The sequence below is a fragment of the Heptranchias perlo genome, chromosome 26, assembly GCF_035084215.1.
Source record: "Heptranchias perlo isolate sHepPer1 chromosome 26, sHepPer1.hap1, whole genome shotgun sequence".
Classification (NCBI taxonomy): domain Eukaryota; kingdom Metazoa; phylum Chordata; class Chondrichthyes; order Hexanchiformes; family Hexanchidae; genus Heptranchias; species Heptranchias perlo.
Genome location: NC_090350.1, coordinates 21,289,112 through 21,361,200, shown reverse-complemented (window position 1 = coordinate 21,361,200; position 72,089 = coordinate 21,289,112). Strand labels below are relative to the sequence as shown.

Sequence of the window (72,089 nt, the reverse complement as noted above, 5' to 3'; positions counted from 1 at the left end):
GGATGTTGTCCACGTCTTGCTGCATGCGGGCTCCGACTGCTTCATTATCTGAGGGGTTGCGAATGGAACTGAACACTGTGCAATCATCAGCGAACTTCCCCATTTCTGACTTTATGATGGAGTGAAGGTCATTGATGAAGCAGCTGAAGATGGTTGGGCCTAGGACGCTGCCCTGAGGAACTCCTGCAGCAATGCCCTGGGCTGAGATGATTGGCCTCCAACAACCACTACCATCTTCCTTTGTGCTAGGTATGACTCCAGCCACTGAAGATTTTTCCCCCGATTCCCACTGACTTCAATTTTACTAGGGCCCCTTGGTGCCACACTCGGTCAAATGCTGCCTTGATGTCTGGAGCCGAGTGGTCCTGCCGGAACCCAAACTGAGCATCGGTGAGCAGGTTATTGGTGAGTAAGTGCCGCTTGATAGCATTATCGACGACACCTTCCATCACTTTGCTGATGATTGAGAGTAGACTGATGGGGCGGTAATTGGCCGGATTGGATTTGTCCTGCTTTTTGTGGACAGGACATACCTGGGCAATTTTCCACATTATCGGGTAGATGCCAGTGTTGTAGCTGTACTGGAACAGCTTGGCTAGAGGCGCAGCTAGTTCTGGTGCACAAGTCTTCAGCACTACAGCCGGGATGTTGTCGGGGCCCATAGCCTTTGCTGTATCCAGTGCACTCAGCCGTTTCTTGATATCACGTGGAGTGAATCGAATTGGCTGAAGACTGGCTTCTGTGATGGTGGGGATATCGGGAGGAGGCCGAGATGGATCATCCACTCGGCACTTCTGGCTGAAGATGGTTGCAAACGTTTCAGCCTTGTCTTTTGCACTCACGTGCTGGACTCCGCCATCATTGAGGATGGGGATGTTTGCAGAGCCTCCTCCTCCCGTTAGTTGTTTAATTGTCCACCACCATTCACGACTGGATGTGGCAGGACTGCAGAGCTTTGATCTGATCCGTTGGTTGTAGAATTGCTTAGCTCTGTCTATAGTATGTTGCTTCCGCTGTTTTGCGTGCATGTAATCCTGAGTTGTAACTTCACCAGGTTGGCACCTCATTTTTAGGTCCGCCAGGTGCTGCTCCTGGCATGCTCTTCTACACTCCTCGTTGAACCAGGGTTGATCCCCTGGCTTGTTGGTAATGGTAGAGTGAGGAATATGTCAGGCCATGAGGTTATAGATTGTGCTGGAATACAATTCTGCTGCTGCTGATGGCCCACAGCATCTCATGGATGCCCAGTTTTGAGCTGCTAGATCTGTTCTGAATCTATCCCATTTAGTGCCACACAACACGTTGGATGGTGTCCTTGAGAATACCTACGAGGTGCCCCTCTAACGAAATGCATATGTAGTAAGCTTTCAGTAGCTCAATAAGATGCCTCCATAACAAAATGGCAGTATGGTAAACCAAGGGTTAATATAAGTGGCCCATTTTGCTAGCTAGAATTAGAACAATGAGCTTTTCAAATGAGTTTATCCTTGAGCATTCGTTTATGTTATTAATTTCCTGTATGAAAATGTATGCTTTATTATGAATCAAGCAAAGCGATATGATAAGCTGAATTGTTATTAATTTCCTGTATGAAAATGTATGCTTTATTATGAATCAAGCAAAGCGATATGATAAGCTGAATTCTGGGGTAAGCAGGTGTAGGGAGTGTTGTTTTGCAGCTACCTAATGAATGGATCCTTATTTCGGACAAGGTCGAAAAACATCCCAGGCCTGAGATAAGTGAGACTCCCTTTCCTGTGACCTACGTATGAACAGGTATCACCTGTGAGTGGTCGGTCATTATGTCAGTTAGTATGGCTTGCCCAGACTCAGCTTATGATTGGTTTTAACCCCTTGCTACTCATGTCCCTCCCCACTCTGAAAATGTATAATTGTGTGAACTCTGACTGTGTAAATTGCCTGTTCTATGAGATTGACCAGACTCTGTCAAGAGTTGAAATCAATTCTATAGATAGGGCCAGCTGCAGCTAATAAATGGTGTTAAAACTTTCAAGTGTATTCGCTTTCAGTTTTTGCTGAACCAGACGAAGAGTAAAGAATCCGGTATCGTCATCCTCAGTGCGAAGATGGGACTTCATCTCCACGAGGACTGTGCGGTGGTCTCTCCTACCAATACTGTCATGGACAGATGCATTTGCGACAGGTAGATTGGTGAGGATGAGGTCAAGTAAGTTTTCCCCTCATGTTGGTTCGCTCACCACCTGCCACAGGCCCAGTCTGGCAGCTATGTCTTTCAGGACTCGGCCAGTAGTGGTGCTACTGAGCCACTCTTGGTGATGGACATTGAAGTCCCCCACCCAGAGTACATTCTGTGCCCTTGCTACCCTCAGTGCTTCACTTCAAGTGGTGTTCAACATGGAGGAGGACTGATTTCATCAGCTGAGGGAGGGTAGTAGGCGGTAATCAGCAGGAGGTTTCCTTGCCCATGTTTGATCTGATGCCATGAGATTTCATGGGGTCCAGAGTCAATGTTGAGGACTCCCAGGGCCACTCCCTGCTGATTGTATATCACTGTACTGCCACCTCTGGTGGGTCAGGACATACCCTGGGATGGTGATGGAAGAGTTTGGGACATTGGCTGAAGGTATGATTCTGTGAGTATGGCTATGTCAGGCTGTTGCTTGACTTGTCTGTGGGACAGCTCTCCCAATTTTTTTCTTTGGCATAAGTCCCCAGCTATTAGCGAGGAGGACTTTGCAGTGGTTAACTGGGCTTGGTTTGCCTTTGTTGCGTCCGGTGCTTAGTGGTCCGTCCGGTTTTATTCTTATTATGACATTTTTTTAAAGCAAGATTTTACAACTGAGTGGCTTACTAGGCCATTTCAGAGGGCAATTAAGAATCAACCACATTGCTGTGGGTCTGGAGTCACATATAGGCCAGACCCAGTAAGGGCAGCAGGTTTCCTTCCCTAAACGACATTAGTGAACCAGATGGGTTTTTACAACAATCCAGTAGTTTCATGGCCACTTTTACTGATACTAGTATTTTAATTCCAGATTTTATTTAATTGAATATAAATTTCCTAGCTGCTGTGGTAGGATTTGAACTCATGGCTCCAGATTATTAGTCCAGTAACATAACCACTATGCTACCATACCTTGCTTTAGGTTGGCATCACTCAAACTTAACAAGTCACCCGGTCCAGATGGGGTGCATCCAAGGTTGCTGAGGGAAGTAAGGGTGGAGATGGCTGAAGTTCTGATCACAATCTTCCAATCCTCCTTATTTATGTGGATGGTGCCAGAGGACTGGAGGATTGCAAATGTTACACTCCTGTTCGAAAAAGGGGAGAGGGATAATCTTGCTAACTACTGGCCAGTCAGTCTAACGTTAGTGGTGGGAAAATTACTTGAGAAGACTGTCAAGAACAAAATTAATTCTCATTTGGAGAAGCATGGGTTAATAAATGACAGACAGCACAGATTTGTTAAAGGCAAGTCGTATTTGACTAACTTGATTGAGTTCGTTGATGAAGTAATGAAGAGGGTTGATGAAGGTAGTGCAATAGATGTTGTATATATCGACTTTCAAAAGGCATTTGATAAAGTACCACATAACAGACTTATTCAGTAAATAGAAGCACATGGGATTAAAGGAACAGTGGTAACTTGGGTACATAATTGGCTAAGGGATAGGAGACAGAGGGTAGTGGTGAACGGATGTTTTTCTGACTGGAGAGAAATATGCAGTGGGATCCCCCAGGGGTTGGTATTAGGATCATTGCTTCTCTTGTTATATATTAATGACCTGGACTTGGGTACAGGGAGTACAATTTTGAAGTTTGCGGATGATACAAAATTTGGCAATATACTAAATAGTGAGAAGGATAGTAGCAGATTTCAGAAGGACTTAGATAGTATGGTGAAATGGGCAGACAGATGGCAGATGCAATTTAATGCAGATAAGTGTGAAGTGATGCACTTTGGGAGGAACAACATGGAAAAGCAGCATAATCTAAATAGTACTATTTTGAGCGGGATGCAAGAGCAGAGGAACCTGGAGGTTTATATTCACAAGTCTTTGAAGGTGACAGGGCAAGTTGATAAGGTGGATAAGAAAGCGTATGGGAGGACCCTAGGCAAGACAGAGGGTCAGAGGGATCTTGGTGTGCAAGTTCACAGATCCCTGAAGGCGGCGGAACAGGTAGATAAGGTGGTAAAGAAGGCATATGGGATACTTGCCTTTATTAGCCGAGGCATAGAATATAAGAGCAAGGAGGTTATGATGGAGCTGTATAAAACACTGGTTAGGCCACAGCTGGAGTACTGTGTGCAGTTCTGGTCGCCACACTACAGGAAGGATGTGATCGCTTTGGAGAGGGTGCAGAGGAGATTCACCAGGATGTTACCAGGGCTGGAGCGCTTCAGCTATGAAGAGAGACTGGGAAGATTGGGTTTGTTTTCCTTGGAGCAGAGGAGGCTGAGGGGGGACATGATTGAGGTGTACAAAATTATGAGGGGCACAGATAGGATGGATACTAAGGAGCTTTTTCCCTTCGTTGAGGGTTCTATAACAAGGGGACATAGATTCAAGGTAAAAGGCGGGAGGTTTAGAAGGGATTTGAGAAAGAACTTTTTCACCCAGAGGGTGGTTGGAGTCTGGAACTCACTGTCTGAAAGAGTTGTGGAGGCAGGAACCCTCACAACATTCAAGAAGCATTTGGATGAGCACTTGAAATGCCATAGCATACAAGGCTACGGACCAAATGCTGGAATATGGGATTAGAGTAGACAGGGCTGATGGCCGGCGCGGATACGATGGGCCGAAGGGCCTCTATCCGTGCTGTATAACTCTATGACTATGACTCTATGACTTGGCTTTGTAAATAGGAGCATTGAATACAAAAACAAGGAAGTCAAGCTAAACCTTTACAAATCACTGGTTAGGCCTCAGCTGGAGTATTGTGTACAATTCTGGGCACCACATTTTATGAAGGATGTCAAGGTCTTGGAGAGGGTACAGAGGAGGTTTACCAGAATATTACCAGTGCTGAGGAGCTTATGTGGAGAGGTTGGAGAAGCTGGGATTGTTCGCCTTAGAGCAGAGAAGGTTAAGGGGAGACCTAATAGAGGTATTCAAAATTATGAAAGGTTTTGATAGAGCAAGTAGAGAGAAACTGTTTCATCTGGCAAGTGGGTCGGTAGCCAGGGGTCATGGATTTAAAATAATTTGCAAAAGAACTAGAGGGGAAATTAGGAGAATTTTTTTCACACACAGGGTTGTTAAGATCTGGAACGCACTACCTGAAAGGGTGGTGGAAGCAGATTCAATAGGAACTTTCAAAAGGCAATTGGACAGGTACTTGAAGAGGACTAATTTGCAGGGATATGGGGAAAAAGCTGGGGTGTGGGACTACATTGAACAGCTCTTTCAAAGAGCCAGCATAGGCACAACAGGCTGAATGGCCTTCTGTACTTTAAGATTCTATGATTCTTTGTCTTTTGCACCTGTGCTCCATTCTTTCTGAGGTGGATTGAGTAAATACTTGATGAGACAAGGCCAGATATGAATTGTAAAGCTACTTTATTTCATACCAAGTGAATATGTAGAGCAATAGTTATACTAAAATTCACTTGGTTCAACCTGTACAACTTGTCTTCATGTGATAATACATAATAATGAAGATGCTATGCTTCCCCACATCAGGGGTCATTTTGCTTGACTTATGCATAATTGATTCTAACATTTTAACCTTCTCACAGCTTTATCTGGGCCTGACTGCCTTTGTAGCCTTATGTAGCCTTATGTAGACCTACCTGCCTGTGTCTTTGCCTTTGTGTTTAATCTTCTTCTTTTCACAGCTGGAAAGAAACCAGAGACTTCACACACAGTGGATGTAAGGTGTTCATCAACAGCTCAGTCAGACTAATGAATTGCTTATTATTTATAGTCAATGGAGAAACAACATCAAAGATAATTTATTATTAGAATTATAACCACTTCAGTGTCTTTTTTAACTTGTGTGAATGCACTATGCTTTGAAACAGAACATTTAAAAAGTAACACTTTTTCCAAATCCTGTGGTAAAATCATGAAAACATCCGGAAGAGTGACAATCACATTTCAAGAAAATCAAATTTAAAAACATGACTTCCAACTTTCTTGGTCACTTAACCATCAATTACTTATACGGGTAGAGGAGATTGGTGTATTACGTCTAAAACACATACATTACAAGAAATGTAAACAAATAATTTTTTAAAAGTTTAATTGATAAAGGTACTGAAAATACAACAATCCTCATTACTATGAATAAAGCTTCATTACTATGAGGCTTTATTTGTCTGTAAATTTTTGTTCAATTACATAAAAAGTGGCTTTAATATAATACTACGCTGAAAAAATAGCATGACAATCTTTCCACAGAAATGCAAAATGCATGTTATAGCATTCTGCAGCTTTCTCATAGCTGGAGATTCCTACATTGAGTGGGGACCCACATTTAGGTAGAATCAGAGCAGTCATCATTGTTTTACAGGATTTTTTTTTCTGTGCAAATGGGGACAGAGAATCTGAGATTTTTAGAAAACTGATAATTAGCAATGCAGCACTTGGTTGGTTCTGAAGGAAAATGGAGGGAGAGAAAAAAAGAGAGGGAGCAAAAAAGCAGCAGCAAGAGGACAAATCAGTAGCAGAAAAGACACTTCAGTTTAGAAATTGAGGAAAACTAAAACAGAAACAAAGTGGAAACAGCAAAGTAAAACGTTAAATTTGATTTTTTTTCTATACACTCCATTTTTCCTATATTCCAATGCACCTTGGATCTAAAATAATTGTTCCTATATATTCCTTGCTGTGCCTTTATCTATGTGGTTATACAGGAAAACCATTAAAATAATAAAGAGGTCTACAGGGACTGTGTGTCATAATTTAGGATGTCATATTTCATGTGTTACAATAGTAGATCTTCAGAATCATGCAGTGGGAGACAAAGTGCCAAAGTAAGGGTTTAATTGGATTGAAAAAATTACAAGGTTCACAAAAATTTTGCAGTCGGTTTGAAAAGAGGGGCTGTGTCTTTGTCATTGCTGCTTTTAAAATATGTAGTTCATAGCAGAATAAATGAATATGAAGAATTACATCAACCTTCCACAAGACTTAAACTTTCACAAAGACTGAGTATTGCTATCGGTACCACTTTTAAAAATAAAGTTCTACTAAACCCATTTAATCTCCAAGGGAAAGACCTAACTATAGGAAAACTTCCAGGATAAAACTCTGTGATATTTCTCTCTGACTTACAGACGCAAAGAACCATAACTATAGAACATAATCCAAATTTACAACTCACACTTACAATTCTGACCATCTGAATACGACAGCTGTTTCATTCATGCAGGGACAATCTTGCTCTAATCTGCATTTGATCTTCTGGTTATCTTTATTGCTTCCAATTCCATTTGTAAATAGATATTTATCCAGCTCGTTTTAAATGAATTAATTAATATAGCATTAATTGCTTCTGTTGTGAGTTTATTCTACGTAGCCACTATTCATGGGGAAAAAAATCTTCTAATCTCTAGTCTCACTTAATTGTCTTCAATTTCTGCACTCACAATATTCTCTGTGTCTCTCACTCCAAAACTGCTCAACTCAATCTTTTTTCTTGCAATGAACAAAAGTTTAATTCTGTGAGCCCTTCTTCAGAACTGTGACCTGAAAGTCCCAAATAATAGGGAGCCATCAGTACGAGTAATTTTACTTACATCTGCAGATCATAACCTCTCAACCAGTCAGCCAAAGGTAGCCATAACTTTCAACCTGCAATGTTTTGAAAGTGTGGAATTCGAATCAGTGTTTCAGTTGAGAAGGTTCTTTTCTATAGAATCAGCAAGCCAGCTCAATTTGACAGCTTAAAAGTCTTGCTTGCCGCTGCTTTTCTCAGAGGCCCTGTTTAATAGTGGGATATCCTGATTAAAATGGAATAGCTGAGATGTTGGACATAATCCACCAAAATCAGGAACAGTTGTTTTTGACCGTACACACTACCTCAACCCTGTCTTGAACCTTAATTTGCATTGTAACCACCTCTTACACCCAAAGCTCCTGCAACAGACTCGATTCATGTGTTGCACTAGTTAAGTTGTTTTTATACTGCACTTATAGTGTTGCTGCAGTTATCCGTGGGCCTGGACGTAACATCAAAGTGCATTATAAAATGGGCAAGCATACATCATTCCATTATTAGAGGTTCCTTCAGCAAAGATTTGATCCAATACTGGCAAGGATGGACGTTCAGCTCCAATAGAAAAGCAGCTAGTGCGAGGGGACAAATAAACTGTATGGGATGGTCTTGTCTTTTGCTTTCAATTTGAAAAGGAAACAATAGAGTTTGTGATAATAAATACTTAAGGGTATTGTACAATGTATGAGTCTCTTTTGTAAGTGAAGGAGTCACATTTGATACACTAAATATGCATCTACGCTTGCTCCTGATTGGTTCATATTTTGCCTACATTAAAATGGCAGCACCTCACAACTGAAGAGGTAGAGAATGCACCAATTAAAAACAGACTAATTTTCTAATCAACTGCCATTCAATAATCACCTGTCAGCAAAAGTTTAGAATAAGAAAGAGAAATCATGAAATTAATCCAAATGTTTTTGGGAAATCCTTTTGGCTATCACCTTGATTTCTCTATTAAGTTGAGGACTGAATGTTGTAACGTAATGACAATACATTAATTAATTTATAAATAAATCATTAAACTTACCTATACAGTAGCATATTCTGAGATTGAAATGCTCTGAGAAGCCAGAGGCCGGATTATGCAACTGTGTCTGTATCTCCCAGTATGCATCTGTGTCTAAAAATTCCCAGATTTTAAAAATCTTTAATGACATGATTCTCCTGGACTAGTTTCGATTACCAAACGGGTTGGAGTGGAATTTCCCAGTTTTTATCCCCCCAAATTGGCTGGGGTTTTTGTCTGGTTTTTCGTCTCTCCCAGGAGATCATATTGTAAACAATTTTACAACACCAAGTTATAGTCCAGCAATTTTATTTTAAATTCACAAGCTTTCGGAGGCTTCCCCCTTCGTCAGGTGAACGATGTGAAAATTTTTTCACATCGTTCACCTGACGAAGGGGGAAGCCTCCGAAAGCTTGTGAATTTAAAATAAAATTGCTGGACTATAACTTGGTGTTGTAAAATTGTTTACAATTGTCAACCCCAGTCCATCACCGGCATCTCCACATCAGGAGATCATATGGCATGGGGTGGGGAGTGCATATATTGTGATACACAAGGTATCACAATTGCGTGGGAAAGGCTGGATAGACCAGAGGGTCTTTTCTTGTCCGACATTGTTCGAATGTTTGTATAACAGCATTTTCCATTGAAGGCTTGCGTCTCTCAGAGAAGCCTGAGGCTGGATTATGCATCCGCGTCTGTATCTCCCAGTATGCATGTGTCTACAATTTCCAGATTTTTAAATTCTTTAACGACATGATTATACATTCACAACGCATGCCATGACTTGCTGTTTGTAAGCCACTCCTATTAATGATAGAAAATTACTGAGGTCTAATCTCTAGAAGCAATAAAACTAATCAGAATTTTTTGCATAAGACACCAAAATAAGATAAAGCATCAATTTGTCAACTTGTTTTGTGGCAACCTCACCAAAAAAATAATGTGAGTTACAATATTTATGGGATTGTTGATTTAGTGTATACATAATGTTACGGTGTGACAGACAAAACTGCATTTTGTTTTTACAATTGTTTCATTTTTAATTTATATGCTGCATGATATTCTAAAGAGTTATACCAGCTGAATTTCTCTTTGTGTTTGAGAGAGAACTCAAAGCAATTAAAAAACAGATTAATATAGGGAACAAAAGTTTGGAAACAGTGTCAGGGTGAAACTATAGGAGGGGAAGAGTACCAGCATGAAATTGGAGAGGGGGCGGGGGCAATGCTGCATATAATTAGAGGATGTGGGACAACAGTGCCAACATGAAATTGGAGGGGGGGGGGGGGAAACAAAGCCAGCTGAAATTAGAGGGGAGAAGAACACCAACACAAAGTTGGTGGGGGGAAATCAATGCCAGCAAGAAATGAGGGGGTGGGGGGGGGGAGAAACTGCCAGTGCAGAAGGGGAATATAATACTACCTTGAACTGAGTGGAGGTGGAGAAATGGGCCAGCTTGAATTGGGAAGAAAGGGCAGGATATTGGCAACTTGATCTGCAAAGGAAGGGGAAGGGGCACCTTGAATGGGATGGGTAAAGTAGTCAGGAGGAGAAAAGTGCCAAAGCATCAAAAGGATGTGAAAAGGGTAAGAAGCTCTGGACCATCCTAAGCACGTTTCCAATGGTTCTAGCATAACAACGACAATGACAACTTGCATCAAAATAGCACCTTTAACGTCCCAAGACACTTTACAGAGGTGTAATCAGACAAAAATGGATGACAAGCCAAAGAAGGGAATATTAGGAGGGATAACCAAAAGCTTGGTCAAATAGGTGGATTTTAAGGAGGATATTAAAGGAGTAGTGAAGGTGGATGGGGTTTAAGTAGGAAATTTCTATGCAGTTGATGGGCTTCATGTTAAGGAACTGAGTGGACTATGAAGTCAAAAAGTTTGCACACTCCTAATATAGAGGATATGTTGTACTATATCACAAACAATTTAAGGATGCGTTCAAACAGCTGTCAGAATTGTTACGTCAGACATGGCTCTAGTCATTTCATATTTTGCATTTTTCCACTTAAAGTTGTGGGTTTCTGTCCTTAGTTTACTCAGATTATAGAAAACACTTAATACTTACACTGATGCGGCCATTAGCAACTTAAATCAGTGAACCAAACTGATTTAGGTTTGTTATAAGCAATCAGTGTTGTTAATATAAATAAATTGAAAAATTCCATCACCACGACTGGATTAAGACAAGAAATAGTATCATGTATTTGGCAGAAAATGAAAAGACAAGATAAGGATTTGTTATTTCCTTGGCCTCCTACACTGTTCCAATGAAGCTCAACAGAAGCTCGAGGAACAGCACCTCATTTTGATTAGGCACTTTACAAACTTTACAACCTTTTAGACTCAACATTGATTTCATTAACTTCAGATCATAACCATTGCTGCCATTTTTATCGGACAGCAGGTATCATAGTATCATAGTATGTTACAGCACAGAAGGAGGCCATTCGGCCCATCTTGCCTGTGCTGGCTCTTTGGAAGAGCTGTCCAATTGTCCCACTCCCTTGATCTTTCCCCATAGCCCTGTAAATTTTTTCCCTTCAAGTATTGATCTAATTCCCTTTTGAAAGTTACTATTGAATCTGCTTCGACCACCCTTTCAGGCAATGCATTGTTATGACATAACAACTCGCTGCATAAAAAAATGTTTCCTCATGTCGCTTCTGGATCTTTTGCCAATCACCTTAAATCTGTGTCCTCTGGTTACCGATCCTTCCGCCACTGGAAACAGTTTCTCCTACTTTACTCTATCAATACCATTCATGATTTTGAACACCTCTATCTTCTTAACCTTCTCTGCTCTAAGAAGAACAACCTCAGCTTCTCCAATGTCTCCGGACAGATGGTCTGAGAAAGCAGGGCAAAGACCAAGGGAAGTCTAGATTAAACTGCATTTATTTCAATGCAAGAAGTCTGATGGGCAAGGCAGATGAACTCAGGGCATGGATGGGTACATGGGACTGGGATGTTATAGCTATTACTGAAACATGGCTAAGGGAGGGGCAGGACTGGCAGCTCAATGTTCCAGGGTACAGATGCTATAGGAAAGATAGAGCAGGAGGTAAGAGAGGAGGGGGAGTTGCGTTCTTGATTAGGGAGAACATCACGGCAGTAGTGAGAGGGGATATATCCGAGGGTTCGCCCACTGAGTCTATATGGGTAGAACTGAAAAATAAGAAGGGAGAGATCACTTTGATAGGATTGTACTACAGACCCCCAAATAGTCAACGGGAAATTGAGGAGCAAATATGTAAGGAGATTACAGACAGCTGCAAGAAAAATAGGGTGGTAATAGTAGGGGACTTTAACTTTCCCAACATTGACTGGGACAGCCATAGCATTAGGGGCTTGGATGGAGAGAAATTTGTTGAGTGTATTCAGGAGGAATTTCTCATTCAGTGTGTGGATGGCCCGACTAGAGAGGGGGCAAAACTTGACCTCCTCTTGGGAAATAAGGAAGGGCAGGTGACAGAAGTGTTAGTGAGGGATCACTTTGGGACCAGTGATCATAATTCCATTAGTTTTAAGATAGCTATGGAGAATGATAGGTCTGGCCCAAAAGTTAAAATTCTAAATTGGGGAAAGGCCAATTTTGATGGTATTAGACAGGAACTTTCAGAAGTTGATTGGGAGAGTTTGTTGGCAGGCAAAGGGACGTCTGGTAAGTGGGAGGCTTTCAAAAGTGTGTTAACCAGGGTTCAGGGTAAGCACATTCCTTATAAAGTGAAGGGCAAGGCTGGTAGAAGTAGGGAACCTTGGATGACTCGGGAGATTGAGGCCCGAGTCAAAAAGAAGAAGGAGGCATATGACATGCATAGGCAGCTGGGATCAAGTGGATCCCTTGAAGAGTATAGAGATTGCCGGAGTAGAGTTAAGAGAGAAATCAGGAGGGCAAAAAGGGGACATGAGATTGCTTTGGCAGATAAGGCAAAGGAGAATCCAAAGAGCTTCTACAAATACATAAAGGGCAAAAGAGTAACTAGGGAGAGAGTAGGGCCTCTGAAGGATCAACAAGGTCATCTATGTGCGGAACCACAAGAGATGGGTGAGATCCTGAATTAATATTTCACATCGGTATTTACGGTTGAGAAAGGCATGGATGTTAGGGAACTTGGGGAAATAAATAGTGATGTCTTGAGGAGTGTACATATTACAGAGAGGGAGGTGCTGGAAGTCTTAACGCGCATCAAGGTAGATAAATCTCCGGGACCTGATGAAATGTATCCCAGGACGTTATGGGAGGTTAGGGAGGAAATTGCGGGTCCCCTAGCAGAGATATTTGAATCATCCACCGCTGCAGGTGAGGTGCCTGAAGATTGGAGGGTAGCAAATGTTGTGCCTTTGTTTAAGAAGGGCGGCAGGGAAAAGCCTGGGAACTACAGGCCGGTGAGCCTGACATCTGTAGTGGGTAAGTTGTTAGAGGGTATTCTGAGGGACAGGATCTACAGGCATTTGGAGAGGCAGGGACTGATTAGGAACAGTCAGCATGGTTTTGTGAGAGGAAAATCATGTCTCACGAATTTGATTGAGTTTTTTGAAGGGGTAATCAAGAAGATAGATGAGGGCTGTGCAGTAGACGTGGTCTACATGGACTTCAGCAAAGCCTTTGACAAGGTACTGCATGGTAGGTTGTTACATAAGGTTAAATCTCACGGGATCCAAGGTGAGGTAGCCAATTGGATACAAAATTGGCTTGACGACAGAAGACAGAGGGTGGTTGTAGAGGCTTGTTTTTCAAACTGGAGGCCTGTGACCAGCGGTGTGCCTCAGGGATCGGTGCTGGGTCCGCTATTATTTGTTATTTATATTAATGATTTGGATGAGAATTTAGGAGGCATGGTTAGTAAGTTCGTAGATGACACCAAGATTGGTGGCATTGTGGACAGTGAAGAAGGTTATCTAGGATTGCAACGGGATCTTGATAAATTGGGCCAGTGGGCTGATGAATGGCAGATGGAGTTTAATTTAGATAAATGTGAGGTGATGCATTTTGGTAGATCGAATCGGGCCAGGACCTACTCCCTTAATGGTAGGGCGTTGGGGAGAGTTATAGAACAAAGAGATCTAGGAGTACAGGTTCATAGCTCCTTGAAAGTGGAGTCACAGGTGGATAGGGTGGTGAAGAAGGCATTCGGCATGCTTGGTTTCATTGGTCAGAACATTGAATGCAGGAGTTGGGATGTCTTGTTGAAGTTGTACAAGACATCAGTAAGGCCACACTTGGAATACTGTGTACAGTTCTGGTCACCCTATTATAGAAAGGATATTATTAAACTAGAAAGAGTGCAGAAAAGATTTACTAGGATGCTACCGGGACTTGATGGTTTGACTTATAGGGAGAGGTTAGACAGACTGGGACTTTTTTCCCTGGAGAATAGGAGGTTAAGGGGTGATCTTATAGACGTCTATAAAATAATGAGGGGCATAGATAAGGTAGATAGTCAAAATCTTTTCCCAAAGGTCGGGGAGTCTATAACGAGGGGGCATAGATTTAATGTGAGAGGGGAGAGATACAAAAGGGTCCAGAGGGGCAATTTTTTCACTCAAAGGGTGGTGAGTGTCTGGAACGAGCTGCCAGAGGCAGTAGTAGAGGCGGGTACAATTTTGTCTTTTAAAAAGCATTTGGACAGTTACATGGGTAAGATGGGTATAGAGGGATATGGGCCAAGTGCAGGCAATTGGGACTAGCTTAGTGGTATAAACTGGGCGACATGGACATGTTGGGCCGAAGGGCCTGTTTCCACATTGTAACTTCTATGATTCTATGATTCTATGAACCAAGTGCTGGTAATGGTTCTGCTGTTGCCATTTACAGTTCCTCTTGACCCATCTTTTGTTTCTTTATTTGTCCTATTACTGCCTCCTTTTGCCTTGCACCATCATCCCTTTTGTCATTTAATCACTCCTGCCCTCCACCCTATCACAGACTTTCCCCTTTGTTCTTTCCTCACCCCTCCCACCCTTTCCCTGGCTCTGTACATGCTTAAAAATGGTTTAATCTCTAACTTCCTCCAATTCTGATGAAAGGTCATCGACCTGAAACATTAACTCTGTTTCTCCCTCCACAGATGCTACCTGACCTGCTGAGTATTTCCAGCTTTTCCTGTTTTTATATCAGATTTCCATCATCTGCAGTATATTGCTTTTGTTTTGTTATTCCCTTGGCAAGGTTCTACTTGCCACACGCAGTGTTTATATTGGGTTTGATCCTTAAGATATGAATGAGATGGTATGAGAGCGGAATTGATTAAAGTGGACTGGGAAAATAGATTAAAGGGTAAGACGGTACATGAGCAGTGGTGTTCATTTAGGGAGTTATTTTACAACTTTCAAAATAAATATATTCCACTGAGGAAAAAAGGGTGTAAAAGAAATGACAGCCACCCGTGGCTAAGTAAAGAAATCAAGGATAGTATCCGACTAAAAACAAGGACATATAAGGTCGCCAAACTTAGTGGGAAGATAGAAGATTGGGAATTCTTCAAAAGACAGCAAAAAGTAACTAAAGGATTGATTAAGAAAGGGAAGTTAGATTATGAAAAGAAATTAGCAAAACATATAAAAACAGATAGCAAGAGTTTCTATAGTTATATAAAAAGAAAAAGGGTGGCTAAGGCAAACATAGGTCCCTTAGAGGATGAGACCGGGAAATTAATGGTGGGAAACATGGAGATGGCAAAAATGCTGAACAAATATTTTGTTTCAGTCTTTACAGTAGAGGACACTAAGAATATCCCAACACTGGACAAACAGGGGACTCTCGGGGGGGAGGAGCTAAATACGATTAAAATCACTCAAGAGATGGTACTCAGTAAAATAATGGGACTCAAGGCGGATAAATCCCCTGGACCTGATGGCTTCCATCCTAGGGTCTTGAGGGAAGTGGCAGTAGGGATTGTGGATGCTTTGGTGATAGTTTTCCAAAATTCCCTGGACTCAGGAGAGGTCCCGGCAGATTGGAAAACTGCTAATGTAACACCGTTATTTAAAAAGGGTAGTAGGCAGAAGGCTGGAAATTATAGGCCAGTTAGCTTAACATCTGTGGTGGGTAAAATTTTGGAGTCTATTATTAAGGAGACAGTAACGGAACATTTAGATAAGCATAATTTAATAGGACAAAGTCAGCATGGCTTTATGAAGGGGAAGTCATGTCTGACAAATTTGCTTGAGTTCTTCGAGGATATAACGTATAGGGTGGATAAAGGGGAACCAGTGGACGTAGTGTATTTAGACTTCCAGAAGGCATTCGACAAGGTGCCACATAAAAGATTATTACTTAAGATAAAAAATCACGGGATTGGGGGTAATATTCTGGCATGGGTGGAGGATTGGTTATCAAACAGGAAGCAGAGAGTTGGGATAAATGGTTCATTTTCGGACTGGCAACCAGTAACCAGTGGTGTTCCACAGGGGTCGGTGCTGGGTCCCCAACTCTTTACAATCTATATTAACGATTTGGAGGAGGGGACCGAGTGCAACATATCAAAATTTGCAGATGATACAAAGATGGGAGGGAAAGTAGAGAGTGAGGAGGACATAAAAAACCTGCAAGGGGATATAGACAGGCTGGGTGAGTGGGCGGAGATTTGGCAGATGCAATATAATATTGGAAAATGTGAGGTTATGCACTTTGGCAGGAAAAATCAGAGAGCAAGTTATTTTCTTAATGGCGAGAGACTGGAAAGTACTGCAGTACAAAGGGATCTGGGGGTCCTAGTGCAAGAAAATCAAAAAGTTGGTATGCAGGTGCAGCAGGTGATCAAGAAAGCCAACGGAATGTTGGCTTTTATTGCTAGGGGGATAGAATATAAAAACAAGGAGGTATTGCTGCAGTTATATAAGGTATTGGTGAGACCGCACCTGGAATACTGCATACAGTTTTGGTCTCCATACTTAAGAAAAGACATACTTGCTCTCGAGGCAGTACAAAGAAGGTTCACTCGGTTAATCCCGGGGATGAGGGGGCGGACATATGAGGAGAGGTTGAGTAGATTGGGACTCTACTCATTGGAGTTCAGAAGAATGAGAGGCGATCTTATTGAAACATATAAGATTGTGAAGGGTCTTGATCGGGTGGATGCAGTAAGGATGTTCCCAAAGATGGGTGAAACTAGAACTAGGGGGCATAATCTTAGAATAAGGGGCTGCTCTTTCAAAACTGAGATGAGGAGAAACTTCTTCACTCAGAGGGTGGTAGGTCTGTGGAATTTGCTGCCCCAGGAAGCTGTGGAAGCTACATCATTAGATAAATTTAAAACAGAAATAGACAGTTTCCTAGAAGTAAAGGGAATTAGGGGTTATGGGGAGCGGGCAGGAAATTGGACATGAAGCTGAGTTCGGATCGGTCAATGCCCTGTGGGTGGCGGAGAGGGCCCAGGGGCTATGTGGCCGGGTCCTGCTCCGACTTCTTGTGTTCTTTAGATTTGTGGTTGGGATCAGATCAGCCATGATCTTATTGAATGGCGGAGCAGGCTCGAGGGGCCGATTGGCCTACTCCTGCTCCAATTTCTTATGTTCTTATGTTCTTATTATAGGCAGAATACTTATATTCATTAATGCATGCTTATGTACTAGCAAAATCTTATTAAAATGTACTGAAATAGGGCTGTATTAATTGTTTTCATTAATAGACATGTTGGTTGTTTAAATTATTGAAGTTTAAAATATAATTCACCCTTAAGAAAGTACTGTGCGAGGACGGAGAGGCTGGACTGGCTTGACAACACGAAATGTTGAATGGCATATCAGGCAGTGCCATGAGTGAAACGGTTATCATATTTCACTTTCCTCACACTGTATTTTGTTTACACATGTTTAAGAAACATACTTTTTCTATGGTTGAAAAAAGATTTTTTAAAAATGCTCTCTTTCTCCTTTTTCTATGTGGGGAATTTGTGTTTCGTTTACAGCTGAAGAACAAAAGAAAGCAAGAGAGCAGGGCTATCCCAGCATCTCGAGTGGTAATGAAAGCTCTCTACTAAAACTATCCAGCGACCTTTGTTAGAAGCGCTAGTGGGTGGACAGAATTGTGATAGGCTGTGATATTGAAGAGACTGCTGACGATTATTGTCCAATTTGGAGAAGGAAATGGCAGCTCGGGCGAAGTCCTAGTCGTGGAACTGCAGAAGAGAAGGAATCAGAGGAAAAATTGCAGCCGGAAAAAAAATCAGAATGGTTAGAATTTCCTATTGACTTTTGTCATTACGTATAATATAAAGCACAAGATAAATAAATCTCTAACTCATAATGGAGCACTGTCTTTAAAGGAAACTTTATTTATTTGTTAAAACAATTAATGTGATGCTTTAAATTGTGACTCTGGAAATGCATCATGTCATGATGTCACTTGCGCAAAATACCGTAATGAGAACGATTCATGGCTCTTCTGCTTCCTAAACACCTTTTACGTGAAGCTTGTTCCCTTGAACATTCCATTCTTCACCTACCTTTATATGCCAGTTGTCCTGCCAATGACTAAAAAAAATGATTTCAGCGTTATAGCATCACAATTGTACAGCCAAACTATTTTTTTTTGCTTGATACTGTACTATGCCTAGCTTCTGTTGATTAAACATTTTGACAGACCTTTTGTCGTCTTTGAAGGTTTTTTTTGGAAGTTACTTCCTCCTGGTAGTACAAAGGCATTACGTTCAGAGACATCAGATAATTGACAGCTCAGCCAGCCTCTACAAATCCTCTTGGCTCCCGTATGCACCAACCAGCTTGACCCTGGCGGCTGGAACATTGATCGAAAAATTTACAAACAAATTCAAGGCTTGGAAAGATTACAGAGGAGTTTGTGGAAAACACAGAATAGGCAGCAAGGACCAGTTAGTGGATGTCGGTTTCAAATTCGCAGTACACTCTCGTTTGAGAGCGTCTGAAAAGGAAATCATTACAAAAAAATTATCGGAAAAGCATCAAGTACCTGATCCAGGTAAACAGAGTTCAAACTGCTTTACTTATGACTAAAACAGTTTGTGATTTCTTCTTCGTTTCTCAGTGTTATTTATTGTAATTACCGGGCGAGAATCTTTTATAGATCGCGATAATCTTGTGTTATTTTATTCGGCTCAAAGCGATAACCCGAAACCAAAAAGATGTAAATCCCAAAACCTATTACAGTTGTGAGGCGGTTTACTCAACGTTCCTTCGCCTTGCGTTATCTTCAGAGCGGGGATTGTTTTACGTTGGTGACAGGAAATGTTTAAAATAGCAAATGATGTTTTTCTTGAGGAAGTGGAGCAAAAGCGAAAGATAGCAAATTAACTCGTCAGACAAAACAGGGTTAGTTTCTTCTTTCGGAGGCCTGTGGATATACTGGAATAAATGTATTAATGCAATAACTTGTCGACTAATCTAAAGCTGCAATATCTCAGTTTTCACTTTTAATTAAATTTTCCTAAAATATAAATAGAGGCTAAGGCTACCTACCCCTTCACAAATTGGTGGATCTAAGGCCAATTAGAGGTGTACATTTTTTGGTTTAAATGTGAAACAGGTAATGAAATATTTTCAATATCGAAAGTCCACAGTGGCTGGGATTCTCCTGAATAACACCTGGACATCCCCCACCCAATTTCTTCTCACCAATGTTCTTTCCTCTCAAACTATTGACTCATTGATAGGTACTGATTGCCCAACTAACCATATCCATAAGTCAAAGAGATGGCATCTGAGGAGGTTTTTAAAGATTGCGGGAGAGAAATCCAGAGACAGAAAGGTTTAAAGAGGAAGTTCCAAAAAGCAGGACCAAAGCAGCTGAAGGTATTTTTACCAAGAATGTTACCTTGAAGACTGCAGAGGAACAGAGCATTCGGGAGGGGATATAGGACTGGAGCAGATTAGGGATGGGGTGAGGCAAGGCAATGAAGGGATTTATAGACAAGGACCAAGAATTTTGAGTTTATTGTTTTGGGAATGGGAAGATTGTGGAGGTCAGGAGGAATAGGGTAATGGTTGAACAGGACTTAGTGTGGGACAGGATGCACGTGGCAGAATTTTCAACAAGTTCAAGTTTATGGAGGATAGAGGATGGAAGGCCAGCAGGGAGTTTATTAGTGTAGTCAAGTCCAGAGGTGACAGACTTAGGTAAGGTTTCCGCATTAGAGATGCTGGATAGGGGCAGAGGTAGGCAATGTTACGGACAGAGAAGTAAATGCTCTTGGTGATAGATAAGATATACTGTAGTGTTGAAAGCTCGGTTGAATGCCAAATAGAATGCCAAGATTGCAGATGGGTTGGTTCAGCCTGAGAGTGGCCAGGGAGCGTGATGAAGTCTGTGACGAGAGAGTGGAGATGTGGTGGTGGCTGAAGATGATGGTTTTGGTCTTCCCAAAGTTTAGTGAAGGAAGCTGTGACTCATTCAGGACTTGGTGTCTGACAGCATGGGAGTAGTCGAGGGGTTAAAAGAAGAGGTAGAGATAGATATCAGTGTACAAAAAAAAGCTGACCATAAACTAAGTTTAAGATGCAAACGCCCATTATGCCACAAATGTGATGATACAAACAACCACCTGCATTTATCTAGTGCTTTCAATGTAGAAAACCATCCCAAGGCGATTAACGTGACGTCACCTCATTTATCGCTGCATATTTAAACAGTAAGTGCACTTGAAAACAAGAACAAAGTAATGCGCATAATTCAAGATTTGTGCAGAGTGCCACGGTTTATTTTCCCTGGCAAATATCCTTTATGTAATTAGCCATTGAAGAACTGCTGAGGGGACAGGAAGGTAACGCACTTTACTTTTTCACACATAATCGCTGACATTTTCTATTATGTCTCAATGGAGGAAAGGTCCATTTTTCCAGCTGGTGATCAACTAATAAAAATAACTGACTCTCTCGTTTCATCTTTTGCTGTGGTTTATTGCCATTGACATACTAATGGCATTCTGTAGATTGCAATCCACACAGTTTTACTATTCTGCTTCTCCCACCCCCATGTTAAGCAGATGACATGGTTTCCCCTATAAATATTCATAATAGGTTGATTTAGTTTTTACATCAGACATCAATTTTAGTACAACAGTTTATGTTTACATATTGCTGACCTCAACTCTTTGTATTCCCGCCCATTACAGTGCTAAAACTTAAAGGCAAGGATCTGCCTTGTGAGCGTGCCAGTTGTGTGGTACTGAAAAAAACCCTCAAAAGTGAATGGTGGAAAGGTACCATTTTGTTTTAGAGGTAGAAATTGTTATTAATATTTTTTATGCCGTTGAGTTTTATCATCTGAGAGAGGTTCATGCTGGGGGGTGGGCACCTTATCGCTGTTAATACTCATTCTGCTCATTGCTCCAACGTCAGGTATGCCACAATTTAGAAAGCAGTGTAAATTTCCCTCACATCTGCTGCAACAATGTCCATAATCCCAAACTCAGAACAGCTGTACCAGTGTGACATTTCAGTTTCCCACGCCAACATTCTGATGGCCCTCTCTGAGTAAGACTACCAATTTAATACTAAATCATGCTGAATTTTGGGTGTTTTTTGCGCTCTAGACTTGTACCCACTATCTTCAGGTTGCCAAGCACATTTCACCTCGGAACATTATGACTGACAGAGAGAACAGATTGCCACTCCATCAGTCTGGACTGCATTTGAAACCACGGGCGGAACTTTCAACTTCGCTGCCGGTGTAAAGCAGGCTGTATGGGATCGGCCACCCGATATACGCCCCACCTGTTTGAGGTCAATGGAAAGGAAAATCATGTGCGGTGTATAACGGGTGGCTGACCCCATATCGCCCGTTTTATGTTCCCACCAAAATTGTCTGCAGTGAAATGGCAGTGTTTTAACCCATCCCCCTCCATGACACCAATTCTCCGAGATAGGGCTCTTGAACTGCTATCTGTATGTGAGGAAACTGTAATTATTTAATTTTTGGGCAACCAAGTGACATCACAGCTTTAAAAAAGGTAGGCACGTTCTTGTTGTGGTGGTGTAAGGACTACAGGTGATGGATATATATTGCAGGAGATTTAAAAAGGTCTGCAAAAAATAGCTTATTTTGGACTCCAATTTCACCACAAAATCTTTCCGAAGATTCCAGATAAAGCACATTTAAAACAATACTTTTTGATGTCCATAATTTGATCCAAAAGCTTGTCAAACAACTGGAACAGAAGCTAAATACTCCAGAAGGGATAGAATGATAAAAACATCACAGAGAAAGAAAAACAAATTCAGGATTTGAAGGGAATTAATATTAGTGAAGAATGAATAGGACAGACATGTTTGTATAATTGTTTGGTTGAGAGGTATGGTTTATAAAGGAATGGGATTAACAAACTAAATTACACCCTCTACTGAATGTTTGAATATCCCCTAAAAGAAGAGTGTCCTCATTGAAAGGAGTGAGTTGAAAATATAAGTAATTTATAAATTTTACTTGTTTTATGATTTTGATTATGATTTTCATTGTTCCATGCTTTGCCACATTTTAAAAACGAACTATTCCCTTCATAGAACCATAGAACCATAGAAAAGATACAGCACAGAAGGGGGTCATTCGGCCAACTGTGTCCACACCAGCTCGAAGAACAACCAGGTGCCCATTCTAATCCCACCTTCCAGCACCCGGTCCATAGCCCTGCAGCTTACAGCACTTTAGGTGCAGGTCCAGGTACTTTTTAAAAGAGTTGAGGGTCCCTGCCTCTACCACCAATTCGGGCAGCAAATTCTATACACCCACCACCCTCATGTCCCCTCTAATCCTTCCGCCAATCAGCTTAAATCTATGTCCTCTAGTTCTTGAACTCTCCACTAGGTGAAACAGGTACTTCCTGTCTACTCTATCTGGGCCCCTCATAATTTTGTACACCTCAATCAAGTCTCCCCTCAGCCTCCTCTGCTTCAAGGAAAACAACCCCAACCTATCCAATCTCTCCTCGTAGCTGCAATTTTCAAGCCTTGGCAACATTCTTGTAATGAGACAGATGAAACAAGACATTAGCCCTGATTTTAACCAGAAGCAGGAATCGGGCAGGTGGAATGGGGGAGGGGGGATGGAAATGAGGCGAGTGTCAAACCTGAACCCCAACCGACCTTGGCAGCATGAGGATTAGGTGATTTAAACTCCCGGGACCTCATCTTCATGCTGCTGGTCAGCTACCCGCCTGATTCGGGCGGAAACAAAAGTTTGGGTGGCAGGTGGCCCCTAGCCGACACCAAAGGAACGGGTTGCTGACAGCAGGGTAAGTTGCAGAGAGGGGGTTTCGGGAGGACTGCTCCTCCAGTTCACACAAGCAAAGTCGAAAAAACTTACTTGTTTGGGCATCTTCTGGTTGTGGATCCTCTTCCTGCTGTCTTCACTGGCAGGAAAGCTACAATGGCTTCCCTGCTCAGGCCACAGTTAAAATTGCAGTAGGGGTCTGATGATGTTACCTGCATATTTAAAGAAGGAACCTGCTGGCGTCTGGCTTTCCGTCTGCTCAGAAGAGTAGGTTAAAATAGAAGACAGCAGGATCGGTGCGGAACGTCGCTGGTTAAGTCACCCGGACAATTTTACCTGCCGTCCATTTGGTTTCTGCCAGGTGGGTAGTTCTAATGTTAGCATCTGCTCCCCTAAGTTGGTGCTAATGTCTGTTGCACTGTAAACCTTTGCTACATGGTTTTTGTAAGGTCATACTTTTTTTTCTTGTAAGTGCATAAAAAGACCACTGGAAGTTTTGCTCAATAGTTCTTCAATGACTGTAAGACTAATTAATTTATTGTCTAGTGTTGCATCGCTTGTACAGAATATTTATTTAAGGTAACTTCTTCTAATTCTTGATTTGTAGATGCTGACATATTCTTGATTGATCTAACAGGGTCAATTTAACATCTTATTGTTCATTAACTATTAGTCTAACCAAATGCTATTAAGCTATTGTAAATTGCCTAATAGATTAAAATCAATGATTTTGTAAAATATTTATTTGTCATGCATACTGTAGATGAGTGAATAAAAATTGTGCAGTGATTTAATGCATTGAGTGAAATGCACTGTAGGACTGTCATGCATTTTCAGTTAGCTCACTTCTACTCTTAATATCTGAAACGCAGCTCCCAAAATGGATGGAGGATTGAAGGTGCTTTGAAGGCTGCATGGAGCTCACTGTATACTCAAAACAGGGAAATTACATTTGAAAATTGATATGCTCGATAGGGTTTACTTCAAAAAATAAACTCAATCAGATACAGGTCTCCCTTTACATTGCAATGGAGTCTGTGTAAGCGTATATCGGATCCAACTATAAAAAGTTCTTAATAGTTGGATCTTATCTAGAATAATTGATGTAGGCCCCAATGTTACCAGGGAGGCAGGATTGCAACGGGGGGGGGGGGGGGGGGGGGAGGGTGACTGGGCGCGTGGGTAACCTGCCCAGTGAAATTGGTCCGTTCCTCACGAGATCGCGGGTAAATTGAAGGCACTTACCGTGGCTTCCGGGTTTTCCGTCGTTAACCTGCGCAGTGGGCGGACTGTGCACCCGTATCACAGGCCGTCAGCTGGAGGAGCCCTATTTACAGGGGCAGTCCTCCAATGCTGCTCCTGGAACAAACACCCAAAATTACACAATGGATCAGACCAGGGGAAAGGCTGCTCCCAGATTTACCGATGCCTCATTCCAGGTCTTACTGGATGGGGTGAGGAGGAGGAGGGATATTTTCTACCAGCGGAGGGGAGGAAGTGGCCTGTCTCTGCCACCAAGAAGGCCTGGCTCGAGGCGGCAGAGGAGGTCACCAGCAGCAGCAACATCTCCCGCACATGGACACAGTGCAGGAAGTGCTTCAATGACCTAACTAGGTCAGCCAAAGTGAGTACACTTACTCATTCTCCTACACTCTGTCTTCCACATCACCGCCCCACCCCACAACTCCTTCTGCACTGCCAACACTACTCTATCACATCACTCCTCACACCCTCAAACCTCATCTTCAACTCACCTGCACTTACTCACCTCCCCAGTACTCATCCCACCATTACCACTCAACCCAATCCTCATACAATGTCACGGCTCTGTCTCATACTCACCCTCTGATGCATCTCTTTCACGGTCAGCTTCACCCAAACCAATGTATTCAGCGGTTGGCCACGTCACCATCCCTCACTCACGCCTCTACTTTCTCCCCTTATAGGAGAAGAGAGCCCAGAATGCACAGGAGAGGGCGAAGACCGGAGGGGGCCGCAACATCAGGTCGTCTTCACGGACACGGAGCAGGAGGCTCTGGAACTAAGCCGCACCCTCGAGTGCCTGTCCATCGGGGACGCTGAGACTGGCACCTGACAAACGTCTGGTGAGAGAACTTTAACATTCAGCACTCACAATAGGAAATGATGTTAACATGCCTTGCCATCTTCAGCACCTCAACATCTGTCATCATGCTTAATATTGCCTTCTGTTCTCTTACAGGGCCTTCAGCGACTGGCGTGACGGTGGAGGGTGATTCCTCAGAGGACCTGCCGACCTCTGAGGGGGCACCATCACATCTGAGTGAGCCATCCACCAGCGCAGACACACACACCTCGGTGGGTCCCCGTCCTCACTTAGTTTGGGTCGCACATGGTGAGTCACCACACACACATGAGCACGAGCAGACACTGGTGGCAGGAGCAGCTGTGGAGAGTCTGCGTCGGCGGGAGCAATCTTCTCCAGGCTCTGCTCAGCTGGACACAGACGCTGAACCCTGGGGGCCATCCATGAAAAGGAGAATGATCGAGGGGCAGCAGTGCATTTGCGATGTGCTGGAACAAGTTCCACGTGCACTCTCCACAATCACGCAGAGGATGGAGGAGTCCAACTCCTGCATGAGTAGAATGGTGGCACAGGTACAGGAGGGACTCTCTGAGATACTGTCACAGGGACGTGAAGGCATCTCTGAGATAGTGTTGTGGGCAAGTCCGGGAATGTCTGCGATGGAGGGAAGGCGAGCCTCTATCAAGCTTCATGCACGGCTCACTGATGAGTCCATTGACGCTCTGACAACGGCCCTTCGGACTCAGGGTGAGCAACTTTCTGCCGCCTTAAACAGGCGGGCACATACTCTGGCACTGGCCTTACAAGGCTTCACGCATGTCCTTCAAACTCTCGTCCAGCAGGGTGGTAGGAGTGATGTGGGCCTGGCCCAGGAGAGGGATGATGGCGAAAGGGGACATGGAAGTGGGGATGCCACTCAAAGCGTCCCCACGTCTCACCTGTTGCCCCCTCTCAACCAGTACCCGCAATGCTGCCTCCTCTCCAGGTGGCCGAGCCTGCCCCTGCACAGATGCAGGTGGAGCAGTCTTTGGAGGGGCCCTGACGGCCACCAAAACCAAGAGGGTATAGGCCCAAAGCGGTCAGGGCATGAACAAGAGCAACCTGCCATTACCTCTGCTGCAGCCACAGGGGAAGCACCACGCAGGAGTACTCGAAAGCGTAAGGTGAAGGTTTTGTGAGCACAAAGCGGATGCAAGGGTGTTTGACGGTTTGTCATTTTTTAAACTTATATTCGATTTTTGTTAATGGCACATCAAATATTATATTGTCACCACTACTGTCACGTCTTGGCCATTCTTGACTGGCTTGTGTAATAAGTCCCTTTCATGAGGTTCACCATGAACACCCACACTTGATGCCACCCATTGGGTGACCCTACAGTGGGTGTATGTGTAGTTGCACGACTGTTTTGTGCAGGTGCCTGTGGCGCAGCACTGTGTTGTGGAGCTCCACATGGCGGAGGTGGACGGCATGCCTGGCGATGTGGCTCGTCTTCGGATGAATTGATGAATGCAGTTATGGCACTCCCCATCCTGATGGTATGAGTTTGAGGGGGTTCGCAAAGTAGGTAAATGTACAGCAGAGTTTAGGGTATAAATTAAGAATTTTGAGTGGAAAGACAAAGGTGTTGCAGCCAAAACTTTGTCTGAAGTGACAGAGTGCCCTGCTGCAATAAATGACCTTTTCTCCCCACCTGTCAAATAATACTTTGAATCTCCCACTGACTGCTGGCTGAAACACGTCTGTTGCAACAGGGAGTGTTTCCCACAGCATGGGAAACACGCTGAGGATCCTTCAAAATTGCACCCCTGCCAAAATTTCCACTCAATGAGGTCTGTCAAGTTACCTCAACTATCTGACTAACTATCTAAAGCAACATCACGCCGGCTTTAATTGCCGGTGGGAGTCCTGCATTCGGGAGCTGCACATGCACCCGAACGCGTCACTGGGGAACCCGGAAGTTAGTGGGTTGGAGCCGGGCTCCGAACCTGCTCCGGGATTCCGCCATTTTAGGAGCCGACCCGCCTCCAACGCACCCACTTGGCCATCGGAAAATCGGCCCCGTAATGTTTGCCTCCCTGGCATTGAGGTTGAACAATGAAAGGAAGTTATAGAAATTTAGGTATTTACTAAAGTAAAAATTATATAGAATCTACACTTTTAGACATTAGGATCCTTCATCAGCTTGGATGTCTTTACAGGTCATCTCTAAATCTACATTGCTCTAAAGTAAACTGACACAGCTCCTTAAGCCTATCTAAGTAATGAAGGTTCTTTCAGCTAGAAATCATTCTCATTGCTCTTCTCTGAACCTTTACCAAGACCACTATAATCACCCACCATGTGAGGGAAACAAAACTGGGCGCAGTACTCCAGAGGGTACAAAAAACTGGTAGCTATTGTTGAATGACTTAGTGTAACCATCCTTGGCAAACCAGTTTTCTGTTCAAAATGGATTAGGCAGTAATTATTTTGTTTTGATTTTGTGACTAAGATTGTATAAATTGCAGTGGTTTTGCTTTGCACAGGGCAAAATGGATTCTTGATTTAAAATCCTGTTTTTGCCTTTGGCAAAGATAGAGAACTAAAGGCACGTTTTAATGCATAAGCAAGTTTCATTTGAACTTTTTTCTCCCTATGTAATTTTCATATAAGCTTTAGGCTGTAATTTTAATCATTCAGACAGAATGGCAGTCTGCATTCAATAGAAACTTGATTCCCCTCTCTACGGTAATTACTGGAAGCCATAGGAATCCAGCTCCAAACACATTTTTTGTATGACACTAGTTAACTACAATACTTAAAAGGCTACCAAGACTCTGTAATTTATCTTGGTAGCCTTTAAAACAGTTAACTAGTTGTGTCCTTAAGTACTTTCTTAGAGAATCTCAGAGTGGCTGTTCTGTTGCAGTGCGAGATTGACTGGGACACTGACTGAGACTGGTAAGTGAAAGGTCATAGGAAAATGAAAGAAATGGGAGAGGATGAAGAAAGAGAAAGAAAGCAGTAATTTGGAAAACAAATAGTATGATCTTTGATAAAGCCATTTCTTGCATGCACGCAGGGACTTGAAAAGTAAAGAAGCAGCAGAGGAATGTGTAAGTCAGTCAAGATTGAATACTGGAGATATGGGGACAGATAGACAAGCTGAGGTATTGTTAAGTTACCATTGAGGAACAGCAATAATTAAAGGAGTAGAATTTGTGAAAAGAGTGATTGTATGTGGTCTGGGAAAGCAATAGCTTTAATGGGCCAAAGGCATCAGTGGAGATAGAGGAACTAGTGAAAGGTGTGGGATCAGGGCTAAGGTGGGGTGGAGCCTAGGAAGGAGATTTGGCTTGGAGGAGAAGGGAGCAGCAGCAAAGGCAGCTTAAAAGATGGTCTCAATCTTAAATCCTAATTTTAACCTAACCTGCCCAGCAGGAACGGGGCAGATTCGGATCGGGTTAGGTTAAAGTTGAGGCTTTACTGACTAAGTCCATGAGCTCCTCAAACTTGTTGAAGGTGAGAGTGTATGGGTTAGGGGAAAAGGATTTATGGAAACAGTGAGTAGTGGAAAAAGATGCTGGGGGTTATCGTTGCTCTCAATGATGATCCTGGAGTAGTGAGCAGTTTTGACAGAAGAGAGTGAAGCCCAGTAGCGCTTGATATGATCCAGCCAGATCTGGTGATCAATGGCTAAAACAGATGTGCACCATATACGCTCAAGTCTGTGCCCCTTGGACTTGATGTAGCTAAGGGGGGTGGGGGGGGGAGGGGGTAGTCATGCTAAAGGGAATGTCCAGGATGGGAGAGAGTAAAGATTTTACTGGGACAAGGGTATCAACGGTGGAGGTGTGGGCGTGGTTGAGCAAATCTACGTCTGCAGAAAGTATCATGGTGAATGGAATTCCAAAGACTAGGCAGTTAACAACTTGAAAGTACAATTGTAAATAACTAACCTTGAAGAGTTTTTTCCAGGGCTGACACAGAATGAAGTGAGGTTGGAAGGCGGTAGGGTGTTATGGGTGGTGAGGGATACAAAGAAATGGCCAGCGATGCCCTTATCAGTGATTGAGGCCATAGAAGTAGAGACGCCCTGTGAGATGGCAGGCTGAGGGGGTGGCATGAATATGGGTAGGACAGTTTATATGGAGGGAGAAGTTTACGGAGAATAGGAGGACAGTGAAATCAGAGGAGAGAGGGAAAGGTGAATTGAAATATAAATTAAAATTAGCAAGGATGAGGAGTTGCTCAATGCAGAGGCTGAGAGAGCAAAGGAGGGAGGATAATATCTCGGGGAGAAACTTGGAATGGGGCTTTGCAGAGAATGAGGATTTAAAAGGAGAGGCGAGAGGGGTGGAAAAAGGTGAGATGCTCGAAGGAGGAGAGGGTGCCAAAGGAGTAGGGGGAGAAATCAAGGTGTGATTCGCTAATAAGGACCACATTACCACCACGGCGGTTTGGGCGAGGCAGATGGTGGAAAGTATAGCCAGGTGGGGAGGCTTCAGTCAGGGGTAAGATGTCACCATCCGTGAGCCAAGTTTCTGTCAGCTGTGATATCGAGGCAACCATCCACATGGCAAGGGTCTTGTTCGTAAATCAATGGACAGTCTGAAGGGTAATGCGGAGAGGGGCAGTTATAGCTGGCAGAGTCTGAGTAGGCAGTGGTGGGTGGGATGAGCAAGACAGAAAGGAGGTGGGCAACATTATTGCTCCAGAGGCACGCTGGATGGGACGGTCAGTGAGAGAGGAGGATGGGGCATTTGGGATTGCTGTTCATAGGGACTCAGTGACTGGTGCCTTGCTGGGCACTTCGGGGAATGCCGAGAGGTATGGTAGGTAGCTGTGGGTTTATCCAAGTGGGTTTCAAGGCTAGGATTGCATGGGACAGTAGGAAGGCAGTGAAGTAATGATGGATTGGGGTAGTGATTAGCAAGGGCAAAGTACCTGAAAGCAGAGAAATGAATGGTGGCATGATTGGATGACAGGAAGGCGAGGAGACAGGAGAGAAGGCCTGAGAGGAGTCAAGAGAGAAAAGGGAGAGATGGAAGTAATGGTCTACGGTCCAGAATGGCAGCTAAAATGCACATGCTAGTGGACACAGAGGGAATTCAGGTTACATAGGCATTGTAAGGATTAGGAGTGCTATATCCTGGTTGTAAAGTGGACATGGAGGAGGCAATATGAGAGGGTCCAAAAAGCAGCATGGGAACCAGCAGGAACAGATCAAAGCTCAGTGTAGAGTGAAAAATTCCCAGCAGTGGAGCAGAAAACTGAACCCACAGAAGCAGACCAGGTATTGGAATAGAGGCAGTCCAGCAGTGAATACAGTCTCAGTAGAAATTTTCATTACAAATACAGTTCAGTTAAAGCGACAATATATTGGCTGGGAATTTCCTCGGAGCTGCTCCCATAACTTCACCAGAAAGTTTCCACCGCACGTCCGGAGAAGGTATGATAGCCGGTGGGAGCAGCTTCGAGGAAATTCCCGACCGTTGTAATTTTAAAATGCCACCCTAACTTGTAAATGTAAATTGCTTATAATTAAGAAAGAATCATTTAAAACTGGTTGCACACTGGAGATTATTTGTTTTAACCTTGTAGAGTTGTTAATATAAATTGTGAGGATGTGCATTGGAGCACAGGTTCCAGCCTACTGGAAAAATGCAACCTAAGAACTGCCCACTCAGTTGGCAAGCATGTCTATAAATTAATCTAATATGTATTCAGGTTTAAATTGGCATATTTCTGTAATTAAAAGGAATTAGAAACAAGTCTTTTGAAGCTTGTATTATTTTAGGAAATGATTTATGTTTAATTTAAAATGGTGGTGCATTGAAGCTATAATTTAATAAGGGGAATGATAGCTGCAAATTTCATCAACTTCCCTTTGCTGCTGTGAACATCTTTACAATTGTAGACTTAGACTTGACTCATGCTGCCAGTTGAGGTAAACAGTGGCTTTGAAGTTAAAGCTATTTTTGGCTTGCTGATGGCACAGGAATCCCCAAAGTGCATTGTGATTGAAATACAGTAGGCTAGTGTGACTCATGGTGAAGGTCACAAGAACATTTGGATCCATTGTACCATGGTGATTTAGAACCAGACAAGCAAGAAGTGACTTTTTAAATGCGAATGTAAACTTAACATTGAGGGAAATAATTTATATAGGAACAAGTTGTAACTGGATTTGCATGTATCATTGTTCTCATTCATTGATGTACTGTACAGATGGACGGGGTTGTTCTTAAAAATTAACAGCAATTTCTTTTAAGAACTGCTCATGTTTTTTCAGTAATCTACAGCTTCCGAAATCTTATGAGGAAACATTTTCAATCAGCTGATTTACGGGAAAAGGGAGGGGGAGAAAGGTAGCGATACCATCTTCATGTTTAAAGTAATGGAATGAGAATAGCTAATAACTACATCCCATTTATACACGGGTATTGCTCAAGGTAAATAAGTGGCCCAGATTTAACTCAACGGCAAGATCAGCGGCATACACAGTGACTTTAGCCATCTAGCCTGCCGATCTCGCCGTCGATAACTTCTTCCACATTTTCCTTCATTTCTATTAGAATACATCGCAGCAAGCATGGCAGCGAATCAGAAGCGGCGCAGCCAATGACCAGTCTATCCTGCGCAAAACCGTACACTTGTGGATCGAAGATCTCTGGGCTTCGTTTCACTCCTACCCCTCCAAAAAGGATGATTTGCTAGAAAGTAGAACCAGGCCACTCCACTTGCAATCCTTCTTCAAAAACCATCCATGTCACACCCCACGCACCATTTCGGCTGACATAATTAGGCAACTCTAAAATAAATTTGTCCTGCTTTTTTAATTCATTCTGGGGATGTGAGTGTTGCTGGCGAGGCCAACATTTATTGCCCATCCCTAGTTGCCCTTGAGAAGGTGGTGGTGAGCCGCCTTCTTGAACCGCTGCAATCTGTGTGGTGAAGGTGCTCCCACAGTGCTGTTAGGTAGAGAGTTCCAGGATTTAACAGGGTTGGTCCAATATTTGCAAATCTGATGATAGCCATTAATGGAAATGGAGTCCTATTTATTTATACCGTTTTATTATTTTCTTAAAATATCAGATTTCCAAAATATTTACTACAAGGCTTTACAGATGATGCAAATTTAGAATTATACATTGTTAACTCCTACCATTATAAGTCAAGGTAAAAATATTCAGTCATCATTGTGGTGTAATAAGATGATATTCAACAAGGGCACAATTGAGGAAAAAAGCAATTGGGACAAGCTTGTTAAAACTAACAAGACACGGGTAAAGCGCAGACCTCGTTGAAGGAGAGAAAGAACTGCATGATCCTTTAAACACAAGGGATTTTTAATATCCCAAGACATAATTCATCCTACAATCAAGTGTTCTCATAAAAAATATATAATTTAAAAATATGAAATGCAGATAAATGCAGTACACAGCTGGATTAGTCCGAGCCTGCATGCAGCAAGACCTGGACAACATCCAGGCTTGGGCTGATAAGTGGCAAGTAACATTCGCGCTAGATAAGTGCCAGGCAATGACCATCTCCAACAAGAGAGAGTCTAACCACCTCCCCTTGATATTCAACGGCATTACCATCGCCGAATCCCCCACCATCAACATCCTGGGGGTCACCATTGACCAGAAACTTAACTGGACCAGCCATATAAATACTGTGGCTACGAGAGCAGGTCAGAGGCTGGGTATTCTGCGGCGAGTGACTCACCTCCTGACTCCCCAAAGCCTTTCCACCATCTACAAGGCACAAGTCAGGAGTGTGATGGAATACCCTCCACTTGCTTGGATGAGTGCAGCTCCAACAACACTCAAGAAGCTCGACACCATCCAAGATAAAGCCGCCCGCTTGATTGGCACCCCATCCACCACCCTAAATATTCACTCCCTTCACCACCGGCGCACTGTGGCTGCAGTGTGCACCATCCACAGGATGCACTGCAGCAACTCGCCAAGGCTTCTTCGACAGCACCTCCCAAACCCGCGACCTCTACCACCTAGAAGGACAAGGGCAGCAGGCGCATGGGAACAACACCACCTGCACGTTCCCCTCCAAGTCACACACCATCCCGACTTGGAAATATATCGCCATTCCTTCATTGTCGCTGGGTCAAAATCCTGGAACTCCCTTCCTAACAGCACTGTGGGAGAACCGTCACCACACGGACTGCAGCGGTTCAAGAAGGCGGCTCACCACCACCTTCTCGAGGGCAATAAGGGATGGGCAATAAATGCCGGCCTTGCCAGCGACGCCCACATCCCGTGAACGAATAAAAAAAAAGGACCAGCCTCACTTACTTCGACTTAATAAGCCATAAAAAATTAAACTCAGAGGGAATAATCAAAGTGTAGCGATAAAAAGACATGGGCTTGATCAGGGACGAGTTTATAGCCTTTCTTCTGCACAAACTCCATTCAATAACATCACTTTTTGCTGACCTTGCCCTGCCCATTACATCTGCCAGGATTTCAGCAGTCACAGTGCACAGCAGAGTTTTCCAGCGATTCATAAAACAAACAGGAAGTGAAGGGGGAACATCACTTTTTCAACATTTCATCTTCTTACAGCAGCAGTTTTTATTAAGTGAAGAATCACCGTGAACACAGTTTGAATATTTAATTCATTTAGAAGTACAATACCGAATGGATTTAAATTGAAACGTTCTTTGCACATTGGCTGGTGATTGAGGAGTTTTCACATTAAGTACAAAATATTCCTTCCTCCGCTGGTCCTCAATTATGTCAACAAAGTCTTATCCACGGGGCTTGGCTTTTCCAGAGGGAACAAAACAAAATTCAAACTAAAAGTCACGTGTATATTTTCTTTCTGCAGTGTGGTCAACTCTAGCAGTCACTTCTACCAGCCATTCCCCTATGATGATGTTCACAGGCTGTCAAAGCCGCTTTGGTCAAAGATCAACACCTGTGGTTTCAATTGCCATGTGTTTTCTGTTTTTTTCTAACTGCCCTCACCATTTAGCATTTACCTGTAGTATCATGATGGCACTGAAATCAGTTTTACTCCGTATTTCAAAAGCAGAGTCTGATCATCCTGGAAACTCGTTTAGAAAGGAAAAGTAAAACAACTTTGTGAAATTAGTTTTAAAAATACATTTAAAGCTGCTGACAGAGTAAAACCAAAAGGGCACCCCAGAGCCTGCAGGGGACTGCACTGTCTGTGGCAGGGGTGGGAGAGGGGAAGGGGGTGTTAAACATTGCACCGAGAACCTGGAGAGAAGAGCATTTTTGCATCTTTACCTGGCCTGTTTTTCTTCTGTTAGCAAAATGGGAATTATTGGGAGGTAGACTGGTTAATACAACGGGCAAATCTAACAGCAAATGCACTGATTCACCTCTCACAGCTCCCATTCCTTACACTCATGTTTGCACATAATCACAATCACAAACTTGTACACATTAATCATGCCACTGCCAAGTCACCAGCACTATTATTTTTAAGTCTAAATGGTAGCAGTGTGAAAACTGTCTTAAATGTAGGAAAATAGTGATTGCCATTGATTTATGAGGGATGGAACTGCGATAATTAAGTTGGCGAGGGTAATGGTAGGGCAGGGCAAAAGTCCCAGGAAAATACAGAGTTACATAATTAATGGCGTAAGCCACTTCCTGCATAACTTCATCTTTCTTTACCGCTGTTCAAGGGGCCGTATGTCCCCAAAGTAATCTGAAAGAAAGAAAACCATGCATTTATATAGCACCTTTTATGACCTCAGGATGTCCCAAAACACTTTACAGCCAATGAAGTACTTTTGCACTGTTGTAATGTAGGAAACACAGCAGCCAATTTGCACACAGCAAAGTCCCACAAACAGCAATGTGATAATGATCAAATAATCAGGTTTTTTTTTAGCTATGTTGGTTGAGGGATAAATATTTACCAGGACAAACTCCCCAGCTCTTCTTTGAAATAGTGCCATGGGATCTTTTATATCCAACTGAGAGGGTAGACAGCACCTTGGTTTAATGTTTCATCTGAAAGACAGCACCCCCACAGTACTGTAGTGGGAGTGTCAGCCTAGATTATGTGCTCAAGTCTTAGGAGTGGGACTTGAACCTACTGACCTTCTGACTCAAAGGCAAGAGTACTATCCACTGAGCCATGGCTGACACTGTTAATTTTATCTGGGCCATTGTTTATAAACGAGGATGACTGAGTGAGGCCATCTCAACTGGTTGGGCAGATCTAATAATAATTAGTAGAAAGGGGTGTTTTAATGTATCATCTTGGCTCAACCAGTAACTCACTTGCCTCTGAATCATAAGGTTGTGGGTTCAAGCCCAAGGCTGAGCTAAATAGATTTTTGGACTCTAGGGAAATCAAGGGATATGGGAATCGGGCAGAAAAATGGAGTTGAGGTTGAAGATCAGCCATGATCTGTTTGAAGGGCGGAGCAGGCTTGAGAGGCCATACGGCCTACTCCTGCTCCTATTTCCTATGTTCTTATGTTCAACTGCATGACTTGGTGTAGGACTGAGGTAGTGGATGTGAAGTGCTTTGGGGAATCTTGAGGACATAGTGCTATACAAATGTAAGATTTTTCTATTATAAAAATACGGCAACATGTCTCAAGTTTACGTGCATGTGTTCACCAGCTGTCTCTGTCGGTAGTTTAATTAGAGCTTAAGAGAGCGGAAGTGATTATGACCCTAAAATACATGTATATGAGTTTGTAGTGTAGGTCACATAAATAACTAAGTTCAAACCAGCAGAATAAATCTAAAGGATTTTTCACTTCTCATTAAGAAAATAGCCATGCTCTTGGATGGTATCGCATCATGGGTTCAGAATAAGTAACTCTATAATCTTTCTTCTCATGGCTTCATGTTAACGTTTTTGATGTTGCACATTATTAAATTGATGTGTGTAATTTCCTGTCCAAACAGGATTTCCATTTATAAACAAACTAGTTAGTTATTTTTGACAGTGGCAGCCTGTCACCAATCAGCTCCACATCTCTGCATTATTTGTGAGTAAAATGCCAGGTCTGATGTGCTGCTCTGGTCTCCAAATACATCATGAAGACTAACTGAAATAAATGTATTCTGTCCTGTTCCTACCTCAAGGTGCACCATTTAAAATAGAAATTATGATTAGAAAACATGGAGAAAATCTTCTGGGATGAGGGAAGAGAAATACTCCATTCCAGACATTCATGTTGCATGGAGAATATGGATCCTGTAGAATGAAGAATTTTTTCTGTTGGAACAGGTTCCTATGGGAGAAATCTTTCTATCTTCACCTCAAATTCTCCCCTCTCTCCTTTGACTTCACTGCCCCCTTTCTTCCCTTAATCTCACCCTCCATATAAACTGCCCAACTTTGGTCATCTCCTCAACCTTGTCATCTCTCACGACTTCTCTTCACCCGTGGTCTTGATCCCTGATGAGGCAATTTCTGACCACTTCCTTGTCTCCTTCATTGCTCACATCCCTCCACCCTCCTCCAATCCCAGTTTTCTCACCATCCGCCCATTGAAAAAACTCTTTCATAGTGTCATAGTGGGTACAGCACAAGACGAGGCCATTCGGTCCATCGTGCCTGTGCCGGCTGATTGAAAGAGCTATCCAATTGGTTCCATTCCCCTGCTCTTTTCCGATAGCTCTGTGAATTTTTTCCTTTCAAGTATTTATCTAATTCCCTTTTGAAAGTTACTATTGAATCTGCTTTCACCACCCTTTCAGGCAATGCATTCTAGATCAGTACAACTCTCTGCGTAAACAAATGTTTCCTCATGTCGCTTCTGGCTCTTTTGCTGATTCCCTTATATCGTGTCCTCCAGTTACTGACCTTTCTGTCACTGGAAACAGTTTCTTCTTATTTACTCTATCAAAACCGTTCATGATCTTGAACACCTTTTTCAAATCTCCCCTTAACCTTCACTGTTCTAAGGAAAACAACCCCAGCTTCTCCAGTCTCTTCACATAACTGAAGTCCCTCATCCCTGGTATCATTCTAGAAAATCTCTTCTGCACCCTCTCTAAGGCCTTGACATCCTTCCTAATGTGTGGTGCCCAGAATTGAACACAATATTCCAGTGTTTTATAAAGGTTTAGCATAACTTCCTTGCTTTTGTTCTATATGCCTCTATTTATAAAGCCTAGGATGCTGTATGCCTTTTTAACAGCCTTCTCAACTTGTCCTACCATCTTCAAAGACTTGTGTACTTACACCCCCAGGTCTCTCTGTTCCTGCACCCCATTTAAAATTGTACCATTTAGTTTATATTGCCTCGCCTCATTCTTCCTACCAAAATGCATCACTTCACACTTCTCTACATTAAATTTCATCTGCCATGTGTCTGCCCATTTCACCAGTCTATCTATGTGCTCCTGAAGTCTGTTACTATCCTCCAAATTGTTTACTACATTTCCGAGTTTTGTATCATCTGCAAACTTTGAAATTATACCCTCTACACCTAAGTCCAGGTCATTAAGACATATCAAAAAGAGCAATGGTCCTAATATTGACGCTTGGGGAGCACCACTGTATACTTTCCTCCAATCTGAAAAAACAACCGTTTACCACAACTCTCTGCTTTCTGTTCCCTAGCCAATTTTGTATCCATGCTGCCATTGTCCTTTTAATCCCATGGGCTTTAATTTTTCTAACAAGATCTTTCCTCTAGCTCTCAGTGGAGCACAACTGACCTAGTCATCAACAACAACAACTTGTATTTATGTAGCACCTTTAACATAGTGAAACATCCCAAGGCACTTCATGGGAGCATAATCAGAGAAGAATTGAGACTGAGCCAAAAAAGGAGATATTAGGATGGGTGACTAAAAGCTTGGTCAAAGAAATAGGTTTTAACGAGTGTCTTAAAGGAAGACAGAGAGGCATAGAGGTTTAGGGAGGCAATTCCAGAGCTTAGGGCTTAGAAGGATGACCACCAATGGTGGGGCGAAGGAAATCTGGAATGTACAAGAGGCCAGAGTTGGAGGAATGCAGAGTTCTCAGAGAGTTGTAGGGCTGGAGAAGGTTAAAGAGATGGAGAGGGGCAAGACCACGGAGGGATTTCAACATGAGGATGAGAATTTTAAAATTGAACTATTGGTGGGCTGGGAGCCAATGTAGGTCAGCAAGCACAGGGGTGATGGGTGAACAGGATTTGATGCGAGTTAGGATATGGGCAGCAGAGTTTTGGATGAGTTCAAATTTATGAAGGGTAGAAGTTGGGAAGCAGGTCAGGAGAGCCATTGGAATAGTCGAGTCTGGAGGTAACAAAAGCATGGATGAGGGTTTCAGCAACTGATGGGCTGAGGCAGGGGCGAAGACGGGTGATGTTACAGAGGTAGCAATAGGAGCTCTTTATGGTTGAGAGGATATGGGGTTGAAAGCTCAGCTCAGAATCAAATAGGATGCCGAGGTTGCAAACAGTCTGGTTCAGCCTGGGAAAATGGCCAGGGAAGGGGGTGGAATCGTTGGCTAGGGAATGGGGTTTGTGGTGGACAATGGCTTCGGCCTTCCCAGTGTTTAATTGGAAGAAATTTTGGCTCAAGCAATCTGACTACACAGAGGCAGTTGAGGATGGTGATGAGGTAGAGCTGCATGTTGTCAGCATACACGTGGAACCTGACGTCATGCCTTCGAATGATGTCACTGAGGGGCAGCATGTAGATGAGAAATAGGGGGGCAAGGGTAGATCCTTGGGGGACTTGTGGGGGTGGGATGTGAAGCCATTGCAGGATATTCTCTGGCTACGACTGGATAGGCAAGAGTGGAAACAGGCGAGGGCGGTCCCACAACTGGACAATGGAGGAGAGGCGTTAATCAATCACTAGATCTGACTTGATCACATGCTTCTCTCTCCTCAGCCAAAATAGCCTATTAATCAGGATTGTCACGTAAAGGCTGGATAGGTACCTCAGATTTTAGGTATGGAGGAGAACAAAAGATGCTGGAATGCTGTGGAATACTGAACAGTTACTTCAGTGAAAATATTCAGCTTTTGAGATCAAATCTGCTATTCATTTAACACTGTTTGGTACTTTTAACATCCAATAGTTATATGGTCCAATGGTAAATTGTGGTAGGAAGTGGGCACTACATCATAAATACAATGTGTTCCTCAGTTTCCATTGCTTTTCTGTACTAGTTTCTGCTGATCAGCCAAGAATAGTATGTCTCTGATCCTGACCAGTGTAATACTGAACTGTTGGATTTTGGTGTCTTGGGGGTAATTGTTTATGCTGTGACTCTTTTTTCAAAACAGATTACATTGAATTAGGATTTACTCAGGTGCTAAAGATGGAGATGAAGCCCAGAGAAGCAGAAAATGAAAATCTGAATGAACAGACGACTAGGGAAATGCCTCAATGCTGTTCATGGTGTCACAAGGTTCACACAACAGTGTCTAATTGGATGCTTCCTGAAGATAACAGAAGTCGCTATATGGAAAGAGCAAATTGCCTTCCTCCACCCATCTTCATTATTTCCATAAGTTTGGCTGAGGTAGAGTCCACATTTATGCTAAAATACAACCTTTAGTTCACAACTGTAACTGATGAGAATGTATCATGGGGAACAGTGAAATTCTCTGTTTCATCACTGTAAATCAGCTGGTATACTGAGAGTTCACATTACAGCTCAATTTTGGGGCTGGCCAGATGGACCAAAGTGACCTTTTTCAGTCCTGTACAATCCTATGTTCATATACCGTGAGAGGCAACATCATAGCATTATATCCAGTGAGGTCCTTTGTTATTCACCAGTAACCAGAAATATCAAAAGAAGCAACAACCATCAAAAAATGTTAAAACTCTCCATTATATGTATAGCAAATGTTAATTAGAGATCAATGACAGCAATCCAGTCACAGTATTTATCTGATGAACAAGCCATTTGAGTCTTGCTCTTGCACTTTGGAATGTCATCAAAAATCCTTGATTTGAATTACCTCCTAGTAATCTAATAGTAGGCATCCAGTATCCTTCATTTTTCCACAAGTAAGGAAGACTTGATAGCCTGATGATAAAGTGGGTTATGAAGTTCTCACAAACTAATGGAGAAAGACCCATCACATTGTTCCCCATTGTGTGTTCCATTTATATTAATGTAACTGTGTAAACTACTGCATTATGGCAATGAAACTTTTTATTTACATGGAATCACTTATACTGAGGATAGAACCTTTTATCATGACTCGAGGATGATCTTGAGAAATCGAAGATATTATCCTATCAACATGAACCTTCTGTTGCCAACTCTTTGAACAAACCTTTGGTCCCTCCTCCAAACCTCCCTGCTCAGCATCTGTTTTCCTTGAAGTGAAGATATTTGAGATGTTCTTTATGCTAAAGGTGCTAAACGAATGCAACTATTTGCATTCGTTTAGCACCTGCAAGGGCAGCACTTTAAATAATAAACTGGTGATGTTGAGATAATGACTCCTATTTCTTACCAACTGACCTGTTTCCCCCTTCTTCATACCTGTACAATATAAGTCTGTTGCGGGATTTATTGTCTGTTTGTGTTTGCGGTATGGTCTTCGTATGGGCCCAGTGCAATGATTTTCAAGCTCCTTTGTGTTGGGAACCCCTGCAAATATTAAGACACTTCTGGAGAACCTGTGCCTTAACTTCTTAAAGACAGTGTCAGATACCCAAAGAAAAACTGCGCTATCAATTTAGAAAATATTTTATTTAGTGTACAGGAACATTGTGCTAGCAAGTCCACAAATACAGAAAAATGCAGCAATCTGATTAATTGACCCCAGAGATCCTCACATAGACCCCCCCTAGGATCTAGACAAACATGGTTTGAAAACTTATGCTCTAGGGTCTGTGATGTGAAGACAATTGACCTTTTTAAAATAGTCTTTGCCACAATTGTCCTAGACCTAACGTTTGACATGTCTGTGGAAATCCCTTAAAGATGAGAAAGAACATGCAAAAAACATCCTTTCACATGCCTTTCAGGTGGCTATAAGGATTTTTAGAGAACACATATGGAGTGTATTATGAAATGCAAATAATTTATGTATGAATTTTAAATATAATAAGTCATTTGAGATGTGCAGAACAATTACCTGAAGGTCAACAGTTTACCTTCTACTTCACAGATTGCTAATTGGTATGTGAAAAGTTAAAGAGCATTTCTGATTTATTTGTTTAGGGCAGCCTGATTTGGCTGAGATATTTTAGCTAATGCGGTACTAAAATTGCATCAGTGAGAATTGTATTTCTTTGTTTTAAGTTGCCAGAATAGTACATTTAGTTCTTGGCCTTGTTCTGATTCCAGATGTTAAAAAATAGTATAATTTATTTTATCATGATTTAAGAGAACTATCACTCACTTTTGGAGAATAAAACAAAAAATATACACAGACTTATATAAGATGAACGTTATTCACAGTATTTGAATTGAGATATGAGCCAAATTCATTTTCAATTAGTGCACAGATCCTTACATTTTGCATAGTTTGGATAATTTTAGGGCGGTCTGTTGCTTCAAAATACAGTGGGCTTGAAAATGCAGGAGCTAAAAATAAGCATAAATTTCAGCTACATCATTGTACATTTTCCTGCTGACCTGTCATGGCGGGAGTAGTGGCAATACAGGGAGGGCTTTAGCTGCTTCCTACTCTTCCCGCTCACTCGCCAGTTGTGGTGTGAGAGTTTGGGTTCCTTCAGGGTCTAAGTATGCGTTTATTTTCCCTTTTGGTGTTGGCCAGTTTCGAGGCTGGTAATTTAGAAGGGAATGTACATCAGTTTTCTCCAGTGGTACACAATGCTCTGAGAGGGAAAGAAGGAGAAAATAAGAATAAAATAAGGTTGCTTAAAAAAAAGAACCCGCTATTTTCCTTGGTGGCCTAGAAAGACTCTTGCATGTTGTGTGGGAGCAGATTCTTGGATTCAATTGTATAAATATGTAAATATTGGATCTCTGAATACTACAAGAAGCCGAATTCCCCCCCGCCCCCATATCTTCATTTTCTGGGAATTCATAACTACCACAAAGCACAGCAACAGTACTTTGTGTTTGGTTAAGTTAATTACTTCTGGAGAATTTGTGTTTATATCTTTCATTGTGAAATTCTCATTTTATTTTTCAGCTAGCTGTTTTTATTTATTATGCAGTCTGGATGCCTCAGAAGCAATGGATTACCATGGACAAAGGGGTGTGGGAAAGTCCATTTATATATAGGCCTGACAAGAGGAAGGAGGCCTGGAGATTTGTTTCTTACATGCTAGTGCATGCCGGGTAGGTGTTTCTCACACAAAAAATTGTTTTATTTTACGGATAAATAAAGCATAGGAAATATCTACAATAATTAGATTTTAGTGTTGACTTTTTTAAAAAGCTGAGCATCATTACAACAATGGTTAAAGGTACCTGATGGCATGATACTGAGCTACACTAACCAAATGAGTTGCCAACTGCTGTTTTACATCCATTCACATTACAATTGGCCTCCCTGTCTACAGGTAGGGAGGGAAGAAAAAAGACTATCCACTGTTCTGCTCAGATGGAAATAAGATTGGGCTTGGCAATAATTCCTCAAACAGCTGTACAGCCTATGCACACTTGCAACTGAATAATGTACTGCTGGGAGGAAATGCTGTATAACCAGTATTTGGCATTGTTGGTCAGTGAATCATTATTAGTTTTAATATTGCATTTGCACCAATAATAACCTACCAAATCATATATATAGCAGCCCAACTACAATTCTTATGCTAGTTCACAGTGGAGTCATTTATCTTGCTGTTTTTATTGCACTAAACTATTAAGACTTTACAATAATGTGCATATTGGAAATGGAAAAATAAATCTGGCCCATTTTATGTAATAACAGAAATTGAGGCTGTAGGGTCAGTGGTTGACAAATTTGTTAAAGATGTTACAACCTTCAAAAATAACTAGGATTGAAAATATATTTTTCTAGACTCTCATGAATAAATGTATGGACAGACCAATGGCTATGGGAGTATAGAATTTTACAACACAGAAAGAGATAATTGGCCCATCGTGCCTATGTTGGCTCTGCAGGATTACCTCCTTATAATCCTCTTAATCCTGTTTCTGTGACTCTTCCCCACACTGTTTTGATTTTCAGATCTTCCTTTGTTGCCTCTGTACTGGCCAATTAAATGGGCATCACAATTGAGAGAACTGTGAAATAAAACAAGGAATAACTTCACTTGGGCTTAGTTCCTTATTTTTTAAGTATGTACAATATGGTTTGTTAGTTATTTTGAAAGTATATTAAACATGTGATTTAAGAAAAAGTATTTTTGCTAGACATAATGGCCATGGTTTTCTGCTCCTGCACCTGCCAACTGCTGTTTTCTACCCATTCACATTAATGGAGAGAAAATCATGGGCTGGCAAGCACAAAAAGGGAAAACCCCAATCAATGTAATTGATTTTTTGAAGTTAAGAGAAAATTAAAAGACCACGCAAGTAAAATCAAATCACATCAATACAATGGTAAACATCCTGAACATCTATCAAGTCTGATCAAACAAGTCCTTATCTAGAACAGCATCTCTGTGAACTGTATGAAAATGTGCTGTAGTGAAGGGTGAACCATGAGTGACCAGTGGTCTGCCAGAACGTGTGTTGCAGTGATGTATCAAAGGATGCATGTTTGTACTGGTGAAGATCTTGTATTTATAGTGGTCCATCAGAATGACCAGGACCACTGCACTGTTGTCTCCAATGTACACCAATCTTTGGTTAAGAAACCAGTCTTGTGGGTGGTGCTTTTTGTGAAATGTACACATGCAAATAACCACAAAGAACCTGTTCTTCTTTTGTACCTGCAGGGTCCAGCACATAATAGGGAACCTTTTTATGCAGCTTATTCTGGGAATTCCATTAGAGTTGGTTCACAAAGGCTTTCGGGTTGGCCTGGTCTATCTTGCAGGTGTGATTGGGGGTGAGTTAGTTTTACAATTTCATGATCCTTTTTAGTCTATTCCAAATCATATGTTTAGCATTGAGGAATGATTTAGTTTTAGGAGGGAGGGTGAAATACCTTGTGAGGAAAGTCTAGGTGAAGGCTTAGCAGGAGTAAGCATATCTGTGCTAATTCACGCTGTACACTTGTGAGTGGTATTGTGCACTATCTTTTTGTAATGTAATTCATATCTGTGGAATGCAGCATTCCACGCCATTCCAAATTTGTTTGAACATTTCCAAATCTAACCTGGAAGAGATAGTTTTGCAGCAACATAATGACTTGCTTGACAGCCCCACACTTTGATGATAATGCAAGAGGTAACACACATTGCAACTTGAAAGACCCTCCATCTCTATAAGGCTGTTGCTTATTTGAAAAGAAGTTAGTTTCTGTCTCATGCACCATGTGTAAAGGCCATGTGCATGCTGCCGTGATGGTCCTAACATGGAAGCTGGTGTGTGTGACCAGCGTAAGGCACCCCACCTCCAACCACCACCTCCCCACCACCTCAGAGATCGTACGAGGAACTGGAACTGTATTATTATAACCAGGGCATCAGCAAGCTAATAGCAACCACATATTCCATCTGGACGGGCCTTATGTTTCCTGTTACTGAAATAAAAGCTTCCATTGTGGTACATTACATTATAACGCCATGTACTGAATGTGAAGAGATTAATAATTTAGAAACTATGGCCTAGATTTATCACGGGAGTTGAAGCTGGATAATTGCTTTTTGATTGTTTCTGCCACCTACAGGATTTCTTGGCAGAAATATAGGGGTGGGGCCACATAGACTATGTCTGCCTAAATATGGGCATATTCAAACATTAACCAAATCATCCAAATGAGTTATTCCTTGTATTTCCTATCATTTGGACAATGGCAAAGCTGGATGCATGGAACACATGTTTGTCTCTGGTGTACAGCAATGTCATAGGGTGGGGGTGGTGGCAGAGTGTCCCTTTTAAAGTTTAAGTGGTTAAAAAGCCAATGCAATCCATTGCATAGGCTATGGGGTCACTTTTCAAAAATAATTAATACTGCTGACCACACTCTACTGTAGCATGCCTCTGAGGTCAGCTACAGCCCATTCCACGTGCCCTCCCTCCCCAGGTGGAGGCCTGGAAGTCGCCTGCAGAAGGCAAATGACCCTCAGGCTGGCAAATCAGCCTGGCTCAAGGGAACATCCATGTGACAGGCACAAATCCTGCCAGAATGCACTTCCGCTGGTTTAACAGCGAAGCGGAGAATCCAAGCTTCTAATTTGTTCTTCAGATAGCATAAGCGCTTGATACCCTGCAGTATCGCGCCAGACAAGTGCCAGGCAATGACCATCTCCAACAAGAGAGAGTCTAACCACCTCCCCTTGACATTCAATGGCATTACCATCGCCGAATCCCCCACCATCAACATCCTGGGGGTCACCATTGACCAGAAACTTAACTGGACCAGCCATATAAATACTGTGGTTACAAGAGCAGGTTAGAGGCTGGGTATTCTGCGGCGAGTGACTCACCTCCTGATTCCCCAAAGCCTTTCTACCATCTACAAGGCACAACTCAGGAGTGTGATGGAATACTCTTCACTTGCAGATGAATGCAGCTCCCAACAACAATCAAGAAGCTCGACACCATCAAGGATAAAACAGCCCACTTGATTGGCACCCCATCCACCACTCTAAACATTCACTCCCTTCACCACCGGCATACCGTGGCTGCAGTGTGTACCATCCACAGGATGCACTGCAGCAACTCGCCAAGGCTTCTTCGACAGCACCTCCCAAACCCGCGACCTCTACCACCTAGAAGGACAAGGGCAGCAGGCACGTGGGAACAACACCATCTGCACATTCCCCTCCAAGTCACACAGCATCCCGACTTAGAAATATATCACCGTTCCTTCATCGTCGCTGGGTCAAAATCCTGGAACTCCCCACCTAACAGCACTGTGGGAGAACCTTCACTACACGGACTGCAGCGGTTCAAGAAGGCGGCTCACCACCACCTTCTCAAGGGAAATTAGCGATGGGCAATAAATGCTGACCTTGCCAGTGACGCCCACATCCCATGAACGAATTTTTAAAAAGTATGCTATGTGTATATGTGACATGCGATCAGGGTGGAAAGGAGAAGAGCCAGATTCACAAAGAAGATATGTTTTAGTACTTGCATTTGATCAGACCAGAAGTTTTATAAATGAGCCTTTAGCTCTATCAAGTTGCTTTGTACTCAGTTTAAACAGTTTTTCTGTTATGAATGTAATATGAAATGAATGAAACTAAAGGTACAGAAAAAAATTTCTGGTAGATGTTTCATATTTCTGAACAAAGAGCTGTCAATCAATCAAGTTCACAGACTCAATGGAGTTTACCGTGCATGGAATGTCTCGATGAGATATTCTGACCATGCCCATTGAATGCATATCTCTTAATGCTTTGACCCTGAATAATTTGATTGGCATTTAGAGAAAACCTTTGTTCTTGACTAACCTGGGCTGGTCCCATAGGCAGTCCATGTCTAGATTTGCATCTTGAAGTTGGGCAAGGGAAGTTATCTCCTGTTATCCTTTGTCATTATTTTTGTTGCAGGCTCGTTGGCTAGCTCAATATTTGATCCAATGCTTGGACTAGTTGGAGCTTCAGGTGGAGGCTATGCCCTAATGGGGGGCTACTTTATGAATGTAATTGTGGTAAGTAGTTAAAATTGACTAATATTTGATTCACATTGTAGTGAGTGGTGGGGCAGGAGTAGAAGAAAGAATTTTGACCAGTTAGTGTGTATTTTTTTTAACTTAATGCGCCATTGATTAGTTTTTTTTAAAACCTTTCTTATCTGGATTACTTCTCCCTCTCTTTTCCCCCTCCTCCATTCCCCATTCCATGTGCCACAATGTTTTTTGTGTTGTTAATGAGGAAATAATGTATTGAAGGCAGCAAAGCTGCTCTGCTCTTTTGATCTTTTTTCTTAGTAAATCTGGTGCTAGCACTAGCAATTGTGGTATTGAGCTTTTAAAAATTGTTTTATAGAGCGACCAAAATCAAAGGGCTAATATATTTTCTTGCATGGTATTTTCAAAATTTTAAATTTTTTTTGTTACATTTCTCATTTTCTTAATCCTCAACCTTTCTTTTTTTAAATTCTTCTCATTTTACACTTCATGGGCTCGATTTTCAAATGGCGGTGGGATGGCAGTGGGGAGGTTCAATGGGCGCGCGGCAAACCCGGATAATAAAATCTTACCGTTCCCCACGCGATCGTGAGGTAATTGATGCTCATTAATCTTGTTTCCGGGTTTCGCGCCCAGCAGTCAGTCTGATTGACAGGCTGGCTGCCGACAGGGGCTGCAACACCAAGGCAGGGGGAGAAAGAGAGCGAGAGAGAGAGAGACATCATCGGGTGCTGGAAATGAGAGTGGGGGGGGGGGACAAAGATCGGGGAGAGGGGGACATCGGACATCGTCGGGAGGGGAGACATCGGGGGGTGAGACATCGGAGAAGAGACATTAGGGGTGAGACATCGGGGAGTGAGACATTGGACATTGGAGCACAGGGGTGCAGGTGAGATCGTTTGAATGGTAGTTTTTTTTTTGTAACTTTGTGAAATGTTATTTTATTTAATTTATTTAGTTTATTTTTGCCTGATCCGGCCCTTCACGCCTGGTTTCACCAGGTGTGAATCGGAAGCCGTGGGAAAGCTGTCCAGGTAAGTTGAAAATCTACTATGTAACAAATAAAGTACCTTAAGTACCTACATTTGCTTCTTTAACTATCGTCCCGCTGGCTTTAATTGCTGGCCGGACTTCCGGATTCCAGAACCGCACGCGCACACAGATGAATCTGTGTGAGACGCGGAAGTTGGAGCCGGGTTCCTTACCTGCTCAGATTTTACCGATTTTCGTTGCCCCCCCCCGCCCCCAATGCACCCGAACTTTCATTTGAAAATCGAGCCCCATGTCTTGTTATATTTTGTGTTTTCTCCCCCTTTTATTTATTCATTTTTTCTCCGGTTAACTAATTTCTTTGTTACCACAATGGGGATCACTGAAACCCGGACCATTCTAGTCTATTGTACAGTGGTGTGGTGCTGAGATAGGTGATAAAAGAAGGACCTGGATCAAACTATGCAAACATCCTGATTTTCATTTTAGTAAGAAAATACCACTAGGTTCAATCATCATTCCGTGATGAGTTAGATGTTCTAAACTGGGTGGCAGTATGGCCGTTATAATTAATCTCATTGCCTCTGGGCTACGAATGGAGGGAAAATAAATCAGCCAGGGTTCTAATTCTTGATCGTTATTCTGTGAGTCCTCCTGGAAAGTGTGAATGTGAATATTGTAAGGACAGGATTGAGCTAACACACAAAGAATGACCTCTTGTGTTGGGTACTGGAGGGCTCTCAACACTGGTAAGATGGTAGCCCAGCATGAGCACTTTCAGGAGAAGATGGGAGAAAATTGGAGGAAACAAAATCCTGTAAACATCAATGCATAATTTCAGCCTCTACCCAAAGTGGCTTTTAATATAAAAATGCTATAGGCTGACCCAGTAGTCATGGAAATCCAGACTTCAGATACCAATATTTAATAGTTACCTTCGTCATTTGCATCAGAATCTCTGTGATGGCAGAATATTCAACACTTTGTTTCTTTACTTTACCCGGTTACTTTCTTTTCTCTTATTTCATTGTTTTCTTTATGCGCTTCTGGGAAGGAAGGAAAGAGTAACACTGGGAAAGGAAGGGAAAGCAAGAAGCATTGGCAACCTGACATTGAGTCAAAGAGGCAAGGAAAAGGATTGAGTGCAGAGAAGCAACCGAAAAAACACGGTGGCTCTAAAATGATACCGTGGGATACCCGTGCATGAATACACACTTGACACACTCTCTTCCGCTATTTTTAGTGGAGGTGCCACCTATTTATTTTTTAATGGGTAATATATGTGCTAAAATAGCACTGAGAGGAATTTCTGTGAATGTGCCAAGTATTCTGATGCTAGCCTTCCACAGCTTGGGTTCAATGCCATGTTCATGGTATTTATAGCTGCCATCTTGAATGATCAATGATCTCAGGTTTGCAACATTGCTTCTGGTCAGTAGTTCACTAGAAGGTAACAAATTGTATCATTTGGCTAGTTTATTCAGCAACTTTTACACAGCAGCTACACTTTTAAAAAGCATCACTGGAAAAGTATTTAAGTTTTCGAAATAATACTTTAATACTGGCATATCCTCCATGAAAGATGACAGGAAAATCTTTAGTGGAGTGCCTTCAAAGGGAGTCAGCATGTATTTGTGAAGGGCAGCCCATAGCTGACTAATATAGTTGAATTTTTTGAAAAGGTCACTAACACAGTGGACAGAGGAGTGTCAATGGATGTTATCTATATGGACTTCCAGAAGGCATCTGAAAAGGTTCCGCACAAGAAATTATTGTCAAAAATAAAATTGCACGGAATTGGAGGTTATCTTGTGACGTGGATTAGCAATTGATTGGGAGATAGGTGACAGAGAGTAGAGGTAAATGGAATGTACCAAACAGCAGGATGTGACAAGTGATATTCCTCAGGGGTCTGTACTGGGGCCTCAGCTATTCACCATGTATATGAATGACTTGGATGGAGGAATAGAAAGTTGTCTATTCATGTTTGCAGCTGACACTAAGTTAGGAGGCATGGTTAGTTGTATAGATGGGAGCAGGGAGTTACAAGGGGACATGGACAGATTAAATGAGTGGGCAAAACTATGGCAGATGGAGTTCAATGTGTGGAAGTTTGAGGTTATCCACTTTGAATCCAAGAAACACAAGTTGGAATATTTTCTTAATGGCAAGAGACTAGGAACTGCGGAGGAGGAAAAGGATTTTCAAGTACACAAATCACTAAAAGTTAGTGCACAGGTACAAAAAATAATCAAAAAGGCAAATGGAATGTTGGCCTTTATCTCAAGGAGGCTGGAATACAAAGGGGAGGAAGTTATGCTTCAATTGTACAGAGCCTCGGTCAGACGCCATTTGGAGTATTGCGTTCAGTCTGGGCATATCGGCCTTGGAGGGGGTACAGTGCAGATTCACCAGAATTATACCTGGGCTTAAAGGGTTAAATTATGAGGCCAGGTTGCATAAACTTGGCTTCTATTTCCTTGAGTAATGGGGTGATTTAATTGATGTGTTTAAAATAATAAAAGGATTCGATTAAGTAGATACTGAGAAGCTATTTCCTCTGGTGGGTGAATCCAGAACAAAGGAGCACAATCTTAAAATGAGAGCTAAGCCATTCAGGAGTGAAATCAGGAAACACTATTTAACACAAAGAATAGTGGATGTCTGGAACTCACTCCCCAAAAAGGCTTTGGACGCTGGGTGAATTGAAATTTTCAAGACTGAGATCGACAGATTTTTATTAGCCAAGGGTATCAAGGGATATGGACCAATGGCAGGTAAATGGAGTTGAGATACAGATCAGTCATGATCTAATAGAATGGAGGAACAGGCTCAAGGAGATGAATAGCCTACTCCTGTTCCTATGTTCAGACTCTAAATGATTGGTAATTTGTGAAAAATTAAAATATTACAATTTTATATTGAAAGTCCAAGTTGCCATTTATAATTTCTTTTTGTAAAACCAAAGCAGATTTATATTGACACATACTGGAAGCTGATTTATGCTTCTGATAATTAATCCTTTAGAATTTTTTTTGTCGTCTAGATTAGCTTGTTCAATGGACTTAAGGACCAGTAATCCTTATGTGTTGACATTGGGATAATTGGTCTCATTAGTTCTGAGTTTGACACAATTGTTACTTTTTAAAGTCTGACCAGATTGCTAAAAGATTGAAATTGACCTTGTTACATATTTTGTATTCCATCAAAAAAATTGAATATTGCACAGTGCAAAGAAGACAAAACATGGAAGGAGAAACATACACTCATGCATTCCTGTGGTTAAAAATTGTACCAGAAAAATTGAATGTGGCTTTCTGTCCTAAAGACTGTAACTAGTCCAGAGCAACTTCAGCATTCCTGACTGCTAACATGGGCGTTAAGCAAAATGAGCTCTTGCCTTGTAAAGAGAAATAACACAAACACCAGGAGTCATTTTCATCTACCTCCTGCCTTAGTATCAAGCCTCCACTCCCCAGTGAATCAAGAAACTATCGACATTTTTTGAATACTTCAACGATGTCCTTGTTCTCTGTACCAAGTGTTAGTTTATTCCATCAACTTGCGTCTAGAGAGGTGACTGTTTTAACGAGCTGTGCACTCAGCTGTAACATTTTTACACTGAACTACTCGGATCAATTCACCAACATCAAGTGCTAGTTGCAGGCAGAAGAACATTATCACTTCAGCAAAACTCTCCAAGGATTTGCCATACAAATAGAGAGCAGATCCCATTCCTCTTGAGTATGTTTTTCGTCTCCTGTCTTATTGAATCCACTCCTTAAGTTTCCAAATATCTGCAGCAATTAGCTCATTCAGACTGTAGTCATTACTGGATGGTAATTATGTTGTTTAAGACTATTGCAGAAGTAACCTGTTTGCTCATGTCCAACCTTCAGAAGTGCTTTAATAAACAAGGTATAATAATACATCAATGCTGTTAAGTAACTGACTTAAGGACATACGGCTGAAACACTTCAATTTTATTTTTTTCATTTGTTCTTGGTATGTGGGTGACATGAGCAAGGCATTATTGATTGCCTATACCTGGTTGTCATGACGGCATTAAGAGTCAATCGCATAGCACAGCGCTATAGTCACATATAGGCCAGACCAGGTAGAGTTGGCAGGTTCTCTTCTCTGAAAGACCTTAATTGGGTTTTTATGGTAATCCAACATCTTTAATGGTCTTTCTCTGGTGCTAGCCCACTAGTTATGACTTATTCATTACAAGAAAGAAATATAAACCGAAGCATGTTAAATCAGCAAAGGACAATAGTTGGACAGTTCTTAACTTTCACTAATGCGTTGAACTGTTTTGAGTCCAACATAACAAATAGTTTTGATATTCTTGTTTTTTTAAAGTCCTTGCATTAGTTTTATAAGCAAGTCTTTCCGCTCACAGAGTTCTGTCTTGCCACAGTGACCTGTAATACTATTTTTTTAACTGGACGAAAGAACTAACCATTCACTTCTTATATTTATTATAGCCTAAAGAAGTTTGAGTGCAGAACTGTAAATCATGCCAAACTTAAAAGCACAATGGAGCATCTTGAACTTGGTACCGTTTGATTGAACACTGGTTCATTCCTATTTAGGTCTTATCCATCCAATGAATGCCTTAAAAAGAAATAATGGGGGTGAAGTTGGTCTCGTGTGGCAGTGCAAAGTGGGTGATAGCGAATTGGCAGCCTGTTTTACACCCGACCCTATTTCCACAAAGGGAAAAGAAAGTTGGATGGGATGTAAAACGGGCTGCCCATTTTGCACTCCCACCCGAGACCAACTTCACCCCTAATGGGATTAGTTCTGGGCAAAGTAGCAGTAATAAGATTACACTACACGTATGTGTTACAGTGTGGGGTTTCTCACAAAGTTAAAGTATGTTCCCAACAAAAAGGTAATTTCCATAAGCAGACCCAGTCTCCTATGAACTGGAACTTGCACCCATATGCAAGGGTTTAGATACTGGGAACCACACAGGCCATGTCAGACTATTACAACCAGATTAAAATTAATCTAATTTGTTTATAACTAAGGTGAAGAATATAGCAAGTTAGTAGCTGTACAATATTTCCACAATATTTAGTGTTCTAAAAACAGTAAATATTCCAAAACCCTAGTACTTCTTTTCAATAAAATCCAACTGAGTCTTTGATTAAAATGTTAGTTGGGCATTGGCACCTTGGCCACCTCACATGATAAGGACAGTGCAAAACAGAGAACTGAGGATTATAGGAAAAACCCACAGCTTTTAAAGAGTTTTCTGAGAATCCAAAGATTGTGTCCATCTGAAAATCAAATGGAGTCTTAATAGCCAGGCAATTAAGATATTTACCATTTACCAGTTCTTGTATGCTTGTCATTGTTTTTAAACAATTGCATAGTAGGCCTCGTCTATTAGAGATGATGAATTTAGAGTGCATCCCTCATGCTGCAAATTGGCATAAGTTAAAACCTCCAGATAGCAAGTAATCTTGTGATGCAATTAACTTCTGAATATGAACAACAACATAAAACAAGAGGACAGATAGCATAACGCAATGCAGTGAAACAGGAGTTTCATATATTGGCTACCCTGTGGGACAAGGAGACAAAGAAAGCTCATGGGCATGATTTTGACCCCGAGTCAGGAAGGAGACGGGAGCGGGTGGTCAAATTGAGGACGGGAAACCTGGACATGCTTACAATTTTGATGTAAGGACGTCTTTTATTTAGTTTTTGTCAGTTTGCCGTCTGACTGACCGGCCTGATTGACAGGCTGGCCTCAGTCGGTCAGGAGAGCAGCCAGGGAAAGGATGTGAAAAGGTAAGTCGTCAGGCAAGTCTTTGATTGTATGGATGGGGGGGGAGGCAAGGGGGGGGCATGGGTGGGTACTGGTGGGCATGGGGGCATGGGTGGGCATGAGGGCATGGTGGGCACGGGGGCATGGATGGGTACTGATGGGCATGGGGATCACAGAGGGGAGGAGTCAGTCATGGGGAGAGGGATCAGGGGTCAGTCATGGGGGGGTGTCGGGATTGAGGGTCATTGTTGGGGTCTACGATCATTGGGGGGTTGGAAATCGGGAGATGGGGGGGAGGGGTCGCTGCAGGTAGGCTTGTTGGGCCTGAGGGAATCCTGGCCCCCTGGGGTTGAAATTGCAAAATCTGTAAAAATGGAGGCTCGCAGCCTCAAAAGGTTTTAGTCACCAACCCACCTCCTGGGAGCGGAGTGGTTGCCCGCCCCTCATCCAGCCCCAGTGAAAACCGGAAATGGGCGGGTTGGGGGTGCATCTGAAATGGGTGCGATTTTCAATTCAACCTTCATCCATCCCGCCTGTTTTTCATTGTTAAAATCATGCCCATGTCTCAGCTACAGCTAACTAAAACCAATTTGTAATCTACATTACTCTGTCCATCTAAAGTCATATAAAAATTGTACAGAAAATGTCCTGTTTGAGGCACAATGAAGCTCTGCTTCTTTTACAGTATGATAGAGATGTAATTCCAAAGGGATGCTTTAATTAGAAGGCATTGTGTAGAAATGCATATGGGAAGCATTTCATCTTTCTGTAACCTTTTGTTGAAGCACAGTATGATGCCAGATTTACACTCATACATGCATAAATCCAGCACTATGTGATAGTTTAACAACAGCATTTAATAAATATTTCTGCACCTGTGAATGTGAAGGAAATACAATGCACTATAATTTAATTCTCAAATTTCCAGTTAATGGTCTGTATTAACCCCATCTGCACAAAGCTAATGTTCAATGACAAGCTTGCTGTTGGCTAGATTACAGACCAATTAATTGGATTTCACGATGAAAGGCAGAACATTTTTAATCAAGATAATTGGCTGCTATTCATCAATGTTCAACAAATTCTGAAAACCAGTTAATAAACTAGCTGTTCAGAATTTGTTGATAGAAAATGGCTGCTATGGTTACCTGGTAGGGTTCACTTTCCAGCTTTAAGCCTTGCCTGCTAATAGGTTATTGGAAATTTGGTCGAGCATGGCGAATGATTTTCCGACCATTCATTTGAATAGTTAGAAAGTCATGTGCTGCACATCCAAATTACTAATGGGTTTCTGGCAGGGGAAGCTTCGTACCAGGAACACAAGTTGGAAATTTATTATTAGCGCTTACTGAGGAACTGTGGCACTAAGGTTATGAACTAAGCAGCTGACCATTGCACATCTCCTTCAATGCAATTTTAGATATTTCTTCCCCAAACATACAATTCAAATATTAACTTAAAAAAAAGTATATTCCTCCTCTCTATCTAATTCAAAATTATTTTCTGGGTGGGGGACCTCCCTGCCCCCCAGCCACTCCCTGCAAATATCTACACATTCCTGGCTCCTCCTGTCCTAATTTCCAAAAGACAATGGGCAGAACTTTCAACTTTGGAGGAGTGTAAAACTGTAAAACAGACCAGTTGCCCATCATACACCCCACCTGATTTTCCTTCCTATTGATCCGACAGCACCATTTTTATGCCCCCACCAAAGTTGAAAGTTCTGCCCAACATCAGCTGCTCAGAGGAAAACATTGTCATCATTACAGAAACTGATTTTAGATTTCATGTACCCCAGTTTGAAAACTTATAACATAATAACACTCAAAGTGACTTTTGTATAGGTGAATTTTCTTTTCATTGCTGATATCCTGAGTAATGTTCTTAGTTTGAACTTGTTTTCATGTTCTTTGTAATCCAACTTTGAATGAAGAAAAAACGATTAATCTCTAAAAAAATTATATTCAGTTCAGTCTCTGCAAGCAAACCTTCACTTCAATATTCTGGCTCGAGCAGTTTGCATCAAACTGGCTGTCTAATTGAAGCATCGTCAGATATTGATAAAGGGAATGTCTCCAAATTACATACTCAAACTGATGTGAAGCATTGACATTTACTAAATTAATAAAGTTATTCCTTTTTCATTTCATTCATATATAGAATCATAGATAGAATCATAGAATCATAGAAGTTACAACATGGAAACAGGCCCTTCGGCCCAACATGTCCATGTCGCCCAGTTTATACCACTAAGCTAGTCCCAAATAGAATCATAGAAGCCCAAATAGATGTGCTTAGTTTTTCACAGATGTCCCATTCTGGGATATGCTTGTTGTTCCTCTTATACTCTGGAAAAAACTGTGCAATATGTAAATTCCTAGACACTAGTGATTAAAATGCTCGCAATTCCTGTTCACCTCCTACTTATAGGTACCTGTTGGGGACCCACTCTCTATCATCAGTGCTTTAATTTAATTTTTTATTTTTAGGGCTTCTTGTACACACCACCGCTCCAAAGTGGTAGTGTACTCACAGTATTGGGTTATATTTTATGAGTATTTTTGAGCAGTGCCATAACTAAAGATTCCATTCATTCCTTCAGTTGAAAAAACTTCAAACCATAAGCATAGTAAAAAAACTTTTGAGCCGCCTGAAACTAACATACAAACATGTTAATGCATTTATTTATTGGGTTAATGATTGTAATAGCAACAGATAAAGGAATTTCAGACGTGTGCATTTGGATGCTAATATCACGCTGTACAGTATTTTCAGAAAGAAAATTTATCTCATGTAACTAAAAACAACTGTACCTCCATAACATTTTTATTTGTTTGATTCCAGAATTTTAAACAAATGGTGCCACTGTTTGGTCTTTTCAGATTAGCCTTTATTTTGATTATAGGTAAGTGTTTTAAAATTTTGTATTACTGGTTTATAGTTCCCTCCCTGCTCCCATTTTCCTGGCTTGATCATTTGAGTCCATAAAGATGTCATGTTCTGGGAAGAAGGGGGACTCCTGGCTCTAGAGCTACTCTATAGTTCGACAATATTGGGATAAGATCCTTTGCAGCTTTCAGTAAGTCTACACTACTGCTATTGTGTTGTGTGGGAATGGACTAACTGGCATTATATCAAATCTGGAGTGCCAAATGAGGTGTCCTTAATCACGTATGAATATGTAGCATTCATTTCATCAGAATGCTGGATTTAAATCTCTCATTGCATGTAATTCTCTTTACATTCCATCCAATTATTCAATTGGAAACAAACAATTCCGTGTGCTTGATACACATGTTTATTTTAATATTTCTGTCATGAATGATTTCAGCCCAAGTTTCTGTATTGACCATGTTCTGGGTACCCTGCGTTTGAAATATTTTAAATTTAGTTTACTGTTGTCATTAGCCTATATTTTCTCATTATTCAATGATAACTATTGAAATAATAATTTTAATAAATTTATTTGCAGTGGGCACTGATATGGGGTTTGCCCTATACAGAAGATTCCTTGTAGAAGGGCATGGTTTCCGTGTAAGTACTGTAGATATCTTTTCCAACCTCTCAATAATGTTGAATTCTTGTGCACAATCTTTAATGGCTTAATCTAAGAATTAAACCAAATATTTGTTTAACAAAGAGCAAACTATTGCTCGATAACCATTGATTTGTGACAGCCATGGCTCTGTGATAACAACCTCACCTCTGAGTCAGAAGGTTGTTCCCACTCCTTGAACACAAAATCTAGGCTGACACTTCAGTGCACCATTAAGGGAGTGCTGCACCGTAGGTGGTGCCATCTTTCAGATGAAGTGTTGAACCGAGGCCTGCTCAGATGGAAGTAAAAGATCCAATGACACTATTCAAAGAATACTAGGAGGTCTCACGCGGTGTCCTGGCCAACCAACCAATCACTCAACCAATATCATTAAAACTGATTATCTGGTCAGTCATCTCATTGCTGTTTGTGGAACCTTGCTGTGCATAAATTGGCTACTGCCCTTACCTACATATCAAGAGTAACTACTCTTCAAAAGTACTTCATTGGCTGTGAAGCACTTTGTGACATCCTGAGATTGTGAAGGCAATACATAAATATAAGAACATAAGAAATAGGAGCAGGAGTAGGCCATGGGACCCCTCGAGCCTGCTCCGTCATTCAATAAGATCATGGCTGATCTTTGACCTCAACTCCACTTGCCCGCTCAATCTTCATATCCCTTGATTCCCTCAGATTCCAAAAATCTGTTGATCTCAGTCTTGAATATACTCAACAACTGAGCATCCACAGCCCTCTGGGATAGAGAATTCCAAAGATTCACAACCAGCTGAGTGAAGAAGTTCCTCCTCATCTCAGTCTTAAATGGCCGATCTCTTATCCTGAGACTATGTCCCCTTGCTCTAGACTCTCCAGCCAGGGGATATAACCTCTCAGCACCTACCCTGTCAAGCCCTCTCAGAATCTTATATGTTTCAATGAGATCACCTCTCATTCTTCTAAACTCCAGAGAGTTTAGGCCCATTCTACTCAATCTCTCAAGTGCAAGTTCTTTCTTTCTCCTTTGACCTGTGACATATTGAGACATGACTGTGGTAACTGCTGATTGGCTGTGTAACTTGGTTACCAGGAAGTGATGGTAACCAAAGAGGCAGAGGGTTATTGATTACATTTTATGAATTATAACTTGAATTTCCTCCAAGGTACTGTCTGAACTGGGAGTAGCGCAAAACTGAGAGTGGTACCCAACAGCAAATCCCCTTGTCCTTCACCTACCTTTTCCAATATTGGCGAAAATCCTAAATCGTGGTGTGGAGGAGACATTCCAGCCCATATCTGGACATATCAGTGATTCACGTCTGCTATCCGATGTTTTTCCACCTTTGACATAAAAATATGTGCTGGAAGCAAATACATGTCCTATTCAAAAGGATTGGTTTCATTTCTCCCTTAAAAAAAGAAAAATTGTGAAATGAGTAAATATTGCTGCTGTCCATGGCAGCTGTAGCTAAATGTAGCTCGGATGTTTTATTTTTTTTTAAAGACACTTGCAAAGGCACAAAATGGCCAAAATTCACCAAAATACTGGGCCATAATTTGCTGTAGTAGGACAACTAATGCATTCCGTCCCTAAACCGCTCTGCCTCTCTATCTCTCTTTCCTCCTTTAAGACGCTCCTTAAAATCTACCTGTTTGACCAAGCTTTTCGTCACTTATCCTAGTATCTCCTTAAGTGGCTCCGTATCAAATTTTGTTTGATAACGTGCCTGTGAAGCGCCTTGGGACATCTTACTACATTAAAGGCGCTATATAAATGCAAGTTGTTATTGTTGTCTGCCATTAGTTAGACATGCCCTTGCACATTTAGGTTTTTAAAATTTTTGCATGGCAAGTTGCTTAAAGCACGAACTGATAATGTCATAGCGAGGGAAACAGGGTATCTGGGACTCGAGTGAACAGGGCAAGCTACTGTGTATCTCCTTAATCAATCAGTTTGAAGGATTGTGAAATTAATAGTGCAAGGATTGAGAAGGAAGTGTAAATTAGAATGGGTGAATTCAATGTCAAATCAGGTACAGAAAGAGAAATAAAGAGAGGGAAAGAAAGATTGGATTAAGAGAGAAAGAAAAAAGAAACAGAATGGAAAAGTTTTTATTTTTAAAATGAAAAATTTAACATTTAAAATTAAAAAAATTTCCAACAACAATTAAAACCTGAAGGAATGAAACTCCTCACTTGTAATTTTCAGTGTCAGAGATGTTGAGTGGCCGTAATTAACACTTATCACATCATTGAAAGGGTGCTTAGATTGAAAAGAACAAGACTTAACTTTCCGTGGCGAGTTTAGTTCATATCTACTGCACAAATACAGCAACTTCACGCCATTCAATGCATTTCAATGGTGAGGCAGACAGCGAAATGCTGTTTACACGAAGCTAATGGCAGAGTGGCGTATCACGGACAGCAACTTTTGGATGTCCGTGTTTAATCTTGCATCTGCTCCTCGCTTGAAGTTGCTACAGCATTTGCACATAAATAATGGTGAGCACCTTTAGCCTCCATTATTTTGACAGCAAATTCTGGCCCAATGTTTGGAAAAAAACACTTCTCACATGCAGTGCTGACAGGGAAAATGAAGCTTTTGCACAGTGGAAACTGGTGGATAGATTGAGGCAAACTGAATTTTTAGTGTGTACAATACAGTGTTAATTCATTGCAACATCTCCTTTCAACTAAGGGTATTCTTGCATCTTGGTTTCATCTGGGATCCTTTAGTGTGTAGGTTACAGTTCTCAAAAGCAGTTTATTTAGAGAGTAAGGTTTCAGTAGAACTACCTATTGTGGAATGATGTAGATTGTAATATTAGATTGATAACCTAGAGTCTCAGATTGGATGGCCTTTTGGTGGTAGGAAAATATTTGAGTCTTTGCCTATCCTGTAAGTTGCTGGCTTGATGATCATTTACATACTTTCTGGTGTTTTTGTACTATAGATGAGCTTTTTCCACTTTTGACACCCAGCTTAGATTTTCCTCTTCTTAACAGGCGGAATGACAGGCCCGGGTGGCAAATGTAGGCTTTCTGCCAGATCCCCCCCCCACTTTAGCCGCTGCTCAACTTTCCAATGCCATTTCTGGCAGATTGCATAAGTGCCCATCCTAAAATGGGTGGGCATATACAAACAAGATAGTTATTATGTGGTGGGTTAATTGTTCCACTTTCTGTCATTACTACCTTATTTATGCTGAGCAGTAATCACATCTGTATACAATGGTCATCCAGGATTGCTAGGTGCTAGGAGAATGGTGGAAGTGAATTCAGTATTTACTAGGGAGACTAACATGGTGGGCATGACATTAGAAGGAGAGATCAAAAAAGATATAAAGACATTTAAGATCGAAAGTGAGGAGATAATTGATAAACTAATCAAATTAGAGAGGATTAAACCACTGGTCTGGATGGATTGCAACCATGCATATTAAAAGAAGTTAGGGAGGAGATAGTAGAGGCATTATTACATATATATAAAAAATCATTAGAAAAGGGAATAGTGCCAGAGGACTGGCAGACAGCTAATATGATTCCTATATTTAAAAAGGGATATAGAACCAGTTCAGCAAACGATAGACCAGTTAGCTTAATGTCGGTGGTAGGAAAGTTAATGGAATCCTTACTCAAAGATATAATAGAAAAACATCTAGAAACCAAAAATAATAATAAAGAATAGTCAGCACGGATTTCAAAAGGGAAGGTCATGCTTGACCAATCTTATTGAATTCTTTGAAGAAGTAACAGAAAAGGTAGACAAGAGTGATGTAGTAGATGTGATATATTTGGATTTTCAAAAGGCCTTTGATAAGGTATCGCAGAGTAGACTCATGACTAAGGTCAGAGCATGTGGAGTCAGGGGACAAGTAGCAGAATGGATAGCAAGCTGGCTACAAAACAGAAAACAGAGAGTAGGGGTTAAAGGTAGTTACTCAGACTAGCAAAAGGTGGGTAGTGGTGTTCCACAAGTATTGGTGCTGGGACCTCTGTTGTTCACCATTTACATAAATGATTTGGACTTGGGAATCGGAAGTACAATTTCAAATTTGTGGACGACACCAAATTGGGGGGGGGGGGGGTATAGTTAATACCGAGGAGGGCTGCGACAAAATACAGGAAGACATTAAGAAACTTGCAGAATGGGCGTGTAATTGGCAAATGAATTTCAATATAGATAAATGTGAGGTATTACATTTTGGTAGGAAGAATAAGGGGCCACATACTGCTTGGATAATAAGAGTCTAAATGGGGTAGAGGAGCAGGAGATCTGGGTGTGCAGATACACAAATCACTAAAAGTAGCGACACAGGTTAATAAGGCCATAAAAAAAGCAAACCAAGCCCTAGGGTTCATTTCTAGAGGGATACAAATGAAAAGCAGAGAAGTTATGTCAAACTTGTATAGAATCTTGGTTAGACCACACTTGGAGTATTGTGAACAGTTCTGGTCTCCATATTATAAAAAGGATATAGAGCCACTGGAGAAGGTGCAAAAAAGATTTACTAAGATGATACCAGAACTGAGAGGTTGTACCTATCAGGAAAGATTGAGCAGGCTGGAGTTCTTTTCTCTAGGAAAGAGAAGACGGAGGGGTGACCTGGTAGAGATAAGATTATGAAAGGGTTTGAGAGGGTAGACATAGAGAAGATGTTTCAACTTACAGGAGAGACCGGTATTGGGGACCATAAATATAAGTTAGTCACTAATAAATCCACTAGGAAATTCAGGAGAAACTTCTTAACCCAGAGAGTGGTTAGAATGTGGATCTCACTACCGCAAGGAGTAGTTGAGGCGAATAGCACAGATGCGTTTAATGGGAAGCTAGAGAAAGGAATTGAAGGGTATGCTGATAGGGTTAGATGAGGTAGGAGGAGAGAAGGCTCGTGTGGAGCATAAACACCGACATGAGCCGAATGGCCTGTTTCTGTGCTGTACATTCTATGTAATCTATGTCTATGTAATTAAAGAGTCAAACAGATAGTTTAAAGTTTTGCAGAGTACAGATTTTAGGATTTTTTTTCATTTCTGCCAACTACTGTACAGCCTTTCTCCTATTTGCTGTTGGGCCCTCTTTCAGACAAGGCACAAATAGCTTTCCTATTGGGGATTCCCCTCCACCGTTACTTCCTGGAGGAAGAGCAGGAGAGGCAATGAACGGAGTCCTTGGTGATGAATGTGGTGGTCTGCCATTTGTCTCCAGTCCCTTCCAACTCTTATGGGTTGCCTTTTTGAAGAAAGAATGCATACAGTGTGAATAACCTTTACTTCCTATGACTTGCAGTAAAATCCAGATATAAGCATGGGTATGCAACAAGCAGCTACATCCCATGCGTGTAAGTGTGGCAGGACAGAACTTCCACCCACCCAATGAAACTAGCACTGACCCCACTGTATTCTCCAGGATCAGCTGAATTTGAATATTGTGCACAAGCTCAAGACATTCTAAACATCTTTGACTGGGAGCCCATTTGAGAGCGGAAAATAGTGTGCTTCTTTAGGATTTCCAGGTGTAGGCTGAGGGTATAAAGGGTGCGTTACCTCATGGGCATTGCAATAAGCTATTCTACCACCTTAAAACAGTGAGAGGAAGGTGGTTATAAGTGGTAGACATGCATAGAGCAGGGCATTTTTGGAAGGAGTGGCTGACTTCTCTCACCTTGCCAGATTTGGCAAGGCCATTAAACTTTTTGAGACATTGAATAGCCGTGCGTCACGTGGTGGAATTGAAACTGACCGTCTCCTTCCACTTATCTACTGCAGCTCTCCTTGAGGCCCTCCTTCTGTCAGTTCCAAAGAAGTTCTCCCTTCTGAACGTGACCTCCTGAAGCAGCATTTCAACATTAGAATCTACAAGTGGGGGACACTATGCCCTGCAGCAGGCCACTGACATTTTTACATGAAGAAAACTCTTAGCAGTATGCTAAACTGAGCTTTGTGTTGTAGCCCCTTTAAACTGTTGCAGACTTTAAAATCCTTAGCACCAGTAGGTTAAGTGTGAACTCTTGATCCTAATCTAGTGTTCCTCCTAGGTGCTGCCTGAATGGCAGAGACTTTGTAGACTCATTTTACATGGGGTACTGATGGAAGATACCCTCATCCCACCAGTTTGAGTTGGATTTGCGCCCAACCTCCAGGAGAGAAAGGACAGTGGGGATAATTTTGACTTTAGACGATAATGTAAAACGGGGGTTATCGGCTCCTCCCGTTAAGCACCTTTCCCGATTTTCATTTCCATTGAAGTGACAGAGCCAATGTCACAGGTTTTACACTTTCATTCAAAGTCAAAATTACCCCTAGTGTCACTGTTAACCTGCAATACCACCTAGTTCCCCAAGCTGACTTTTCTGTCATTTGTGCTATATAATGAACAGCTTCTTGACGCTGTGAGAGGCACCAAAATCTTTTTACAATATCTAACTTTAATAATCAGTTGTGGAGCTAGGGTTCCTGCAAGGTTCACAGCCCAGAATGTTAAGAAGAAATAAATATGAATGATTTGGTAACTGGCTTTAATTGCTTGGAAATGTTCTGGTGGTTACAGCAGTGTAACTATCTACTTTCTTTCCCCCCTCATTCTGCCTTTCTTTTTTTCTGCTTTTTTTGAGATAGATTAACATTTTTCTGGCTTTCCTTCCTTACTGCTGCTGTGATTTCCTTCTGCTGAGAGCTTCTTTAACCCCTGTTTTGACAAATACAGAAGGTAAGAGCAAAGCTATTCAAACATAAATTGATAAGGGACTGCAGTGAATGGATGAGAATAATATGCAGTATTGTGCCACCTAAAGGCTGTATTTCTTATCAAATGATAGGCACAACCCAAGGTGTTCAATAATGCTTTGCTTATTTGCCCTCAGACACCAGCACACTATGGGTTACCTTGTCATACAACACCACTCAACTTCTTAAAGTACCAATGTGGAATGCAATGTGTAGCATGTGAAAAAATTATGCAGTGCATGTTTTTCACAACGTGATATCCAAATTTGTTGTGCAATCAACATGTGTGAAATAGTTTCCATATTCTTGCTGGAGTGTATTGCCTCATGATAAGGAATGAAAGAAGATATGGAACTAAGTGTTTTAAGTTTGAAACTTAGAAATAAATGAGGACCTAATTCTGAAATCAGCATTTTCACAAAATAAGACACATTTATTAACAACACTGAATGATGGGAACTATGCAAAATTCTTATTGGGATTCCTATTCGTTATACTCCACAAAATGTATAACAATTGAGAAGTATGATTGTAAACTTCATCTAAGTATTTAATTGTTGAAACTGTAGCCAGTACGTGTGTAATAACTGATTATCATTGTGAATGTTAGTTAAATTTGAAGACTTAAGGGTTAAATTGTATTTTGCAAATGCCAGCACTGAATAGTGATTTCCGCACAAACTATAGGGCTGATGCTGTGTAGCAGCACACTAAACGAGCGGTTTACCTTAAATAAGGAGCCATGTCATTTCTGATCATCCAGGCTGGCAGTCTAATAGATGCAGAAACCGGGGGGTAAATTTTAACCCCCAAAAAACGGGTGGATTGGGGGAAGATGGGGAGTAAAATTACTCGTTTTTCAGAGCGGGACAGCTTCCCAGCTCCAACACGCTTGCTTCTGGGTCTAACCCAGGCAGGTTTGTATGCGTGTGGCGAGCAGGCACCAGGAAGTCCCTCCCCCACTTAAATCTAGCGGGCCGATACTTAAAAGGGCAATGTGCCTCATTGAGATACTTGAGGTACATTGCCCTTTTAAGTATTTTGTGTATTGGAATAACAAAATGAATTTAACCTTACTTGTTTGGGTTTCCCATCGCTTCCTGTTCACGTCAAGTGAAAGCAGGCGGGAAGGGCCGGATCCATGAGGTGAGTGTCGTTATTGCACTGCTTGTGGGCCCAGAGGAGCAGGAGTGCTTCATCCAGGCCCAACAAGCTCACCTGGCGAACAGGACCCCCATGATGATGCCCCCCCCCACCCTGGATGATGGACCTCCGCACCAATGATGGATTCCCCCCACCCCACCATGGTGGACCCCACCTACCTCCGGCCACTTCACCCGACCTCCAGCAACCTCCGATCTCTTCATCAGGCCCCCCCCCATCCCAATCTTCTCCCGGCCTCCCCAGTCTTCTCCCCGCCCTCCCCACCGATCTTGTCCTCGCCACCCACCCCCCCCACCCTGATCTTCTCCCCGGCCTATGATCCCTCCCTCCCTTTGATCCCTGTCAATCAGGCTGCCTGAAGGGTACGAAACCCAGAAGTGACGTTGAGGGATCTCATCTGCGACGGCGATCCGCCCACTTACCTTCTGGGCTTCACACCTGGAAATCTTCAACCTCCGCTCCTTTCCCGGCTCTCAGTTAAAATTCATCCCCGGGTTTCAGGGAATTGTCTCCATACCTTTTTTTGTTGTATTTGCACTGTTTCTCCCTTAGTTTTTTCTTCTTTCCTCCCCATCGCTTCTGAAGGCAGTAACTTTGTTCTGGGATATTATTTAACAAATTCCAGAAGCCCTCTGGTGCATCATCCCCAAGTGGCTGTTCTCCAAGACTGTCAGTTTCCTTAGGCTGTTCATCTATGGAAGGCATCACAGCTGAGCCCAACTTAGTCCTCACTTTATTTCCTCTTAGATGGACTTTCCAGCAAAGGTTACCAAATAGACAGTAGAAATATGGGCTGATTTTTGGCATGAGACCAATTGAATCACTACCTCTTTTGCTGAGATCAATATAACTTAATACAGACTGGAGTTTGAATTTGGGACCTATCTGGTCTTTATGGGACCATATCACAGCATGTGCTGCACTTATCCACTGATCCATTAAAAACTCTTAAAGGACCCCAGGTTGTGTGTCTACACAGGAGAAAAAAACAAGGATGAAGAATTGTCCTATTAGTAACACTGCAACAGTGCCATTTTGGAACAGTGTGGTGACGGTCTCTCGACAGCTCGAATTTAAAAATAAATTTAAATAAGTTCATTTGCCAGTAATAACATTTTTGGTGAGGTGTGGGGGTGGTGGTGGTGGGAGAATAACTGCTATCACACAAGGGGGTATTTTTCTTCATTCACTAATGCTAGCTTGCGTGTCCGAAAACATATCAGATTCCACATGTACGTTGATGAACGCCCCGCTCTATCTCACCACCACCTCTCTCGACCCCTCCACTGTCTCTCAATTGTCGCACTGCTTGTCCGACGATGAGCAAAAATTTCCTCCAACTAAATATTGGGAAGACCAAAGCCATTGTCTTTGGTCCCCGCCGCAAACTCTGTTCCCCAGCCCCAACTCCATCTCAATCCCTGGCCACTGTCTGAGGCTGAATCAGACCATTTGCAACCTTGGCATCCTACTTGACCGAGATGAGCTTCCAACCACATGTCCGCTCCATCACCAAGACCGTCTACTTCCACCTCCATAAAATTGCCTGTCTCCACCCCGCCTCAGCTCATCTGCTTCCGAACCCTCATCCTTGCCTTTGTTACCTCTAGACTTGATTATTCCAATGCTCTCCTGGCCGGCCTCCTTTCTTCCACCCTCCATAAACTTGAACTCATCCAAAACTCTGCTGCCCGTATCCTACCTCGCACCAAGTCCCGTTCTCCCATTACCCCTGTGCTCGCTGACCTACATTGGCTCCCAGTCCAGGAATGCCTTGATTTTAAAATTCTCATCCATGTTTCCAAATCCCTCCATGGCCTTGCCTCTCCCTATCTCTGTAACCTCCTGCAGCCCTACAACACTTTGAGATCTCTGCGCTCCTCCAATTCTTGCCTCTTGCGCATCCCTGATTTTAATCACTCCACCATTGGCCATGCCTTCAGCTGCCTAGGCCCTAAGCTCTGGAATTTCCTCCCTAAACCTCTTGGCCTCTCTACCTCTCTCTCCTCAATTAAGACGCTCTGGAAAACCTACCTCTTTGTCCAAGCTTTTGGTTACCTGCCCTAATACCTCCTTATGTGACTTGGTGTTAAATGTTGTTTAATAATGCTCCTGTGAAGAGCCCTGGAATGTTTAACTACGTTAAAGGCGCTATATAAATGCAAGTTGTTGTTGTTGTTGTTGTTGTTGTTGTTGTTGTGTAAAGTGGAAAAAGTACTTTTAAACTAACATAACAAATGGAAGAAAATATAGCACAAGGTTTCTATGGCAGTCATTTTTCCCGACTGCAGTGACTATGTTGTGAAAGGGTGCTGACAGTAGATCACCAAATTAGTCTTTTTGAAGAACAAATGTAAAGTCCATGCTGTCAATTAAAACAACTGCTGAGCTCCATAGCTGGATCTGCAGGAATGAAATTGAGTCCAAAATTTGTTAACCCATGTTTATGTTTTTTCATCATATTATTCTGACAGTAAAAAGAATAATTTGGATTATTTGTTCTAACATTATGCTTCTACTTCCTATAGGTGTCCTTTGTGGCTCACATTGCAGGCGGACTAGCTGGAATGACCATTGGCTATGTGGTTTTCAGCTGCTATGACCAGAAACTCTTAAAGGATCCCAGATTTTGGGCTTCGATTTTGGCCTATGTTGCCTTTGTAGTGTTTGCCATCATATTCAATATCTTCCTGTCTCCTGCTCCTTAAACAATCGGGGGAGATAGATTCATTCATTCATTTTTAAAAAATATACAGTAATTCTGATAGATTATTAACTAATTGAATACTGATGACGAAGTGCATCACAGCTTCTGAAGGGCAGTCAGAACAGTCATTTCCCACAACCTGCTCAACATCACATAATGCCAGACTAGCCAATAATCTACTTTTAACACTTGCCCACTGGCATTATTTGTAGTTTTAGCTTAACTTTTATTAATCATCATCACATAACAGCTTATGTCTTGACTTGAATTTGGAGAAAGAAAAGAATGAGTAGAGACCGGATCTGTTTTTTGGTAAGCTGTTTGATGCTGTATATATGACCTTCCTTTAATTTGTGCAATTTTTGTTGTGTTGGTAGGCTTTTCCAATCCCAGTACAGAAACTGCAATCTCTAGTGTACTCAAGTAGTCACACTTTTGAAGGGATGAGCAACAACCTGAATTCTGCACCAAATGTCACAGATTGAACTAATTGGGATTGATTGAGTAAATATCTAAAATTTGGCCATATTCAGGTTTGAGAATAACACTCCCTTTTTCAGGACAGTCTGCATCCCATAACTTTTGTAGCACCATTTCCCAAACTCCCATTTGAAGTCCAGCCATTTTTCTCGCTTCTCTGCAAGTATTAATTTTTTAAATTATGCCAGTACACATTTGGTCCTTATTATATCTGGGCTTTGTTCACTGCCCCATTAATCTAGTTGGCCATCTCCTTCTGATACTCTGGTGGTCTTTGGTTCTCTGGCAGTCTGATCCAGAATCTTAGTCCAATTTCCAGGCCTCTATCTTAGTGGTATTAGCAGTGGTGCAAGTTAATGTTCTTTGGTGGTGATAATTGATTGATCAGCTTGAGGAGATGTTTCACTTTGATCTCAGCCTGTATAGAGGTGATGCACTTGTCTGTATTTCCCTGCAGTGATGGTATGTAGTAGGGAGATATGTCCATGATGCTTGGTGACACAGGGTGTCATGTGGGGTGTTTAGCTAACTTAGGAAATATAGTTAAGGGGTTCCAGAGCAATTAATCACCTAGATTTTTTCCAATAGGTATTATCTTAACATTGGCATTAACCCATATAAATTAAATGAGATTAACACTGTTGTTAAAATATTGGAAGATCTAAACTAATGGATTTATTTATTGTGAAGCAGTTTAGGTTATAAATTTCGGATGTAGATAATGTGACTGTCAGTGGAAAACTAATTTAAACATTGCCTAAGGGAGTCTTAGTCCTTTCCCTTACAGTACATCCTGGGTCAGATGAAATTATTGTGGTCTGATCTATTTCTATGTATAATTTATAAATCTATCTAAAATGCACTGCACTTCTTAAATTTTCAGCTAATTAACCACATGTAACCTAAAGAAATTAAGAGACACAAAAATATTGGGGTTATTAAAAATACAATTATATGCCGTGATGGGACTGTAAATGCAGTGGAGGGATGAGCTTTTCTCATACTTGACACTTAACATCAAGTGTATGTTTACAGTACTTGCAGAACATCATTCTGTAGCTACTATATTAATAGAATTACCTCAGATTGGGAATTACTTTCTTATTTTGTGTAGAAGCCAAAAGACAATCCTTGAGAAGAATTTATTATGATAATGAGGGTCGTCAATAACAGTGCATGTGCAGGATGTTTACTTGCCTTGTGCTGTTCGAACTGAATAGGTGACAGGTAATTTTACTAAATTGTTTTTCTGGCAAAGATTTTTGCCCGCTGAGCACACATATCAGGAATTTGGGCATATGCTTCCCATTATTTTCTGTCTATTCATTTTAATGGATGGAAAATTATGGAGCAAGCACTCCACAATTCTGAAGATGTGCTCGCAGCAGGTGAAGCTCCTGCCAGGTATGCAGATTTGTAAAATGATCCGTGTTTACAATGTGGTATACGCCTTCCCTTGTTCACAGTGATGTTACAGGGTGCGTTATGAATTGTAAACAGCATTTTATAATTAGCTCAAAGTTTGCGTGAAGCCTTATCCAGGGGCCCCTCCCTACATTAAAGTGATTTAAAGCTTCATTTCACAAATTAAGGAGTTGTGGCCTCTGCAATTCAGTGACTTGTTTGGATTTTAATTGTTTAGGATGAGAAGAATTCAACACCGAAAGTGGCAGGGCACAAAGTGCTGCATGGCCTCCAACTATCCTACATGTCACACAGGATATGTTTGACATATGGGAAATATCAAAACTGTTAGATTTATTTAATTAACTAATGATGCATTGCTAACTTGTGACTATGATAAATGAGTGCAGTAAATTCAATTGCATGTTTAACAGGAGTTGCTCCTGTGGAAAGTAATAGAACCATAGAAAAGATACAGCACAGAAGGGGGCCATTCGGCCCATCGTGTCCGCACTGGCTCGAAGAACAACCAGGTGCCCATTCTAATTCTACCTTCCAGCACCCGATCCATAGCCCTGCAGCTTACAGCGCTTTAGGTACAGGTCCAGGTACTTTTTTAATAAAGGAAACTAACTTTTTATTTTGCATTAAGAGGAAAAAAAAGGGATGATGACATGTATATTTTATTTTTATCAATAGAATAAGAGTACTTAGTGAATGTTAGTAAATCCTGTGTTAAAGAACACCTCTATATGGTGGCCTGCCTGCTTTATGTATGTTCCAAAAATATTTCAATGAATCATATTTAAATCTATATTTGAATCATATTTACGAACATACGTTCATAAATATGATTCAAATATAGATTTAAATATGATTCATTGAAATATTTTTGGAACATATTAAATCTGTATGGAATACCATCAGCTTACAAAGACTGACCCAAATATGACCATTCTTGACAGGTTTCACCGTAGTGACAGCAAAAATGCCAGGCAATCTCTTTTCAATTGTGTGAGATTATTTTAGTGCACGTGGGCCATAATTTGCTGTAGCAGGGCATCTAACGGCATCTGCTGTTAGTTAGACTTGCCCCTGCACGTTTAGCTTTTTTAATTTTTTGCATGGCAAGTTGCTGAAAGTGCGAGCTGATAACCTCACTGAGAGGGAAACAGGGCATCTGGGACCTGAGTGAACAGGGCAAGCTACTGGGTATCTCCTTTACCAATCAGATTGAAGGATTGTGAAATTAACAGCGCAAGGACTGAGAAGGAAGTGTAAATTAGAGTGAGTGAATTCAATGTCAAATCAGGTACAGAGGGAGAAATAAAGAGAGAGAAAGAAAGATTGGATTAAGGGAGAGATTTTTAAAATCTCCAACAACAATTAAAACCTGAAGGAATGAGACTTCACACTTGTAATAGTTAATTTTCAGTAATTAACACTTATCATGTTGTTAAACGGGTACAGACATAAAATGACTTGACTTAACTTTCTGTGGCGAGTTTAGTTCATATCTACTGCACAAATAGAACAACTTCACGCCATGTAATGCATTTCAATGGTGAGGCAGACAGAGTGATGCCGTTTTGGCGGAGCGGCGCATCTCGGACAGCAACTTATGGATTTACGTGTTTAACCGCACATCTGCCCCTCGCCTGAAGTTGCTGTACCATTTGCGCATAAATAGCAGTGAGCACCATTAGCCTCACTGTTATTTTGACAGCAAATTCTGGGCCATTGTGAACCACTAACACTCAGTGAAAGCCTGTGGTGGAAAGACAGACATAAAGGAAATTACTGATGTTCTTCAGACATACTGACCTAAATCAGAACCAACAGCTCCTGTTACACAACTGCATTTATTTTTGTCCTTACTATACTGTCATTTACTGTCAGAATAGTGACATAATCACTGTATTGATCCAACCTTTTGCCTCTCAATAAGGCCACAGTGTACAGCTTTGTGTTGGGGAAAGAAATAGAGTTGCAGAATTCAGATCATAGGAACTGATGGCCTAAACCTCAAGTTTTAGCACATGTGCACATCTCGCTTTTGCAGATGCTGCTTACTAATTTTGTGCTGTTTTTATTCACTTTATTTCAATGAAATACATACAGCTTTTTTTTTAATTGTTTAAAGTTTAATGCATTTCAAGCAACACAACTTTTACATTTGTTTAGGGTAAATCTTTATCATTTTCATAACCTGTTGAGAACTTTAATTTTAAATTTGTTGTTGCAGTTTTAAGGTGTTTTTCTGTCTTTCTCTTGTTGAATGTTTAGCGGTTCAAAGTTTTTAAAATGTGTTAGTCGCTGACAAAAATGTCTGGTGGTCAGCCAGTTAAGACCTTGTATTTTAACCAATCTTGACTTGCCTTTTGGTACCCAGCATAATTTCTCCAGAAGTGCCTATACTCCCAACAACTGCCAGGGCCAAATTTGCAGTCTGCCCTGTTGTGTACACTTTTCTCCTGTCAGAATGCATCAAACCACTTTATAGTTTCTGCTGCCTAGTCTACTCTAATCCAATTCAGATCATCTTCTAAATGGGCTGAACCTTGTACATCTGATTTATTTTAAATTACTAATTTTTGTACATCTGATTTATTTTGATGTCATTTTTTGTATGTTAACATATGAAAAGAACATCCAAATAATTGATTTGACTGTACATGTTTTGTTAATAAATAAATCAAATTGATCTGGGACTATG

General features: G+C 41.7%; 1 protein-coding gene across 2 annotated transcripts; it reads left to right on the top strand.

Annotated features, from left to right (window-relative positions):
- The first annotated feature begins 17,819 nt into the window (after positions 1-17,819).
- On the top strand, positions 17,820-70,168 carry rhbdl2 (rhomboid, veinlet-like 2 (Drosophila)). 2 transcript variants are annotated; one of them, XM_068006994.1, is made up of 9 exons: positions 17,820-17,905; positions 18,335-18,668; positions 39,215-39,453; positions 42,056-42,204; positions 43,773-43,885; positions 46,500-46,600; positions 56,199-56,259; positions 56,827-56,888; positions 67,311-70,168. In XM_068006994.1, exons 1-9 carry the CDS (start codon positions 17,903-17,905, stop codon positions 67,488-67,490), a joined length of 1,242 nt encoding a protein of 413 aa, XP_067863095.1. In that variant the 5' UTR covers positions 17,820-17,902; the 3' UTR covers positions 67,491-70,168. The 2 variants fall into 2 exon arrangements, with proteins under 2 accessions (XP_067863095.1, XP_067863096.1); XM_068006995.1 differs by lacking the exons at positions 56,199-56,259; positions 56,827-56,888; positions 67,311-70,168 and adding an exon at positions 50,799-51,468.
- Positions 70,169-72,089: the final 1,921 nt, after the last annotated feature.

Bases quoted from the DNA above. Each gene is read 5' to 3' on its own strand.
- rhbdl2 (XM_068006994.1), top strand. The intron at 18,669-39,214 runs GTAAACAGAGTT...TTTTCAAAACAG, and splicing joins GCATCAAGTACCTGATCCAG to ATTACATTGAATTAGGATTT. The intron at 43,886-46,499 runs GTGAGTTAGTTT...TTTTTGTTGCAG, and splicing joins TCTTGCAGGTGTGATTGGGG to GCTCGTTGGCTAGCTCAATA.